Raw genomic sequence first — 61270 nt, 5'->3', positions numbered from 1 at the left:
TAAGGACCCATTCTGTTATCCTCTGGTCAGTGTAGTACTCATTGTCATCATCGTCCTTCAGCCTCTCCCTGTGACATTTGTCTTCAGAGCCCTCTGAAGATTCTGTTTCAATAGCTGAGTCAGTAGAGCAGGAACCTCTTTGTCGCCCTGCTCCACAGAGACTGGCATCATGTTTAACCTTGACTGCCTTCACTGTACTATCGTGACTGGCACCAGGATCACTCAAGTCATTATTCCTCTGACGTAGTGGAGATTCCACTGGTGCCGGAATCAGTGTTGCAGCTGGCTGACCATCAAAAGACCCTTTCAATAGCCTGCTGAGAGATTCTGGATCAAGGAACGCTGCTTTGTTTCCTGCTGCAAGAGCAGTGCAGATTTTCTTATGTTTGTTAGACTCCCGAATGACTTTCCCACATTGTGTAACCAACACATGAAGAATAGCATTTTCCTTCACCCTGTTGCCAGTTGGTAAGTTAGTACCGTATCCTTTTGGTTTGGCTGACTCCTTCCTGGTTGGAGGTAGAGCAGCAGCACGTTCCACTTTCCAAGAGATGGCTTTTGATCTGCTTATCGGTGGTAAAGTGATGCTTGTTGTTGGTCGTGGGTTAGAAAATCCCACAAGACGTTTTGGCCTGGTCAGGACGTGTGGAGTGACGGCTTGGAGATTAATGGATGATTGCATTTTGATGTTTGCAGCGATTGGTCTGTCAATCCATTGGACGCTCATTTCCAAAGGTTTTCTTTCAGCAACATTGAACGCCCATCGTCCGGACCTTCTGCTCCTGGTCATATCTGACTGTTCCTGTTCGCTGTGAACTTCTTTGTGTGAACTTTTCATAGCTTCAGCAGTATGTTGCATCCTCTGTCAGGCAAAGTGCAAACTGCAGCCATGTTGGATGCACTTGTACCCATTTGGCAGTCAACCTTCTTTTATAATGCTTGTCCCTTCCCCGCCCACTCTACACACACACACATCTCTGAGCAGTCATTGGATCTGTAACAGTACCCTTTACTAGCTACTTGTAAGTACCTAAACCTGTTCACAGTTGTTGATTAGTCATACATACACAACACACAGAAGCCAGAAGTGGAGGTTGAATGTTGATGGTTAAAGGACTTTAATTTAATGGAAGTGTTACGGCTAGCAGAAGGGATACATTGGCTAACTTGTGATTTTAACATGAATCCACCAAGTAAAATAATAATTCCATTATGGTGTTAATACAATTAACTTCAAGAGTTAGATGAGAGCAACAACATTTCATCTGTGCATGAACACAAAAGTTATGAGTTTATTCATGGAGCTCGAGAACAGCCATGCTTAAAAAATGCTTCACATGAAAATGCAAATGCCTTTACAGAACAAATCCAATCTGAATACTGTCCACCATGTTTGAATTAAGGTCTAAAATATGTTAATGATAGGCTTATCAGTTCAAACTGGGAGGGGATTAGTGCGGTAGTAAGGTTCAAAAGTGAGGTCTAGTTTAGGAAAAGCATGTAGAAGATGAGGTGTCTAAATATATTCAACCTGTTTCCTCTGCCTCTGGCCTGGAAACTAGACCAATCAGTGAGCTCATGTTTATCTAAGATGTGCTGAATGTGATGCAAAGACTGAAAGAGGAGCGCCCAGTGGAAGCAAATAACTGCTGCATGCTGTCGTCAGTTTACATTTTTCTGTCATTCTTCATCCACATGTTCTGTTGCTCTGATTGTTTGTAGCTCTGTTATCTAACTGTTGATTGTAACCCTTGAAAATCACAGATGAACTTAGAGGCTCCAAACCAGTGACTGCGTATGAATATGGATGATACAATGTCCACTTTGTCCCACTGTTAATCAAAATAAGTAAACATATCCTGAATATGTGCTGCCATCTTGTCATGGTGATGTCATTTTCTGTGCAGTAGTGATCACACAGTGGAACAGAAGTAGTTAGGTCCCATCAATACATGCCCTTGACCAATTGTCTCAGCTCTCAATATTGATGGTGAACACATTTTTATTTAAAAATAATACATTTTAAAACAGACATTTCAGAAACAGGATCTTGAGAACATATACATCAATGTGATCAGGACTATCTAATCTGACAAAAATTTGGAAAACTTTGTTTGACCTGCACTTCGACTTCTTCAATTTGGTCCATGTCCTATCTGCTAACGTGGAGGAGGTGTAGTTTCTATCCTATACTAAAGCCAGCAGCCAGGGGGTATGGAGATATATTTGTGTCATGTTTGAGGAGTAGTCATGTCATCCATCTATAAATAAAGTCTAATTATTTTTCAATGTCAGACTGGCCTGCTTCTAGGCCAGGCCTTTCTACTTAGCATGGCTAATGTCATGAATCCAGCACAGACATAAGATTAATATTGATTGTTTCATCTAATTTTTGCTAATAATCCAAAGAAGTTTGAACATTGAACTGTTCCTTCACTGTCATTCATTGTCTTTTTGCTTTTGATGCCTTTCACCTGATCTGACCAGATGAAGCCTCCTGTAAAATATTCACCACAGGAGGTACTTGATATGTCTCTACGTATGTATGGGATCGTCAGTCCAGGAAATTACTGCTGTGGGCTGCAAACCTAAACCTGAGGTTTCAGTTACAAGTCACGCTCTCTGTTTAAGAGCTATAAAGTGACTAAATCCACTTCTTTGTTCAAATGGATAAAAAGAAGGGGGGATTATTAACAGCTGTAATATAGCCATTGCAGGTGTTGCTGCATACAGTGGGAATGAATGGAAAACTAAATGATCAAATCTACTGCAAGTTAGATGTTAGTACATCCTTAAGAGACCTATAATGTTCTGCTACTGTACACCACAGAAAGTCATTCAGCGAAGAATATATCTCTCTCCTCAGTTTGTTTAAACAAGTAGTTAACACTGTAAACAATATCTCTGAGACAGGCATCAGCTCCAGAGAAGCAGGAGACGTGACTCATATGAGATGAGTGTTCAGGTCTGTGACACTGTCGACCTCTCGCAGGCCGACTCACCATGATGAGCTCACTTGTTCCACTGACAGCCTGTGAGGGGTGTGTCCGTGCAACAGGAGGACGGTTCAAGATTTAGATTCAGATCATGATCTCTTTGTATTGACAGCAAGAATGGAAGACTAAATGAAGATAGTTTGCGAACAGAAGAGGGTGAAACTGGTGGGAGACCCTGGTGCAGACCCTCAACAGGAAAAAATTGCATTAGAGACGTCTGGACTTACTTGATCTGCTGCCACAGCTGAACAGGGATGGATGGAGTCGTGGATATGACTGCTCAAATTGAGTTGATATAAACTTGAAATTTCCACGACAGTATTATGAACATATTGTAAGACCATACGCTATTCATTTCAGTCTTATTCTACTTCTGCTACAATAATAGTTTTAAGTAGATTATATTAATTTTCCTTTTTCCTTTTTTAGATCCATTAATTCAAACAAAAGAACTGAGTGAAATCTTAATGAAATAAGAAAAAAGCTGCTGTAACATTTCTGATTGAAGATTTCCAATCAACTACTTACATGCAGTGGAATCATCATTCTGAGTGTTTCATTCTTGAGTGTGGTGTTAACATGCTTAGACACATTTAATCGGAATAAGCTTTGTGACATGCACTAAAAGTGTCGCAAAAGTCATGCATTTGTCTTTCTCTTATTATTACTTTTTCAATATTTCAATTTCTTTAAAAGAGATGTGTCAATCTTGTTTAAAAAGAATGGACATGTCATTCTATCATTAAGACTAGTAAAGCACCACAGACCATTGCTATTCATTTCAAGGGTGGAAATTAAGGATGCAAGTTATTATATGTCTTAACTGTTTTCAAAGACAAAAGACAACAGCTCCTCAGCTCTTTGATATTGAGATCAAGAGAAAAGCGCAATTGAGCTTTTTGATTTTATGTAATGTAGCATACTTGAGTGTTTTTGGTGGCATCAGAGAAAACCTTAATTTCCTGCTCCCAAACTACTACTTTCTGTTTCCATCTCAAACTGTGGCACTATATTCCGTCAGATAACTGATGGATTTAAAGCTTAAGGAGGCAACTGTCAAAAATGTCAATATTTAGGGTTAAAATGAGATTGCATGGTTCTTATGTGTGCAACTTTTTTCTTTGATGTTACAATTAGAACAGTTGCATTTTCCATCAGTTCTCCACCAAATTTCACAACCACATCCAAGCATCTTTGTATGTAAACTTCACCTAACTATAGTTAGTATATTGAGATATTTTTCTCAACAACAAATCAAATTATATTGTATTCTTATATATTAGTGCATGAACCATAAAGGTCAACACATCTCATCATTTAACATGATTCATGAGCCTGTGGGACTTTGAGTAACACATATGTCCCCCATACCAAGGCATGTCTCTCTCTCTCTCTCTCTCTCTCTCTCTCTCTCTCTCTCTCTCTACCACACAGAGATCAATTATAACAACTATGTTGTAATTATACTTATTATTGTACAGCAATGACAGGATATTGAGTAATAATAGACACAAGATGCAGTAGGTCTGTACTGGGGGGCAGCTGATTATATGGTGTAGAAGCTTCATTTTCCAACTGTTGAATAAACAGTATAACAGCTTTAAAGGTCAGAGCCATACTTTGAAACTGTGCTATCATTTTGATGTGTTTACTGTTTTCACATGCATATAGCTGGCCATGTTCTGGATGTACAATGAAGCCATCAGAGAGACAGCAAAAACAAAAAATTTAACGTGATATTATTTCTCTGTGTATTACTCCCATGGCTCTTTGAGGCCACAATGTGAACATTTTGATCTGAGCTGATGTTGTCTGTAGAAAAAATAGGCCAATTAAAACTAGTCCAGTCTGTTATTTTAAACTGCCTCCTCTCAGTGTCCCTGGATCAGTGTCAGGTGGACTTGAACATTTATAATGGTGTTTTTCTAAAAGTACCACATGGGCATCAACGTTCAGAGACCATAATGGACTCATGACGAACTCAGGGAAGAACTAGGAGATACTGGGTGATATAAATATGTATAATTTATAAGGTATGATGCAGTTATATATCAGTGCTACACTATCACAAGTTACAGTAACACTACTTGCTGACAATTGCTGGACACCTGCTTTTCAATGTACCAGGCCCTTACTCTTACAAACCATTACAATCCAGCACAGGTATTCTACCTGCTTCAAACAGGGGTTTGCTGATATAAAAAAGCTAATATATAATACGATATATCTTTGTATTTATTGTTTATTATATTGCTGTCATAATGATGCGTCTTTTGATCTCCATGCAATACTACACTTTGATCAATGGGGGACAGTATTTACCTGCCATGTAAAGGGCCATCAACTGCAGAGAAGCACAAACACAACGATCAGGTTGATTTAAGAGGAACATACAGAGTCTTTTATCGTGTATTTATTGTGGCTTATAGGTACACATGGGGTCAGTAACTGAGAGCTTTGCATTTAGGTTGGCAGGTTGGCAGCAAAAGACCCTTTGAGAAGAGGAGTTAGACGTCAAAGACGCAAACATGGAGAAGCCATGGATGCAATATTTTGTTTGCAACCATGAATCCCCTGTATATCAATAAAGACAGATATGTGTTGCCTAAGAGACAGACACAGGCATATAAGGGTTGATGTTGGTTTTTGATTTTGCATTGACCTTCTAATGGGTCAATTGCATGCTTCGTCTGCATTTCCTACGTCCTATCTATGACATAAACATGTCCACCTCAGCGTGTGGTTCTGCTGCACAGTCTGTACAGTGGGTGGGAGAATCACATTGAAAAGAGCTATGACACCATTTCATTTCAATACCGATGCCCTTCATCAGAGAGATTAAACGATGATAACAGTGATGGAGGTTCCACAGCACAGTCACATCTCCTCCATCTGTAATTAACTGTCTTATCTTAATTGGGTCAGACCAAGTCACGTTGGCACCGCGCGTGCGCACGCCGTCGCCTCTCCGTCTCGTCAGTGCCATAGCAACCGGAGCGGGCATCAACTCAACATGGTGAGTGTTCGTGTTGTCGATCCTTGCGTCGGTGTTATCTGCTGTTTCTGCGGTAAACAGGATATCCGACCTTATGCAGAGGAGGCTTCGTGTGTGCGAGGCTCAGTTCAACGGGGCTGTCGCTGAGGGTTACTATCAGCTAACCTTAATTAGCCGGTTAGCTAACCGTACTTGTCAGTGAATGGAGCGTTAAATGGGAGGCGGACATTGCCTCTGACCCGGGTGCCTTGTGTGCATTATGGAGTGTCTGTCATTTCTAAATCCCGAATGGGGAGAACTAGTTTGACTGGATTCTCTCTCTCAGAATGAAGAGTGAAGCAGCTGCAAAGAAAACGACAGTGAGGACAGTTTATGTTCTGAGCCTGTTTACTTTAACGCTGTTGCTAGCTGGTCCACAGTGCAAGGTCCCTTATCTTCTGTTTACTCCTCACAGTAACTCATCCCCTTCCGGTGTCTTTGATAATCAAGCCGTGCAAACCCCTTCTAATGCCCAACATGACCCATCTTCATTTCCTGTGTTATTTCATGCATGGCAGGGTGTTTCTTTTTTGTACTTTATTCTTTTATAGATTATTATTCCTTCTTCATTTAGGAGAAGGCTCCTTTGATGACAATGAAGATGAGTCTCCCATGTCATCTAAGAAGCCTTCTTTATTAAGGAGAGCTGGATTCAAAGACACACCCACAACTCCAGCTTGATCCTGTTGAACAAGTCTAGGTCCTTATCATCAGAGATTAGAGAATTCAGAGCAGGAATTGTCTCCTACTTTTCCTCATCCTGTTCTTCATACAGCATATTTATTAGCATGGCAGCCGTAAGTCTGAAATGATTGCGACCAACCAGACTAACTCTCTGGATAAAGAAAATCAAAAGCATTTTGTCAAATGCATATTAATCAGTCGATGCTCTCTGGCTCATGCTCTAGCTATGGTTAGCTAGCCAGAAAATAAGCTAACTAACTAACAGTTTGTTAGTATTGTACATATTTCTCTTTCTCACTAGTAATGGTATTTCAAATGAGACTTACATGCATTAAATGTGCTAAAACAGCTTTGTGAAATAAGTGTTCGGTGTCTCCTAGTGATTACACTGTATAAACTGTAGGGGTCATTTTTGACACATGTGTGTAAAAGAGATGTCAAAATACAAAATGTACGTGTGTTTATGAAGTAAGAAAGGAAAAGATATTTAATGATTACTTAATATTTTGTTTTAAATATAGCAAAGAAACACCAAGCCATGCATGGAATAACACAGTGAATGAATACAGGTTGTTGTTTGACCCATGTTGTGCCTTAGAAGGGTAGTGATGCAAAAATGATTTTATATTCAAGAGGTTACAAAGGAAAAAAATTAGATACGGATTTGTGATGATCTAGAACAAGTTAAAGAGGGAAAACCTGAAATATAAAATGATGATATTCATTAACTGCAAACATATAAAAAATAAAAACTTATCCAGGTCACTTTTGACCGATGACGTGTATCAAGGGTTAATGTCATGTTGATGTCTCCAGGCCAAAGCAACAACTGTGAAAGAAGCACTGGCCAAATGGGTGAGTGACAAACACACACAGCCACAAAAACACAGTCTGAATACCGTGAATTGTGTATAATTTAACGTGCTGTAACACATTCACAGTATTCTTTAACATGCATGCTGTAACATATTTATTTAACAGACAGTAGAACATATATTTGTATTCATCATACTGAAACACAGTACTATTTATTATTGCAGCATGTTTACTTACACACCTTTTAAAACCTTTAATATTGTGTGTGACAAGAAGTCGTATCTAATCTGGGTTTATTTGTTATAATACTGAAAAGCTTCTATTGAACTTCAAGCCATTTGTTTTGACTGTCGGCACGTTAGAGCAAGTACCTTCTCCATGTTCTAATACACTCATATATAAGAACAACTGATTCAGCCATTTTTCTTCTGATGTATATCATCACTAGATTTATTTAATATTTGTGTTCAAGTCTGTATACTCGAAGCTCAATGTTTAGTTGCGTAATTGTAACATTCTTGTAACGGTATTTTCTCTCTCTCTCTCTCTTTATCTTTGTGCATGTTTGTGTATGTGTGTGTGTGTGTGTATGTACAGGAGGAAACTTCAGGGGAGAAAGCTTGCGATGCCACAGCAGTAAAGCTGTATGGCCAGGTTCCTGCTATAGAGAAGATTGATGCTTCTCTCTCCACACTCATCAACTGCGAGTGAGTCCTGCAGTAATACAACATGTTAGTTGGATGTGTTTAGTGAGCTCTACTGGGCGGAAGCAGTATATATTCTTGAGATTTTTTTACTTTTAATATCTAAACCAAAAAACACTTATTTGAATAGGAAACTTTGTTATTTTTGGCTGATATCAAAATGTTTGCATTCATTTGGAATGTAGAAATATACTGTGTGTGTGTATGTTTGTGTGTGTGTGTGTGTGTGTGTGTGTGTGTGTGTGTGTGTGTGTGTGTGTGTGCGTGCATGCGTGCCAGTGTGTGTGTGTGTTTGTGAAGATATAGGGCTAGTTTTTTCTCTTGAATAAAAGATACTATACGGCATTTGTAAAGCGGTGATTTGATCCCACTGTCATCTAACATTAAAGCTAAGACAAGTCATTGTGGTTTCACCTCAAACTACACTTCCATGTTGTTTTCACACTTTTGATTAATTCCCCTGAAACCAAACTATCCCTGTAACACAATAGTTTGTTAATTAGTTCCAACCTAATTGGCCAAATAAATATGCCCCTTTTAGGAGTGAATGAAACTTCATCCATGCAAGTTAAATCAAGTGATGATTTCATGTTCAAAACACCATATCTTTTCCCAAAGAAAGTGTAAATAAGCATATCTCAGTGCATGAACTGTATATTGAGTTTTTTTTTTACTCTAGATCAGTCAAGAGGAAGCAAATAAACAACAAATATTTCAAAACCGCTTTAGTCACTAAATTCAGCCTTACATCACCTTTGAAAAACTGAGAATTGATCTGTATGCTATCCCACACAGAAAACTGTCTCTGTCCACAAACTGCATAGAGAAAATAACCAACCTCAATGGCCTGAGTGAGTACTGACTTTATAAATACACAAATTCACAAACACAAACTCTGTTCATGCATGGTAATGCAGTGTTGTAATCAGGTATTTTATTGTTTCCCTTCAGAGAAGCTGAGAATATTGTCATTAGGAAGAAACAACATAAAGGCACTAAATGGGCTGGTAAGTTACTGTTCTACTGTTTCATTGTTTCCCTCTTTTACTGCTTTCCCTTATTCAGTTTTCATTTGTTTCTTGTCCCTGTTTATTTCCCTTTTTCTCACTTAAAAGAGTTTCAGAAATGGTTACACATGCTAAACATGTACACCCATTGTGTGTCTGTGCTGTGTGTGCACGCAGGAAGCAGTGGGCGACACATTGGAAGAGTTGTGGATCTCCTATAACTTGATAGAGAAACTGAAGGGAATCCAGTGCATGAAGAAACTGAAAATCCTCTACATATCCAACAATCTGGTGAAGGAATGGGGTAAGCTACATTCAGGAAAACGGGAGGTGGAGTGGGTCCTCCATTAACAGGAGGGTCACTGGTTTGATCCCCAGGTTCTGCAGTGCATGTTTCAAAGTGTCTTTGAGCATGACACTGAACCCCAAATTTCTCCCAATGACTGAGCCGTTGCTGTTTAAATGTGTCACTTGTGATCTAGAAAGCACAATCAAAATAGAGTACATTTCCAATTTGCAGTATGAAATTAGAAACAGACCAAGCTAATTAGATTGAAGAATAACTCTTTTTCGTATATATGTTTTTGGGGCTGATTTGCTTTTTATTTTGGGGGAGGGGCAAAGGGCTACAAGCCAGAATCAAATTTCTTCTTTCTTAAAAGATAATAAATAAGTCAGATGTCATTCATTTATTCCTTCCACTGTCTGAAGATGTAATCTAAGACCTTTTTTATCTGGAAGCACAAAAGTCTTTATATTGTGTTGGGGGGAGAATTCTTATCAAATTTGAAGGTGTCACACAATGCAAAAAGTTTTAATTCAGACCAGTAAAGGTTTTCAATTTAAGAGTAACCTTATTTTTTTAAGTTTGAACTATTACATTAGATAATGATGATGTCTTTTCTGTTTCATGTAGGAGAGTTTTCTAGGCTAGCTGAACTACCGTGCCTCGTGGACATGGTGTTTGTTGGAAATCCCCTGGAGGAGAAGTATTCAACCGAGGGAACTTGGATGGAGGAAGCGTCTAAAAGACTTCCCAACCTGAAGAAACTAGATGGTACAGTCAACTACTCATATTTCATATATTTACTACATCCCAGATGACAGGAAAATAGCTTAACAAATAACTAAACAGTCCACTAGATTCCAGGGTATGATGCATACGACTGTAATCATTTCTAAATTAAATCAATCAAACGCTAACAGAGTAACATGAGCAATTGTCAGCCCCCAGTCTGAAGATGTCTCCCAAAGCATCTCCATATATCTTCCTCTACTTGCGTCACCCATTCAAACTGCACATCCACGCAACGGCTAGAATTGCTGTCACTCTTTATGTTACATGTAGGTGTTTGCTTCCTATTGGATAGTTAAGTCTAAAGTATTCATTCCTAAAGCACATTGTGTCTTACGTCTTGCCACCGGTGAAATACGCCAAAGAGTTAAAGTTGGCGAGAGTTGAAGTTGGTGTCTCTCTGTCTGGCACATCGGAGATAGTTATGAAAGTCCCTCAACGTAGACACTACATAATTGTTGGTTGGTCCTTTATCTTTAACCTAAGCTGTGGTACTGCTTAGAGAGAAAAGGGATTATCTGTGGAATTTAGACAGGCCCTATTCTCCTAATGATGTACAGATATACTGTAATATACACATATACATAATATATAGTGACATACACAAAATGTGTGAGGATGGTCAAAAATTCCTCAAAATAGCCTAGAGAGTTTTTTTGTCAAGGCATACAGGGTCAGCTTAACTTGAAACACATTTTGAATAACGTTCAGTTGAAGTTTCCAATACTAAATGAAAATGAAAGGATATTAACTTGGTTTAAATGGGGAAGATCTTTGAAGGACAGTTTTTTTGAATCCATGTTGGAAAAATTTAAAACATTCTGCTGTTCTAGGAGAGTAAAATCCTATAAGCCTTTCTAAAATTGCAAAACAGAATTAAAGTCTTTTCTTTGAAAATATCTTCTCATGTTCTTTCAAGGAAACCCAGTCATCAAACAGGAAGAGGATGAAGGAGAGGAAGAAAGCTGAGAAGAATGACTATCTCCAAAGTTACATCCTCCCTTTGGAATCTTTGTTTTTTGTTTTGCTTTGTCATTGCTGTTCTTTATATAAAATATGATTCTTACAGAAAATCTGTTGAAGATCAACAAGCACAAAAACAACCTAAAAATACACAGAATGTTTATCTTTGAAAAAATTAAAAAATTAAAACTATCAATACTTCAGGCCTTGGTACCAGAAAGGTTTTTTTAAGACATTAAAAGCACATTTTTTAATGCTATTTAGTACACATGAGCGTTATGATTTTGTTTTTTACTACACCTTCAAAGTATGAAGAATTTCAAAGATAATACTAATATTTCATATAGTCTGTGGTTTTAAATTCCTCATCCCTTATATACTGAAGTAAAGCACAGTATAGCACACAGATGTTTGAGAAGAGGTATTTGTTTGGACCAATGTTGACCAGATAATACTATTAACTCTGTGCTGCTGGAGCTTCTCAAGCCTACTAAGAATTGGCTGTAAAAACCTGACACCGTTCTCAGTACATAGAAAAGGCCAGTTACATATACAGTTTAGCTGGATTATTGTTCTTCATTAACATATAATTTTGTATCATATTACAATGTTTTCTTTTCTTTTGTTCTGTCCTTGGTTCTCATGAAAGGCTCTTATTAAAATCCAAGTTAATATTAATATTTTTATTATGAATGCGATTGTATTCTACTCTAAAAGGATCATGCATTGTAATAATAAATTATGATTATTATTCTGAAGGGTTTTACATTTATTTTCATATTTTAAATTATAATACACATGTTTCTACTTACAGTTGTGAGATGTTTATGATTTTAAATGACTTTAATATTTTAAATAAATTATTTTTATGCAATATAGGGTCTTCTCAGTCTCACTTAAAATAATCGTATCAATCTGTTAGTATGTAATATAATTTAAAGGACACAATAATGTTGTTAGTCAAAAGAGATAGCTTTGTTTGTATTTTGAAATTAATACTGCCAGTTATTCATATTTAGTTTTTTTGACACAACTTATATACAAAGTACATTAAATAAATGTTAAGGATGAAAGCAGTAATGGCTTATTTGAAAACCACACTCAAATGTAACCAAAATAAATACATGTAACACTTTGTAAATCTTTAATTAAGGTTTATATTGATACAAAAATAAAATCTGGACACGTAGGAGTATTGATGAAAAATAAGAGGGAATAATATATGCTTTAAAAACAATACTTACAAGTTGGATGTGGTTTTAAGACTTATGGTCCAATGAAAAGTAAGTCCCACCCATCTCTTTCTGAATACCATTTATGATTGGCTAACATAAACGTCAGTTTCTTTCGCTGTCCTGGCAACGTTCTTCTACACGGAAGTTGTCATCGGCGCGAAAGCCAACTGAATCTCAAAGCGGAAGAAAACAATGCAGGTACCGGACCTAATCCACAGCTGAGGGGATGGAAGCCTGCTATGTGTCTGTAGTCTGGCTGTGTCGGTGGTAATGCAGCGGATTAAAGCGTCTGTGAGTGTGGAGGTGAAGCAGGTGATCGGAGCTCTGTGCAGACTGCTGGCGGCCACCGGGCTGGACTCGGTCCCAGAACCTGAGACCTTCAGACGGGCAAAATTCAGTGGTGGACCCGAGGTGGTACGTTTCTGTTTCTGTTGTCACTGCTGGAATACCATTTCCTCTTGTAATGTACCTCCAAGGACAAGTTACAGATACTTCTGCTTGCGTTTTGTGCTACTCTTCCACAATTAAGACAGACATATTCCACTTTTTATTAAACTACATTTCTACTAGCAACTACTGGCAACTACTATTTATTTATTTATTCTTTTGCAGAAAGTAATTTTAAATTCAAATATACATAATCACTTTATATGCAGCAAACTGTTCACACATTAATATAATTTTAAGTGATAGCCAAAGGCATGATAATAAACTGCTTCAGTATGGATGACTTGATCCATATTGAACTGATCCACTAGTCGTATTTAATTCTGCTGATGATTTCTAGGCAGGTCAGTTTTGGAAGCTCCTTGCCACCATCCTCCAGAGAACTGGTATTGTATTCTCTGATGACAGCTCACAGCTAAGAGGAGGTCAGTAACATTTTGTTATACTATTATTAACACTATTGGTCCTGGACTGAAGTGATATGTCATCTGGATTGGTTCAGTTTGAAAACACAGCATGTTTTTTGCCCAAACTCGATTGACTTGTATTAACTTAAAAAAACATGACATGCGATTTATTATTAACTTTTTATGAATATGATTGTATGGAAATTGTAACCATATTAAAATGTGAAATTCATACTCAGTACATTGAGATGTGTTCTTCAGACAAATTGTAAAACCAAATCTGATGTTGCTAAAGGAAGCTGAAGGCCACTTTGTCTTGATGTTACAACTACTCAGTCATGGAAACCATACCCAAGGAAATAGTTCAGCCAGCATTAACAAGTCAGACACATGGGTTTTAAATCAGAACACATCGGTTTACTTACACATGTTTGTAAAATATAGATTAAGCATTTTGATATTAAGTTTAAAATGAATACAATTAAGAGCTTTGACGAGAGGGTAGATTAGAGGGTTGGGTGTACCAGTTGTGTATTTCCATAGTAATGCCTGCTCTGGCTTACATTTCCAGGATAACCATCCCTGCCTTTAAGACAAGTGGGACTTACCGGGCTTTTTTGACTAACCTTGATGTAATTAGCTTTATCTGTAGAAAAATAAATATATATATATCCAATTTTATATGTATAGCCAATATTCACAAATCACAATTTCTCCTAGGGCTTTAACAAGGTGTGACATCCCCTGCCCTTAACCCTCATCAAGAGTAAGGAAAAACTAATAAAATCCCTGTGAACAGGGTAAAACGAGTTTAGTTCCCTCAGAGAGCCACATGTAATGGATCCCTCTCCCAGGATGGACAGAAGTGCAATAGAACCCACATGTAAAAAAAGAGCATCAGAAAGATTAGAGTATTTGCTGCATTTATTAGAATAAACACTTTGTAGCATAATGGAAGGTAAATGAATTGATGGATTATTGTCAGTAATTGTAGAGTATCTGAGTAGGAAAATGATATATCAAGCAGTCTTGTTGTAATCATAGTCCATGGTCAGCAGCCACGACGATCAAGATCCACCATCAAGATCGGTTGCCACCATAGTCCACAAACATGATCCACTGTTGCCATCAGGATCCACCATCAGCTGCCACCTCGATCATGGTCCACCACCACTATCAGATGCATGCATTTTCCTGTTCGGACTATGTGACACTAAATAGAACAGTGCAGAGACGAATGCAGTGCTGCTCCCTATACTTAACTGAGAAGCATTTGAGTGAAACTAGTTAGAGTGACTTGCTGAGTTACGGTATGTGTTTTCCTCTGTGTATAGACTCGGAGCACAGGAAGCTGGTGGCTGCAGGCCTCTGGCAGACTGGTTACCGTGCTGACTGGATGTGTGGGAGGGAGGCGGGAGAAGATGAGGAGGGGAAGAGTTTGTCCAGCAGAGATCTTCTACTGGCACTGGGCTGGCTGCTAGCTAAAGGAACACTAGAGAAACTGCTGACACAGAGAGTCCAGCAATTGGACAAAACCCTACTCACATCTCTACCTGTAAGCAGACCTCTACTGTAACACCATCATAGTATACATGTAAACCTTCAGTCTGTATTTAGCCATTGCTATACTTTTATATCCCAAATCTCCACCCTTGTGTTTTAGGTGAATACTCAGGTCTCTCATGAGCTCCAGTTAGACTTGACCTCCCTGCGGAGACTTCAGTGGCTCGTTGGCTACCTGAGACACCAGAGGCGGATCCTGCTGTCCATGATAGAAGAGCGAGCTCAGTTACTTCATGCTGTGAGAAAAATCTCTCTTCCAAGTCACTGCCCCATTTTTTTCAAGGAAATCAGTGTTCAGATCATCACATTACCCACAGTCACAAACGATAGTCAATGTGCATTCAGGACCTTTTGACCTCAGTAACTTAAACTTCATATATGACAGAATAACCTCATTAAAAGTATTCTATCAATACATTCCTTTGGCCACATTTCTTTTCATTCATAAAAACAAAAAAGTCATATTAACTCTCTTTCAGGATAATGTTATATTGTGTGTTTGTAGTCCATAAGTCTTTACAATAAAGGGAGTTAGCACCAAACCAAACAGTTTGGGTGCTTATAAGGGCTTTATAGGGTTAGTTAGTTAGTAGGGTTAGTTTAAAGGGTTGGTTATAATATCTATTAAAGGTACTGATGTAAAACTCTTAACTTCTCAGGTTTTGTCTGCCGGCCTCCCCTCAGCTGTATCTTCCTCCTCCGATAGCAGTTCTAAAGCACTGCAGGATGTAAGTGTGGTTTGTTTGTTTAAAAAAATGCATAATTAATAGTATGCTCTTCCTTTAAATTGATTTATAGTCAGATATCTAGATATATGTACAGGGACCGTGGGAAATGCTAACTAGCTTAACTTCCTGTAAACTTTTATGAATTTAAAATTTGTACAGTGAATAAAAGGAGATTTCAAAATATCGCGATATTTGTTTGAGGCCATATCGCTCTCCCCAAGATACATCCTACCCCCTCCCATCAGCCCTCTCGTTATAACCAACTTTTTTGTGATTTCCTCGATAATTTCTTGCTCTCGCCTTTGCCTCAGAATTGTCCAGCCAAACTAACTAAATATTAATGTAGATATTAAAATGTTATTCCGTTAAAGGTGATTTTGTTACTATTACTAGTTGCAAGCTAATGTAGTTTTTTGAGTGTTTTATTTTTAATATTAAACAATATGTTGATTTTAATGACCATGAGTGAAAATCAACATTTTGTTTAATAATTCAAAGAATGTGTGTTTTTAAAGTGCCATACTTTGTATCATAAGGTGTGTATTTCCTCTAGGACTGCGTTTGTATGAGGCATCTCTGTGACCTCCTGGAAACATATCTGAACTGGAAACAGGTGGAGAAAGTCTTTTGGACCTGGATGGTGAGTTAGACACATCAACAAAGGAAAACAAGAGCAGAATTCAACACAGCAGTAGTTTTCTAAATTTGTGCATCGATTGGACAAATAAATAGGTGCACCTTCCTCTCTGTAACTTGATGAAACCAAATCATAGAAAATTCAACATCAGCACCAATGGGACTGGTTCACTGTCATGTTTTCTCTCATCACCCAGGCATAACCAGTTTCTCCACACAGTGTCCTACCATATGGTAGACATGCGTGCCAGGAAATGTGATGCTAAGCTTGTGTGTGTGTGTGTCATGTGCAGGACAGTGTGGTGGACTGCCATCTGACAGAATCCGTTGTTAAGACGTCTGTACATTCACCCCATGTGTGTCACCACCAGGAATTGGAAGACATGCTATCGAGGCTGCCCACAGCACAGGTGTGAAACATACACATACAGACACAAGCTGGTCATTCCTACACGGATCATTACCTAATGCTTTTGAACAGATCCTTGCAGAACACAGTTGCTGCTGAAAGTGAGGTCAGGCATTGCCATTTCTCAGATGCTCTGGTGTCAGGATTGTCTACTCAGGAAGGCTTTGCTTGCTAGTGTCAGGCGTGTTGGTTTATCCTAAATAAGAGATGAGCCGGACTGGTCCAATTTGAGTATTTATTGAGATGCAATGAAAGTTGAACAACATAGCTATGGACAATTATCACAGCCTAGGCTAAATAAGTTAGCAATAGGTAGTTAATAATGGCCCTGAACAAAAGGGGTTTGATATAATTATAACAGTAGATTTAATATTATGATTGTTTATGAAAGATTGGAGGGGAGTCACCACAAATCAATTTGGTTCTCCCTTATTGGTCCACAGCTGTAGTCCCCCGCCTCTTGTCAAGGAATCCAGTAAGTGACAAGAAGCCGCTTTCCGTGACGCTCCTACTACTCTGATAGCTGCTAAGCAAAATGTTCTCTTCATGAAAGGCCTTGACACAGCTGATGCCATGTAGGCCATTGGCGAAAGGAATATGATGTTCCTGTTATATTCAAACAACGTCCACTTGGTGTAAACATTAGGATCCTCGAAACCAAAACAACAAGACAAAACAATGTCAACAAATTCACTCTGTCCGACCTCCAGAACTTTATCAGACAGCTGCTTGAAATATATGTGATGTGAATGAGTCTAAGGGAATAATGGTTTAATACCAAAAGTTAGAATTCAGAACAATTATAAGATTCATTATTAACAATATGCAGCAAGGGTTATTTATAAATAATTTGTATAAAGGCCTTATATCTAGCGCAAACTGCTCAAGGCCCCCCTCCTGCCTTTATTGCAAATAGTACAGTCAGACCCACATACCAGCTAGAATTTAAGTTCCTAACACTTGCATCCTCCATTTTCATAGCAAAACCTCATAGTATTACTGTCATACTTTACCTGTAGTTCAAGAGGGCATGAAATACTTATAACTGCTTAAGACGGTCTGATGCTCTTCTTGATTTTATAAAACAAGTTTTCTCCCACGTTCGAATGAATGTTCCAATTTCAAGTAACTGCCCTGCACACAACAGTATGTTGGATCTAATAACGCATATTCAGTCTGAAGTAAATGAAACCTGTAAAACAAAGGTATCTGTGTTTTTTCCACAATATTTCGGGGAAGCACGCCTGGTTTACTTTCCATGTCTCTGTGTTAAGACGCTCTGGTCTAGTTTAGCAAAAATAATGCAAAAGGACGAAAATATATATGTATACATGGCTCCAGACTTACTAAGGCTACTAGTTAGAGTTCCCTTAGTTCACTATGGCTGAGTTGGTAAATCTAGATATCGTTTTGGATTTTCTGGAGCAGCGGTGTTATGATTATGCAGCGGCAGGACATTGATATATTATTTTCAGTCTCTGCATCGATGCAGAGTCACCCACCTCTGCATTGTGAAGCATCTAAGAACCTGGAGATGTCCACACCGCTATTGTGATAAGCCTCAAAATATCCTGCACAGAGCTGAGCACCAGAGCTGTGGACATGTCTCTTAGATGCAATGTGACGCGGACGTGAACTATGCTGAATAATAGTAACACTGCTGCTTCAGGATCAGGCCAGACGTTCATTCAAGGTCCGTCGTCCTGTGTCAGAGTCTCTGTTGAAGTCTACTTCCTCCTCACTCCTCTGACCTACACTCTCACTGTTCACAAGTTATTAGGACACAAACAGTGCTAATGTTTACTTTGTGTTTCTTTGATTTACATAGGGTTCATGAGACTCATGATTAAACCTGCTACACAACACGTTACTCACAAATTAGTGAGAAGAAAGTATTTTAACTTCATTGTTGCGGGACAAAAGGGCCCCCCCCCCTTTATATACAGAAACATAAAAGTGAATTCAGCCGTTTTTTATAGAGATGATGAGGATGAACACGTAAATTTCATAGTTATTGAATACATTTGGTCAATGCATTAATAAACTCACATATTGTCGTCTATCTACTATTTTTATTTAAATAATGGAGTTTTAATATACATTGCATTTAGTCAGAAGGGTGTGTGTTAACATTATCTAAATTTGTTTGCAGAGTAGTAGTAAGAACATGCACATGAATGAATCACAGATTTGTGCGTACGCACTGTTTATGTTTGTGTTATAATGTGCAATATTATAATCATATAATGATAGTGTTGTGCTCCTACGCTGTGTAATGTGTGTCCAGAAAGGACCGCGGAGGTGTAAAGAGGACAATGAGGACAGAAGAGGAGAGAGGTTGCAGGAAGGACTGGACACCTCCTCTCTCTTATGTCACCCCTCGCAGGCCTACAGAGTCAGGCTCCAGGTTGAGAGGCCGGTCAGCGACCACATCTCCACAGCCGAGAGGCTCCATGACAGCACCAAGGCTCCCGACATGTTGCCAGCATCTCAGGCTGCACAGCTGCTTCTTAAGACGGAGGCTCTGCTGCTGGAGCGGAGGGACAGGCAGAGACGGGCCAACAGGATGCAGCTGCAGGAAACGATTGGTGAACTGGAGGGACTGGTGTTGATCCCACCATAGACTTTTAGTTTTCATCGAATGATTAGATGACCTGTCTATGAGATATGTTTTTCTGTAATGATCTTTTTTTTGGTGCTGCAATCTTGTGCTGGAGATGATCCAGGGAACAGTTCCACATTATCATGAACCACCTGATCAGCTTATCAGATAAATACACATCAGTGTAATAAGAACTACCTAAAAAGACAGATTATCTTTGTATCAACATTATTTTGTACGTATTAAGTTGGTAGTGAAATTTCATGAAAAATTGCTAACATAGATTTACGTGATCATCCAGATGTTTTGGCTTCCTGTTTTTGAGGGATGTCATGTCATCCATCTTACTATTGTAGTTGGAGGAAAAAGCTGGCCTGGCTCTGTCCAAGATTGAAACCATATGGTAGCAAAAACTTCTGAAGGTCACTAAATCTCATGTATCTCAATTGTTTTTTAATAAAACAGGAATGTAAATGCAAATTTTTTTTAATGTGAGTATATATGGATGTACAGGTTTTGTTATAGCCATTTCAAAATAAAAGACCTGAATTTTACAGTGAAAACAGTGATTTTAAGGATATTGGCAGGTTTTTTAATAAAGGTTAGGTCCAGTCTAGATTAGACCTATTGATAAATGTGATATTGGTCTAATGATATCTTCCTATGAAGTGTGTTAACAGACCCTTGGACACACCATTTTGTTTCTACGTCCCCAGTTTAGCCACTTCCAGTGGGTATTTAGGCTTAAAACAGGGTGTAAATGGTCGAGTCAAATATGATTGTCGGGGCTTCGAGACACTTGGATGACACCACACAAGCAGTATGGAGGTTATGTTGTTATGTTATGTTTTAGAAAATATTGGATTCTGCTCCAACAAAGTTTACCCCTGAAACTCCAAAAGGGTCTTGTGGACTCAAACATTTTACCCACCTTTCCATCGGCATAATGGTGTGTAGATAATGAATTTTCGTTTTTCGGTGAACTTGCCCCAACTAACCCAGCACTGAAAAAACTTGAGGCCACGCCCACCTGTTGTGGGCCTCACCTCGGTCTCACCTTGAGTATAAATTGGGCTGAAACGGGAGTTTCGTTACCGTTTCTCTTCAACCAGCCTAGAAGAATCCAAGACAATGTCATCCTGCCGATCCAGAGTTTGCCCGGCCTGCCAAACGAGGCCCATCATGCCCTTCGACCTGCACGGCCGCTGTGAGACATGCCTGGGACCGGAGTACGCCGGCGACGCGCTTACTATCCAAGCAGTGAACCCCTCCTGCCGGCCCCCCGCCGCCCATGCTTCACAACGCGGGTCGCTTCTTGTCCTTCAATTCCCGTGGGACGGACCGGAGCTTGCTAACGATATGCTTGACGCCATCTCATCCACCACCTCCCAACCGACCATACGCTCTCTTCTCCGTGTGCTGCCGGGAATTATTGCGAAGGCGGCCGCCTCCAACAACCTGCCTGTTCCCCTGGCACAGGGTCCCGCTTCGGCCCCTAGCGACCCGGTCTGGCCCCGCTTCCCTGCCATCAAAGCCTACCAGTCCGGAGCGGCAGCGGAGCCAGGGAAACGGAAGGCACCGCTCACATCACGAAGGTGGAGGACTTTTCGGAGCATGGCTTCCCTCCCGTACCCCCCCCTGGAACCCAGCCTCGCTGCGATGTTTGGATTCAGTGTCAACCAACTCGGAGGACGGCGACCTACTCCACTCTCCGCCAGGGACCAGATGATAACGCGACTTTCAGACCGGTCTCATCAGTGCGCTGTACAGGCATCGGCAGCAGCGAACAACATAGCTTTACTAGCATCATATTTGTCCAAGCTAGCCACCGAGCACGAGCTCCTGAATATCGAGCGGGCAGAGGAACTTGTCCACGCCACCAGCGCCATCCTCACCCTGTGCACATCTGTCGCCGTCACCACCTCACGCATCGCGGCATGGCAGACGATGATCCACCGGCAGGTCTGGCTGGGTGTCTTTCCACTGCCCAATGATTTAAAGAAGGAGCTCCTGAATGCCCCCATCAGCCCTGACGGGCTGTTCGGGCCCCACCACCAGTCTGCGGTCGACTATATGCAGAAGACGTTAGATGAGGCAGAGAGGATCAGAATGCACATGGCCTGGTCCCGAGATGCTGCGCGCCCTCAACGCTATGACGATCACCATCACCGGTACCGCCGGGATCACAGACAGAAGCAGGGGTGTCCCGATGCGGCTATATCGCTATAGGACGTACAGAAAGTTATCTGGCCATTGAAATAGGCCATTACTTCTCAAAATAACTTCATGAGTTTAATGCTCTATCTAGACTCACATACATAAATGGATTTTGTCCTGTATTGTTAAATGTTAGAATATCAAATTTAATCAAAAGGCTGTTATGTGGGGTGGAACTTCTAGCTCTAGGTCTAACCCTCCTCTTCATGTGCGCTGCAGGATGAAGTGCGCTGCAGGATGATGTTTGCCGTGATGATGTGCGCTGCAGGACGATGTGTGCCTCAGGATGATGTGCGCCAGGATGAGGTGCTGCAGGATGAAGTGCGCCGCACGATGATGCGTGCCTCAGTGCGCCTAAGGACGATGTGCGCAGCAGGATGATGTGCACCGCAGGATGATGTGCGCCACATGATGATGTGCAGGATGATGTGCACTGCACGATGATGTGCGCCGCACGATGATGTGCGCCGCAGGATGATGTGCTCTGCAGCACGACAATGTGTGCCTCAGTGCGCCTAAGGACGATGTCCGCAGCAGGCAGCAGGATGATGTGCACCGCAGGATGATGTGCGCCACACGATGATGTGCAGGATGATGTGCACCGCACGGTGATTTGCGCCTCACGATAATGTGCGGCGCAGGATGATGTGCGCTGCCGCAAGACAATGTGTGCTGCAGTGCGTCTAAGGACGATTTGCGCCACAGGATGATGTGCGCTGCAGGATGATGTGCGCCAAACGATGATGTGCATGATTTGCACAGCAGGATGATGTGCCCAGCAGGATGATGTGCAGTGCGCCGCAGGATGATATGCGCCACACATCATGCGGTGTGACGCAGGATGAAGTGCGCATGATGATGTGAGCTGCAGGATGATGTGCGCTGCACGATGAGGTGCGCCGCAGGATGAAGTGCACCGCATGATGATTTGCGGTGCTGATGTGCACCGCAGGATGATGTGTGCCGCACGATGATGTGCGGTGATGATGTGCGCCGCAGGATGATGTGCGCTGCACGATGATGTGTGTTGATGATGTGCGCCGCATGATGATGTGCACCGCACAATGATTTGCCAGGATGATGTGCCCCGCAGGACGCGCCGGTGTGCGCCCTAGGATGAAGTGCGCCGCAGGACGGGTGCGCTGCACGATGATGTGCACCCGCAGAACTACGTTCGTCTGCCACTTCTCACAGCAGTAGGTATCATTAGTCCCCACCTCCATCCCATCATAGAGAATTATTACATATTCGACACAGTGCTTTATGACACGTCCTTAGGCGTGATGCAGTGTGTCTGGGAATGGAAACGTTTTGGGTTATTGAAGTAGATGTGTTACTGCTTGTGGTACTGTAAAGACCAAGTGAGGCATGGACTGCATAACCCAGTGGCAGTAGCCTTAAAGGGCGAGGCCTATACTCATATAATCAGGAGTTACAAAATGTAACTAATGTGTTCAGTCAAACACAAGCTACAACCACCATAAACATAATTTACATCATTATTCATTAAGTTGAATGACATCAACTTATTTTCACATTTATGAAGTATTCATTTAGCAATAAATAACTTGACAACTAAACTAACCTAAGCAATGATAATGCATCAGGTTTCTTTGACTTTAAATGTGTCCCGTCTCTTAATGGCTGGTTTGTTGACTGACCGACCAATCACTCAGAGACGTGGTGTATCCCTTTTTAAAAGTCATTGACAGTGTACAGTTCAGACAGTTGTTTATATCTTTTATTACGATCTGTAAGGACGGAATGATCATGAAGAATTAACCACCAGTAGTTTCTGCATGTAGGAGTTGAGCCACTTCTGTCTCTCCATGGAGGTGAGGAGCTTGCTCTTCTCCCTGAAGGCAGCATCATCAGCAACCACCATGTTCCTCTTCACCATCCTGGCTCCCTGAGATGACCATTCAGCCGGCCACACCTTCTCCATTCTGTCAGTACACAGATAGATGAACAGGAGATTAGTGACCAGCAGGTATCACACAAATACATTACCTCCAGAAAATATATTCAGATCCTTTCACCTTTTGGAGACCTTATTTTCAGGGCCCCTTCTACAGTCGGCTGTCCAGTTAAACTGTGTAACCCAGTAACACGTGCCTTGGGTGAAGGTGACAAAGAGACCAAGGGTCACCCTGACCCACTGGAGTTGGTCATGTTTGGACTATGAGAAAATTGACTCTTTAAAATGGACCATCAATAGAAGTAGTTAGACACTCTGGGAAATGTGACATTTTATTTCTTATTGAGAGTTAGATGAGAGCATTGTGTTACCATTCTCATGTATGTGTATGGAGCTCGGGACAGGGTTAACTCAGTTGAGCATCAAGACTTGAAGCGCAGGGAAACAAGTGTGCACTTTGTCACTTCTAAAGTTCACAGATGAACATGTGAAATCTGAAGCATTCTGGAGTTACACATTTGAGTTGTTTTAGAAAAGTGCAAGTGTGTGCTTTGTTATTGTATTTCAAAGAAATTCTTAATTTACTTGAATAACAACAGAAGCAACCTTCAGATCAGTCAAAAGGTGAAATAAAAAAAATTGAAATAAGAACATTACATATCGAAATAACGGATATGTCATTAATATATATTGTAATTTATTACAATATTTTGAATTTTATGAATTATTTTTTTAGTGTTAACCTACAGTTTTAGGTTCATCACATAATAGATGTAAAGGTCGGCACAAGAGTTTGCAGACAGCTTTATATACAGGAAACTATACCAAATCCATGAATAGAGTATTGTGCTGATAAGCCACATCAGTGAAACAAGTTAATTGTTGTTTTAGGTTGCAGATGATCACAGATTTTTTGTTTTACCAGTTGTACATTAGTATCAATGTATGAGCATTATTTTAAAATTGCCAACAGTAGTATTTTCCCTCACTATACAGTTACCCTGACTCCGTCCTCTCTGGGTCAAAGAGCCACGCCTCCTTCACCAGTCCTGCCTTGCTGTCAGCTGCTGCTCTGTGGCTGGGCGCTGACAACATCTGAATGCTCCAATCACGGAGAGAGATGCAAGGGTACAGGACGTCCCGGTCATGTCGTTCGGTTTCCTCTGAGTCCTCATCACTTCTGGAATCAGATATAATGACATTGTATCATTTATGGGATGGTGCAAGTTCAGCAAAGAAAGTGCCATTTTAGTTGAATGCTGTAGAAAATGTAACGTAGTTAATTCACATTCTGTATGTTCCATTGTACTAGAAATTTATATCGATAAGTACTTCACCGAAAGACACAAATAATAAGAAAAGTTTTTGCCTTTCAATCATGTATACTGATGTATTACTATTAGTTAATTATGAATCTTTTAGTTCAGCACTAGTTACTCTAACAGCTACAGTTTGATCTAGTGAGTAACAACCTGAGAGGTAGACGAGGCTGAGGGAAGCCGGATGTCACCAAGGTCATTCCCAGAATGCAAAGCAACAGGAAGGACATGCGGCATAGAGCGGCCTCTGATGGGGCTTCAGACATCCTAAAAAAGAAAGAAATTTTTTTTATTTAATATTAACATCCTCTGCAAATGAGAACTGAGCCGTGTCAACTTTAGTTTTGCTGTTCCAACCTATAAGTAAAAATAATCAATTTATTATTTATATTATTATAGGTTTTCCAGTACCTTGAGTCACCCATTTCCCTGGTGTTTCACTTTGAATATTGTAGTCTGAATGGAAAAACTGAATAGAAATGTTGAGTGGTTTTGAGTCCTAGCATTTTTTTTCTTATTTCATTTAATTCAATTCAAACTGTGACATGATGAGTTTGCTGTATATTTAATTATCAAGTCTAGATATGGATTATAAACCGTTTCTAATCACAAATTAATATTAACAATTAATCCCAAAAAAGATAATTTATCATGCTAAAATGGTGGAAATGTCACTAACGTATATTCTAATTATTTCTGTTGTTTCAAATGTTTCACTGTGAAGCAGGATTTTTGACAAAGAACATGGTGAAGTTTCTTTTTTTTTCATTAAAATGAACAAAATGTTAATAGTAATATGATAATACTTGCATAACATCACTTGCACAATGTTCGTACGTGTGTTGTTCCCTCTGTGACATGAGAGAATTAGTAAACAAATCTCAAACTCTTGACAAACTGCTTTTCTCCATGCTAAATGGTGAATCAGATTATCTTGAGGTGAAATGTTCTATATGTCAGGAAACTCTTAATTTTCCAAAAAAAATCTTATTTCTTTACAATGATAAAATAAACCAGCAAAATGTAATTCCTCAAAAAGCAAAGTAGCAAAGAGTTTTTTCAACCTTGGGATTGATATATATAGAATTATCTTCCAAGACAGAGTGGTTTCTATACATATTGTATTTGACACATTAACAGTATAGAGTCAGAAATCATAAAAAGATATCATCACATCTACTTTCCAACCATCAGGCTGCTCGTCTATCTTTGGGACCTAAATGGGCCAGAAATGTTCATCCGGCCCTAAGGTCCCACAATTTGTTTCTGATTTTTTAAAACATTTTTAATGAACAGCAACAGATTTCGTAAAGACATTGTGTTCCAGTACAGAGCCTGTAATGACTACATCTGTTGAAGGTTTATCGTTTATACCTCAAGTTCATGCTCAACTGGAACCATACTCTAGCATTCATCATCACAGTAAGAACATTTTTAGTCTTCTATATGTCTTCTCTAAAATCATACATAGCTTCTTGAATCACGAAAAGCAAACAATTTAAGGACAGTCCAACATGCCTGAAGTAAAATTGGCTTCTTGCGAGCTGTTGCGTATACAGAGTTTGTCCATATGCATACAGTGTGCTGGCTTCTTACCTTATCTTCTCTGATGAACACGTAGATCTGTTTGTAAATTGTTTGCACTAGCGATCAGCCAATCTGCGTTGAACTTCAGAGGTTAGAGGTCAGCTGTCATCAAAACCCAGAACCACCAACTAAGGAAGAAACCAACCTCAACAGCAGGAATTACTCTCTCCAGCCAGGTTCTACGTATTTTTTTGTTTTTCCCTTTGTACCATTTATTTCAAATTTTTCAAACTTTGGATAAAAATAAATTCTTCTCAATCTTTTTTCAGTTGCTGCTGTGTTGTATGTACATCCACAGTGCTTATAATAACATCCAGTTCCTAGCCTTACACACTTATATACCCTGGACTGCAGTGTGTTAGCCCCCATCCCCCAAACCCACCCACACATATATACGAGCTCACACACCCCTCACCAGATCAGACCAACTTTGAGTTTGCATTTGAGTGTGCGAGAGGAAAACCCTCGAGGAAGAGTTGTTAGCTTGTTAGTGTCCCGTTTCAAAGACTCTTGGCCATTGTGCAGTGGTAGAGAGCCCAGCAGCTTATTACTGAAAATCCTTATTGTGTGCATGTGCATGTGTGTGTATGTGTGTGAGTGTGTGCATGCATGTTTGTGTGTGTGTGTATGTGTGTGTGTGTGAGTGCGTGTGTTCATGATCATTCATAACCTGGGTGAGCTCTGGGGACTAAAGTCCACTTTGTCTCCACAGAAAACAAATATCAATACAGATTCAGGAAGACATAATCTTAATGTATGAAGCATTTTAATATATAATGTCTGAAAAGTTCATTTATGATCTTGGTAGGCAAATGGGACATGGGCGGGAAAAAAAAGGTTAAATCTTGGTGTAGGTCTGTACAAAGGGGCAGATCCAGGAGTTTGTTTCTCTTTCTTTGGCATGAAGAGTGTGTTTCTTCTTTTCTATTAGGTTTTACAAATTTCCCAGGGAATAGTTTATGGATCTGAATGAAATAAATCTGGCATATTTACTCAACTATTAATGTGTGTACTAATTAGAAGACAGTGGAAACAGAACACTCTGGTATTGTCACATTTTAATTTGATTTAGCATTTTCTGCATCCTGTAGCTTATTTTTGTTTGTGTCACTCTCCTGTTTGTTCTGATTTGGTCTTCATCAACCTCTTAGAAAAATGGCTGCTGAATTCTCCTCTGTGTTCTCCAGCTATTCACCAATAAAGTCATGCACACCCCCATCCCCAGTAAAAGTTACAGCCAAATGTACACATGGTTCTCCACAGGTAAATTAATTACAGTCAATAGTATCTTGGTGTAACGAAGAGGACTTCGTTCCCTGGAGCTTGAGATGGGGTTGGGGGAATATTACACCATGCACTTTTACCGGGTACATGCACTTTAATAATTGCACAGGCGTTTGTAAGCAGTTGCACGTTGTACATTTATTGTCCTTTTTAAATGTGTGCTGGTAGGTTCCGTGATGGCCACATGGTTCCACCTGCAAAAGAGGGACATGAGAGTTAACGTGCATTTGTGGTAACTGAACGCTAAGATGAGATGTGACTAATATCATATGTTGTGCAATAGTGTGTGTTAGTATATTGGGAAGGGTAAAGGGTGTGTTTGTGTGTGTAATGGTACTCACCAGTCTCTTTTGTCTCCAGGGTGTTCGGGCAAAAGGCCTCCCCAGGAAACAAGCACCATATTTATAGTTCCGGGGGCATCCAAGTGGTGATAAGTGTGGGTGTGTATATAGGAGAATGGTGGGTATAATGATAAAGGAAAAGTGTTGTCAAAAGGAGAGCATGTAAGCATGGGGAATGGTTTCGCCCTCCTTAACTAGGCACCCTATATAAGGGGCCATTTTGTTATCAGTGGGGAGAGTGTTTTCCCGTGTGGTTGCTGCATGAGTTGGAGGACGTGTCGTGTGCCATGTTGCCTGAGAGACCACAATAAACCCGTCTGTGACACGCAACTACCCTGCCTTGGTCCTATTTTGCTGTATGGTCCAGCCGTAAGTGTGGTCGTCCTAACACTTGGTTTTTCTGAATTTAAATTGATCATTGTGAACTCGGAATTTCATGTCTAAATAGGTTTGGTCAAATGTATTTTTACTAATTGCTTTGATGGAAATGCACTCGCCAAAATAGACCTATTAAGGAAGGATGATTAGGGAAAATAATTCAAGCTATGGGGAGATAAAGATCCCTGAAAACCTTATAAAACATTAGCCTTTTTTTTACAATTTGGCATCGTTAAGACAAAAATTAGCTATTAGCAGATGATGTTTGCTACATCAATCAATCAAATTTGACATATTGTTAAAGATCCAGATTAGGATGAAGATGGGGTCTTTTCCCGAGATTTGAGTGAATTTGAAAAAAGCATGTTTAGGGAGCTGATGTCTATGAGTGTGTGGAATTTTGTGCAGCTTGATTAAATTTAAGTGCACTATTGTAGTTTTCTGAACTGCTATCTGCAGTGTTCACCAGAGATGACAAAATCCTTTGTTTCGATTGAATTATTCGACCCTGAGACAATGGCCTCTGCACACTGTGGCATCGTGTTATCGGTTGTCTGTCCACCTCACCCATTCTCATCACATCTTACCTCAGGGACGCCTAAATAAAATTTTCCTAATTTGAAATGTTCACTAGGACTTAACACACATGTATGCAACTGTCACCTTTTAAGGCATACACATTGAGGGTTTGACTTTTTCCTGCTCAATGTTCCCATCTATTACAGATCAGGCCCTGTCATTTTGCAAAGTTAAAACGCCCATGCGGAAGTTGAATGAAATTACCAAGGACCACAGGGAATATTTCTTCCTCCTTTGTGATTGTGAGGAGGAAACGCCTGTAAAAAGCTGAGCAGGATTCAACAGTGTTTAATTTAGCAAATTACCTTTACATTCAACACTACAATATCATAAAGATATATTCAAAGCAGGTTTGAGCAGCTCTTCGGGGTGTGTCCATTCTAAGTTACACCTACAATGCCCTGATTGGCTCAGTTGTTTAAACAGTGGGGGGGGACCAGCAGTCAGTGTACACAACAGATCTGTTGATTAAGATATCTGTGATTTTGTTTTGACACCAGGAGCCTGTACTTTTAAAAGAGATCAACATAACCAGGATATGTTTTCATTATCTGGCTTCACTTAACCTAGTATCCGCCGTCCTGATGAGCTTAACTACAAAGCTGTTTGTCATCTGTCTGCGAACAAACTGACAAATGTGAAATTGAAGATTTGAATTTCTATATTTAAAGTATAAGGTAAAATGTAGATAAACATTTATTAAGGTTATAACTAACAATATATCTTTTTTACTATAATGTTCATTTATAATCATGGAAATATTGAATAGTGAGTGCATGATTTTATGTGCAAGTTTTTATTTCTCATGTTATTTCTATCTGAAGCGATAAAACAGAAATAGCATTACAATTGTCAGGTAGTATTTTGTAAAATGTATCCTCTGAAGTAAGACAGGGCTGCAGAGTAAAAACATCCTTGAGAAAACAGTTTTTAAAAAATTTCTCTTGCTTCTCTGTGGCAGACTGACACTGTTCAGTGGTAGGAGGCCATAACTGCTCATAAAGATACTAAGTTTGTCATAATCGAGAAATTCTCAATCTCAAAACTTCAGCTTTACAGGAAGTGATTAAAAAAAATTGGACGTGTCCATTGACATGTGTATATTTGATTCTTTGCCCCGGGGTCATTAATCATGGTCTTCATGCGCGGATGCCTCCTGAAATGGAAACAAGATAAAAGGTGTAGTGGAGCTTGTGCAGTTTGTGAGCACACAGGAAGCTTGTTACCATTTAAGGACCTCATTATGGTTCATGTTGGAAATGATGCTGCCCGGACAGGAAGCAGCTGGTCCTAACAATGGCTCTGCAACATTCGGATGTTAAAAGCCTAACAAGCTTCAGACACAAAACCTGGGTCACCTCACACTTGGTATGTCCTCATCAGAAACACTGTCGGTGCACGTCTCCGCCCTCAGCAGCGTTTCTACGTGACTTAAAGGCAATGAGAGAATTCTGGAGTGAATCAATGTGTTTCTGACACATTATTTCTGAGCTGGTTTCTGTTATTCTAGGTAGTTCTTATCCTACTGGTGTACGTTCAAGTGTTCATGTTTCAATTAAGTTTGCTTTTAATTTGTTATTCGCTGCTACAGGAGCTGTTTGAAAAACCTCGTGATTGACAGCTAAGACTGAACTGCGCTTTGTCGAGCATATGTATCGGCAGGTTCACAATATTTCTCTCCAGTCCGTGACAACCAATGCGTAGACTCTGGCTCCAAATGACGTCAAAAGCGCAATATGGCGACATTGTAATCAGAATAGTTTAGTTTCATTTTCATACAGTGGCAGGAAGTGGAGACACTTCATCCATCTTTATATATGGGGGGGGGGGGGCTTGTCCTAAGTCCTTTCGGATTTCATTTCAGAGTCACCCCTGTCTTTGCAGCCTCAATGAAAAGAACGATACAAATATGGATTGAGGGCACACTTTCTCTCCTTCAAAGGCTTTCATGATGTTGTACTTGGTTGAACAGTGTGTACACCACACGTTCTTGTTAAGGATGAACAAAGAGACATTTAGGGGGAAAGATAGTAATCATACATGCTTACTCACCTCTGCTCCCTTTGTCAGTTGCTGCATGATGGTGTCAGTTTGTCAGTTGGGGAAAAACATGAAAACTGAAGCTGGAATGTTCTATCATGTTAGCCGCTGTCTGTTGATTTCCAGTTGTTCGCATCATTCTTGTGACATTCATGTTTTTACAACTTTTATATTGTAAAGGTGATTTCCTCTGCAATAATTGAATTTCACAATTCATGTCTGAATTCACAAGGACACTTTCATGTTAAGATTTCTCCAGCTGGTATTTGTTTCCGATGAACATTTGACTTTTCTTTTTTCCCTTTTCTCTCTCCCACAGTGTCATGCTCCTTTGTGTGACATGATATTGTCTCTTGGACAACTTATAATCGCATAATCCTCCTATGTACCTTTTTTGGGATGCCACATTTTTTTCCGATGTTGTGTTAACTTAACTTAAACAGGCTTTTTTTCTGGTTGGTGAGTCATTTGCTGATACCTCATTTAGCAATTGTAAGTCATTGGTCAGGAATCATTTTCAGGTGGTAAAATTACTTTGGCTGATAGTACAATTAATAAATGCTTCCTTAGTTGTGACCAAATCGTTTTTTTCAGGTACAGTAAGTGGTCATGTTGTCCAGTCAGTCGCAGCCTGCCTATCAAACGGCTGCTTTAATAATGGTTGGTACATGATTAATAAATCTTGTGCAAATCATTATTTATCATCTCATATTGGAGACCTATTTTCAGATAGAACTATAGAATAGAAATATTGTTAAAAAGAACAAATCCTTGTAGAGATAAACAAGAAAAATAACGGTCAAACTGTGAAAACCAGTTTATTTACAATATAGTTAGTATCAGTATATAGAAAACAAATGTGGAAGGACACTTCTGGAATGAATATTAATAATTGGTTCATATAGCTGCTTATATACCTCTGCTTTAAATAAGAGTGTCAATGAGTTTTCCCCATTCAAATAAGTGTTTTGGGAGGTTATTTATCACAATGTAAAATTGGTCAAAATGGTGTGGAATTGTTTTTAAAAAATTTTAAAATTTGTCCTGTTCTTATTATCTTGAACCAATATATTTTGTAACTTGCAGTCTACGCCAGTTTTGTCTCAAGCATCAAGTATCATAGAGTGTGTAAAGCTTAAACATGGTAATGTACGTGTATTTTGAAATCACATGCATTTTTACATTTAAAAAAAACATATACTCCTGTAGTCCCTGGGGTTCCAGACCCCTTGTTAAAAAAAAAACTTCATCTCTCCTGCCTTAAGTTAGGGGACCACAGCTGACTGTGTGGACACAAGACTGGTCCCTGCCTCATTTATGCATTAGAAGAGAGTAATATCATATATACATGTTTGCTCAGAGTCGATCCTTCAGTTATCTTGCATGCTTATATTCCATGTGCGTCTGGACTCTGAATAAGATAAATAGTTCAGGTGCACTTGTGTTATTGGTTGCCATAGTGATACAGCAGGATCCACTGTGTTGCTGGAGCAGTTATAAACTAATCAGACTGTCCTCTTCTTCCGCCTCCGGCTCCACTGTGACTTCGTCAGCAGCGAAGAAGCTCTCTGTAGGAAGAGCTGGGGGCGGATCACTGGGGCAGCTGCGGCCAGGCTGTTTGCCGGGGTCCTCGATGGGGTGATAGACAAAGCAGTAGGCTCCGGGCTGGCAGCTGTTCTTAACACTAAGGGCCAGCTCTGTAGAGGCCAGGGGCCGCTCAACGCCATCCATATACACACTGAGTGTGTAGCAGTCTGCAGGAGAAAAACACGGAGGCATGTTACAAACATATGACTTAACAGTGCAGAGATAATCTATTGGTGATTTCAGACATGTACTGAACTTTAAATTGAACTCCTGACATTATCTGGAGGGGCTGTATGTGAGAACGCAAACATCCCAGTGATGCCAACAAAGATTTCAAGAGAGTTTGTGGTGATGTGAGCGGACACCGGTGTGTTGATGTGCAGTAAACAAAAACATGTGATCTCCACAGAGGAATGTACACATTCCATCCTGCCTCTGCCTGCTGCACCACCCCTCACCAGAACGCTCCAGAGATTTCTGTGTTGTGGAACTGATGGAGAATCTCCTTCTCAGTTTTTCATGTGTGAAGAAGAACGTAACGACCCAACGTTGCGGACAGTCTCAGGAGTTCATGTGTTGAAACGCCATGGTTGTGCAAAAGACACAATACCCAATAAGAAAAGCACATTTTTGACACCAGGAAACTCAAATACTCACTTATTAACACTAGCAACTAATTAGCATTAAGATTACCAGCAAAATAAACAGTTACTTTTGGCATAAACCTAACGAAGATTAAAACACTGCCAAGAAGATTTTCTTAAAGTTCAATATTGAGCTCATGGTTGTGTGTTCAGTACTGAGCTTGAGTAGAGCGCTTTGGCTAGCTTAGCATAAATTCCAGAAGCAGGGAGAAAAAGCTAGCCGGGCTCTCTGAAAATAATTAATAATCTATATTCATACCTTCACCTCCAAAGCTTACTTACTAACCTGCTGTGTTTTGCTTGTTTAATTTGTGTCTCTTGACAAACGTGTATTCATCTGTTTTTCTGTCTTTATTCAAGCACGGTGGTGTCATATAGACTATGAATAAAGATGGACGACATGACGGCTCCCAAAAAGTGAAGCTAAAGCGTCGCCAATCCCCCCCGGTGGTTGGACGAAGAATATGTTAGTAGAGGGTACATGAGCAAAAGTTAATAGTCAAAATGCGAGTCAAATGAACTGCCAAAATAGTTTTTTTTTTTGTCATTTTAGGTAGTTGTTAGCACACTGATGTATGTTAATCCATGTGACCTTGATATCATGGCTCCATTCTCCAATCGCTACTTCACCACAAGATGGCAGCATTCGCATCTTGGATAATTTGGCATCATTTCTGGATGGAGATCGGCCATCCATCTTTATTTACACTCTCTGGGTGGTACCAAATGACCGGTGGCAATCTCTCTTTATAGATTACAACATGCCCCACTGTTTGTCTTAAATAAATAGTTCTAAATTCTCATGATTATGTGTATGTTTGTGCACAAATTAATCAATTGATCTTCCGACATTTTAGGTATGTTCTGTTATCATTTTAAAAAGAGCATGATTAGCTATTTTTTAGCTATATTAAAGGTAAATAGGAGTCTTTACCTTTATGCTAATTTATAGATTAACCCCAGCTCTATATCGACATTCTTTCTATTCGGCTCTTAGAAATAAAGGGATTACGTGCATTTCCCTAAATCCCTTTGGATTTAAGTTTTAGCCTGTCCCAAATTGTATTTAGTCTGGTCTACTTATTTAGATTTTTCAGTACTTCTATTGTCTTACATATACATCTTAAATAACTGAAGAGGCGCTTCACTGAATTTTCAGATCAATTTACTTTTCATGGGAAGACACGTCTGCAATGTTTGCTGTCGCTATGGAGCAGCTTTTTCATATCTGAGAAAATAACGAATGAATAACAGTTTACAGTTAGCTCATCCTCTTCATAAATACATGAAATCAGTGTCTTGAACGTCTTTAAACTTTATGGAAATGCTTCTTCCAGACATTCACCTTGTTCAAAGCGAGCAGCACACTGCTCAGAAAGCTGCTGGATGGTCGTCGTGGGGAGGACACCCAGAGTTTTCGGGTCGATTCCAATCTCAGGACAACACACTGTCAGGAAGTCCTACACAGCACACATACACAAACACATTACAGAAATATAACACTCCAGCTCGTGTCCCTATGACTCCACCTGCACTTTTCTGTTCTCAGATTTACTTTTGTAAATATGAGTAATAAACATACCGTCAACATGTTTTTTATTTGTTCATGAGGAAATACTTGTCAGTACATTTTGTATTTGATCATATTGTGTTTGAGCCATAGTACACGCTATGACTGACAGCATTCTTCAATGGTCCATGTTCTGCATGTGTAAGTATGACTTCTGTTACGAGGAAGTAAATCTGTTTACACAGTCAAATTAAAATTATTTTCTTCCTCATGGGGACCAAAACCAGGTCCCCATAAGGGAGAATGATAACATTTAATGGTGAAGATGTGATTTATGATAAGGTTAAGGTTCGGATAAGGGTTTGGAGTTAAACAAGTAGTAGTTTCGGTTAAAGTAAGTACATTTTTACAAGAAACTAATATTGGTCAATGTGTGTGTATGTGTGTGTACCCGCACAGATCCTTGGGCCATTCGCTCTTGGTTGAGTGTGCGTCGTCTCTCCCAGCGGTGGATGGAGTCCTGAACCTCTCTGCTGAGCTGCCGTGTTGCTGACCTCTGCTGGTCAAAAGACTTTATGTGCTCCAGAGCGCCATAGGTGGTGGTCAGATAATAGGAACCTACACACACACACCATCAAGTCAGGTAATTAACATGTCCACAGGAAGAACTGCTTCTGGGCATATATTTATGTATAATACCTTCTCCTATTGTTAGTGATGGGTCCATCAGCTCCATCATATAATCGATATCCATCTGCAGGTTGGACAGATTGGATCTGGCCAAGACGTACATCATTACAGGCAGGAAGTCATCAGCGCCGTAGGCCCGCCCTACACACACACACACATACACACACACATTAATTAGCGCATGCACACACACACACACACACACGCAAACACACACACTCCACAGAGGAACCAAGATTTGATCTTAACTGGATAATTTGAATCACTTATTCATGTAAGTTATTTGCAATCATGGCTTCTAAGATATGCACATGTACTGTTGGAGCAATTCTAAAATGAGCCGAAGCCTTTGCAATTGGTTCATGTTGTGAAAGGGTCTGTTTTGACCTAAACCACAATCCTTTCCTATACATATTCAAAACCAAAAAGCCTTTCAGTGTTCAAGCTATCTGGCAGAAAGATATTGGGGAAAACTGGTTCCAATGGCAAAACACATGGTGGAATAGAACAACCACAACTCCCCAAAAAAAAGAACTAAGCCACATATTGACATTATCAAAAAAACTGCTATGGAAAGATTATATATTGTTATATATATATATATATATATTTTATCGTAATTTAAAACATTAGCTCCCATGAATATCCAAATCATGTTTAGTTACCATCCACACCATAGAACACTTCCTGTGTATATATAAGATTTTTTTACAATGAATGCAGCTCTATGTATCTGGAGCCTAGTGTGATTAATATATTCACAGAACACAAGCTGCAAAACAATCATATCTCATGGTGCGGTAAACTTTGTTTATTTCTTGATTAACTTTTATTAAAACCGACATAAGGACAGCTTAAAGGCTAATTTATGCTCAATGATATAAACATAGACAGAATCAGAGAGAGCCTTGTGTCAGTACTCTGCGTTCATTTCATCCAGATTTGTGCTCATCTTCTTAAAGATGAACAGATTCAGCAGAAACAGCCGAAATGGAGCAATAGCACTGGAAATCGTAGTTCAAGGGAGACGACTATTGGACATGAGGGAGAAATAACAATATTGGTGGAACTTTTTGAGGAAGCAACACAGCCTCTAGTGTAGAGGTACATTTTAGTGACATCGTTCACCATGACCACTAAATTGTTGTCAGAAACTCTCACCTCTGTGCTGACCTCTAGTGGATGAATTGCTTGACAACCATGATAATGTAATGAACACATGGATGTATCTGGCCCGCGACAGTTACATTTTTTAAAATTGAAATATCTCTTATCGTACGTAAAGGCAGAATAAATGAGCCTTTAGGGTTCAGAGGTTAGTAGGTGTGTTGGGGGTTCTGACCGGGGCAGCTGACGGACATGGACTCGTAGATGATCTTGCAGGCCTTGAGCAGGAGCTCGATCTTTTTCTGGGGAGAATAGTCTAGATGGAGGTTGTTCAGTTTGATGCTGATCTTCTCCATAGCAGAAGCCTCAGGGACAGAAGTGGTTACTCCTAAGGCTGTGGTGGTGCTTCCTAGAAGAACAGACTGACACAACAACACACACAGGCAACATCACATGTGCTGCTGCTATTAAATGTACAGTAGTAGTCTCCTGCAGCTGTAGTGTACATTACATGTTAGTAAGAATTGTAAATAGGTACGTTAGCATCACTTCCCGGCTAATTGTATAACCCCTGTGATAGAGCTCATGCTGTTTTGTACCTGGTTCTGTGTCAGTTGTTTCAGGCTGTTGTCGTTGGAGTGTAGTGTCTGCAGACACTTGTAAATTGGCTCCCTTAGTGGCTTCAGCACACTCTTACACAGAGCAGCTTCTACTATGCTATCTGCATGAACACACACACACACGCACACACACACACAGACACATTAAGCACAAGAAGATGTATACAATGTATACATTGTAAATTATCGCTTAAAACAACATACATCCTCATCATTGTATAAAATTAAAAATAGGGAAATAAATTATATATCTTGTCATCATATAATTATTATTATTATTATATAATAAACGAACAACCTTAAAACTATACACAAGGCCAAGACTTATTCATTCAAGTTCTTTTTTGCTTTAAAACCCCATTGCAACTTTGAAGCACATGAACACATTGATGTCAGAACAAATTCTAAGTTTCTAAAACATTTTTCATTATGTAACTCAACTGCATCTTTCAGGATCACCCCTCGTATATGATATTGTACTGTTTTTACAGTAGTAGAATACAAAGCAAAATATATAGAAGAAATAACAGTTTGAAAGAATTCTCTGAAGCTCTGGTCCCACATGAGACAAAAAGACAGAAAACATGATAAATAAAATATAGCATAGTGGTAAAGTCACCTAGTTTGTCTTGTACATTCTGATGTTGCGGCTCCAACATGGCATGCAGCTCTGTGCTCTGCAGCAGGTAACTCTTCAGCTGAGTCATCATCTGTCTGATCTCCTGCAACAGCTCGGTGGACGAGAAGTGGTTTGTCATGGTCTCCAGGGTGAAAGCACGGTGCTCCTTGACCTACAGGTGTATTTGTGTTTTAGGCTTTTGGTTGACGCTGTTATCCAGAGCAGTCCACACACATCAGACTATTGTGGAACTCACTATGAATCTGTCTTCTACTGCGTACTCACCAGGTTGCCAAAGTAGCTCAGAGGGTCCCTGGCCAGCTCTACAATGCGCTGTGTGAGGCGGCGGTCATGGCTGATGAAGCCGGTGATGACGCTGGACAGGCGGTAGCGGGCTCGGTCTAACATAATGGTGGTGGGGGTCCTCCTCACTGCTGCCTTGGGACTACGGCTCTCTGCAGGACACCTGAAGAAAACAAACAATAAATGCAACTTTAGATTGATTTGTAACTTGCATGTGGCACTTTTAGAAACATTGAAGGAACTTTCTGTGAAGTGACTGAATTTTCTTTCTTTGTTGATAATAAAAAGCAAATAACCTTTTCAGGTCAGACATTGTATAAGCTTTTACCTGATAAGGTGTAGACAAGATCACACCTTAAAAGTAATACAAAAAATGTGCTTGCTGCTTCTCAATTACTGCAGGTCACTTTTACAATTTTTTTTTTTTTTTTTTAAGAAAACTCCAACCAGCAAACAACCCATTCCAAACAGGCAGGTTTGCAATAGGCACTGCACAAGTACGTTTTAAATATCGAGTTCATTCTCACCAAGCATTGTGAGGAACATACTAATACCTAATAATACTGGTTCCTCCCTTAGTTGATAAACAGCCCCAGTTCTTTGGGGCATCTCAGAAATCTTCCTTTGAGATTCAGCTCCATGACTGAATCCTATAGTTTATACAGATTTGTCAGCTGCTCATTAAAGCTGCTAATCTCTTACTCTACCCTGACTCTTACTACACCTGCAAGTTGTTCTGCCACGCTGAAAGAAGCCATTCAAAGTTGGTCAACTGTGCCCAAAAATTGATGCATTTGCTCCAGATTGTGATTCTACAATCTGCCGCCTCAGCAGAAATCCTGATTCATCCGACCTGGCTAAGTTTTTTCACTCTTCAATGGTCTGGTGCTGGTGGGTCTGTGTCACTGCAGCCTCACATTTCTCTTCTTGTCTGACAGGAGTGCAACCTGCTCTTGAAGAACATCCACAGTGAGTAGAAGGTGTTGCTGCTTCTGAGGTTATCTCAGTTTCCATGGTCTTTCTGTCAGCTCTAAACATTCTGATCATTCTCCTACGTCCACAGAACAGCTGCTCACAGGCTGATTTTGTTTCTGGCTGCCCTCTTAGTAAAAACTAGAGAGTTTAACATGTTAAAATCTCAGGAGATCTACTGGAGGATCTAAGAACAGAAAAGTGTTGTTTCCCTTTTACAGCGGTCCAACATTTTACTTAACTCATTTAAAGTAACCTGCTACAGATAAATAACCTTATACTCTGTAGATGGGATACAAAGAAAGCCGATCTTGATGTCACACAGTCAGTGAATCAGAAGCCTTTAAGAAGTGTACATTAAACATTGTAGAGATGTTGTTTTTTCTGTTTTGGTTTACCACAAATGGTTATTCTGGAACCTTTCTTCCTCCTCTTGTACCATGTGTGCATCTACATAGTCACATGGTTTATTAAAACAAGACTTCCCTATAGGGCGCACACTGACTCAGACCTGTCCATGTACATCAGCGACACCTCAGTGGCTGGCTCTGCATTAATATTTTGAAAACATGATGAATTTCCAAATTAGTTAAAGATGATTGACAAGAAATCCTTCACATAATTCAGAAGGCACATTTCCTGGTTGCATATACAGTATAGACCAGGCCATTTGCAGGGGGATGAGGGGGAGACGCCATCCCTTTAAACTAAAATGACCAAAAAACCATCCCCCATAACTACTTGACAACCGTTGTCCCAAATAGACTGGAAAACAATCTCCCTAGTAAAAATAAACTAATTGCCTATACTGTATATATTGTAGTTGTTTTTTTCTGATCTTTATTTAAGACTGTGGTCTTTCAGTCTGAGGGCAGGACTAATTAACTATACATTCAGATTTTTTAATGCTTTCAATGCTGGAAACCCTGTGCTTGACCTCGACTAGCCCCTGCTTGTGCTTATCTGCTGCTGCTCCAACTGTGGGTGTGGAAGCAGATTTCCTGCACTCCAGCTCTTCTTGCGCTTACGCTGCTATTTATTGAGCGTGTAACTTCTCTCTGATTTCTCATCTGCTCTTGGATTCTTTGTGCAGCAAGTCAGTCAAAATTCCCCAAACAGTAGAATGCTAGGTGTATAGATGATGAATGAATCCTTGATTTTTGCCGCCCCATGTTGACCAGGGATCTGCTGGACCCCTGCTTCATGCAGCTGTCATAGTTTTTTCTTCAAGCACACTGATGGGAAGCCAGTGTAACAATTATGTCATGGAGGGCGGGAGAGCATGATCCTGGTTAAATGAACTGCCTGTACTGCACTTTCAAAGACATAAAGCTAACACACCCACAACGAGTGGGGGACAATTTAACTTGTCATTATTACACATATCTATTGGTTGAGGAATTATGACGGACTTGATTAACGCGTTCACAGAAGTAGCATGAGTGCAAGGAGAAGAGCTTTCGACTGGAAATCTGAATGCAAGTGCACAATTTGAGCATAATGTGAGCACAAACAGAGTAAAGGCAGAGTACAAGCAGAGTACAAGCAGAGCAAATCCATGCACAAGCAGGGACAATTTGATTGCTGAGCGGAGAGTTTCGGGTGAAAGCATTACAAAATGTGAACGTGAAGCCAATAATTCCTGTCCTCAATGTGAAAGACGATTTATTTTTGAAGAAAGATAGGGGAAAAAAATATATAATTGAATCATTTGACCTTGTGCCTGAGTCGAGTCCAAGTCTGATCCATCAAGGAAGAAGGCTGAGTCGTGTTCCTATTACTTGAGTCCAAGTCATCAGGATTAAATCTAAGGTAATCTATTAAAGCAAGGTTCTTTTAATGTATCTAAGCACTTCCTGTTACTGATGATATGAAACCATGTATAGGCTGATGAACACTTTTATGGAATTTTATTATCATACAATATTAAAGTAGCCATTAATATGGTAATAATAAAGTATAACATTTGTGGCCTAGTCCTTGTCCCCAACATCCCTGGATAGTTTATTGTTTCACATCATTTTAGGTAAAACGTGCCATTCATGAGTTTTTCTGAGTGGAAGTGTTCCAGCCCATTTGCCTCTGCCATAACCAGCCAATCAAAACCTACCTGTGGTTCAGCTCCTGTTCCTGGGTCGGCTCTCCTTCTTCTTCTGTGCTGCTGGTAGAGCAGGAGTCCGGGTCAGTTACCAGAGCAGCGCCTCCCTGTGGTGAGTATAGTGACACATCTGGCCTCCGCGCTGGCGAGGGAGGTGGGACTTTCATCCCGGCACTCTGATTGGCTAAACCTCCTTCAGCCTGGTTGGGGCACACAGGTGCGTCTGGGGAACATGGCTTCCTCCTGGGTGGAGGGACTGGACGTGACGGTCTCTTCACTAATGACGGACACTGTGAACCAGATTTCAGTTTGTCCTCTTCTTTTCCCATTTTGACCTCTTTTTGCCCCTTCTCATCCTGTTTCTCACTCTTTTCTCTGTCTTTTTTTACCTCCTCTAGATTTTGGCTATTGCTCTCTTCTTCAACTCCCTCACTCAGCAGACCTGATTTACTTCCTGTTTTCTCTTGTCCTCTGTCTCCTCCCCCATTATTCTCAGCTCTCCTGTCAGGATTTTGTCCCTTCTCTCTCTCCGTCCCTTCTCCTACCTCTTGGTCAGTGTTTTTCCTGGAGGAGGTGCGACGGAGAGGAGCAGGAGGCAGAGGCGGAGCACCACGGCTCTGCGGGGGGACAGGAGGCCTCGACGGAGAAGGTGATGTTGACATTGACTTCCTCTCTTCTTTCTCCACACCTCCTCCCCTTCCTTCCTCTTTTCTCACCGCTGCTAGAGGTACAGAAGATGGAGGGTGAGGCGAGGGGGGAGAGGAGAAGAGGAGGCCCATCCCAGACCCTGAGCCAAGGCTGGGTGGGCGGGGTGGGGGGCGTTTGTATTTAATCTCCTGGTTGGTCTTGGTCTTGGACTGAGTTTTGTCCTCTTGGCTGTCTTTCTGTGGGGCTTCTCCATTCTGCAGGGAGGAGGCAATGTTTTGATTGGACACAGAGGAAGGGTTCAGGTTTTTGTTGGGGCTGTCCTCTACAGTGACCGGGTCGACGTACATGTACAGACTGTTCTGATCCAGAACCAGGTCCTGGTTCTTTGCCTGCTGGTGCAGCTCCGACATCCAGAAATCTGCAACACATGCAGCCAGTGTTGACAAGTTGCTTTGAGCTCACATATAAGATGATGTATTAGCTAATATATACTTTTTAGTTTGTTCTTTAAAAAGTATCTATCTCATGTCATATTATATCACTATTCTTTCATTGCTGAGCATCAACATTCATTGTTGATCTTGTGCTGATAATTTTCCATATTTATTGTTGTTTTATTTGATATGATTAAAGGAAGATGTCAAGATTTGCTTTTAAATACAGTTAATCATTTCACAAGAATTGAGAAATAATTCTAGGTTCAAGAGAGGGATTTTGTCTTAGCTGGTTGCAGTGGCTGTAGTGGGAGCTTTGTCACCTTGAGGTCGCCAGGAAACCAAAAGAGACAAAGACTTCCTGTCATTGCTCATTCATGTAATAGTCCTGCACATAGCACCACATAATTATTTTTTTTTACCCTGTGTCTTTATGCTGATTCAATGAAATATAACATGTTCATGAGTGATCTTAAAGAGTAATTGAACAAATTATGAGAGCAAGGTTGAATATTTCCTCCTTAAGTTGTTATGCTAAGCTAAACTATCCGTCCCCCATAGATTGACATTTAACTGGAGGCTTTGAGAACAGTATCAGTATTGTCAATGTACCACTCTAATTCTCATGAATAAAACTCCAGAACATTTAACTACTTTTAAGGGACATATAGAAACTTTAAATATATCCTCAGACGACAATAATATATATTTTTACAATAACATAGGACCTTCCAATGTCCAATATGTCCTGTAAATGTGATACAATGCTTACATTACACATTGTATACTCTGGTTATCCATGCTGGTTTTTCTCATGTCATATATTTTACCTGGCTTGTGTCAACGCCTAAGTGTCCATTCATTATGAGTCTGTATGTTTTTATTCACGCTGTCCTTCACTTCGCTTTGAAACGTCTCTGTAAAGTAGGGCTTTTAGTGTCAATCCTTTTTTTATTTCACCGCTGTATTTTGCTTTCAGCAATGACCCAACTTCAGTGCTCTGATGATGTAGATTTATCTACCTGCACCCAAAGCAGAGATGACCTCCAGCTCCTCTCTCTTAGTTGCCGTGATAATGGCCTGGGGTAACCTCAGTCGGACGGTCAGGATGTCCCTGATTGGTGGATTCAATTAGCCAGCGTTCAGCGTAAGCAGGGAATATTCTGACATAACACTCTGTCATGGCATTCGTGTGGGTGTGTGTGTGTATGTGTATATGTGTGTACCCCGGTTTATTTCCATGTGTGTTATGCAATTTCCTAGGCACTTGGTGTGAGTTTTTCCTCAACGTATGAATATGTATGTGTGTACATTCCTACATACATGTACGTGTATGTATGTTTATGTATTGTGCATATACAGTATGTATGCTGCGTGACTTTAGTGTAATATATTGCTCATTATATGTGATCTGATTTTCATCTATTCACATTTCGCTTAAGCTATTAACACAAACAATCACAACATATATCAAGGCACTTTAAACAGAAAGGTTGAGAATTTACAGATATATTGTATAGATAACATTTCTGTGTTTGATGTGTGTGCGTGTGTGTGTATTTTACCTGCTGGCGCAATAGAAGGAGATCAGTTTGAAGATGTCATCAAACACCAGGGAGGAACCGTCTAAATGAACAACTGTGACGGAAAATATTTCAAGAAATAACCTCTAACTGCTCCAACATGTCAGCTTAGCTCAAACATGCACCTTCTGCATTTTCTATTTATACCACTTGAAACTTGAATAGCAGAACCTTAGAGCAGAAGCTGCTGTGTTGTGTATCACATACATGTTTTGTGCTGCTTGACCATCACACTGTGTACGAGCGGCACCCCCTTGTCATCTGGCAGGTGTACTGACAGTGTGAGTTCCTTGTCCTCTGTGCTGTGAACCAGGAAGGCCTGCAAATGTCAGCATGAGCACAGAACACAGACAAATTAAACGTCAGATTTTAAATATAGTGCATGTAGCATACAGCACAAACTTGTATTTCTTATTAAAAACAGTTTCAAAATATTGTTTTACATAACACAACCCTGAGTTACAGCATCAAAAGCTCTACTGATATGTGGTTCAAATACTTTTCCTAAGGTTTTCGTCCTAAAGTTACCAATCAAGTTGTTTTCTCAAATTTATAGATAAAAGTATTGATATAAATATTCCCAGGAAAGAGCATATTGGATGGTAAATTGATTTCAGTTGGCAGACTTTTAAATAATCGAATTTCAATTGATACAAATCTCATGTCTGTGCATTAAAACCACGATCATGGAGGTTTATCAAAGCTCAGTGGGACCCTTGGTTAAGAGGGACATCCTGTCATTCAAATCAACACAAATACTATACATGAGACAACTGTGCTCAGATGAAGACTTGCAATCAGACAGTTGTGCTCAAGGGGATAGAAACATTTTATAAAGCAATTCAAACTGATCTAAAAGCACATAGGTCTAATGTACATTCATGCAACATATGATTCTATTATTTTGACTGTTTCTGTCTCATAAAAAAGTACAGTTGCAATTTCTTAGAAAAAAGGACATTCTAAAAATTTATCACGGAATCAGATTTGTAAAGCAATAAAATGAATAAATTAGTACATTTGAACTTTCAACCATATTCACCTCCTCTAAATACATTGGTGTTATAATTTTGCTTGTATGTCAGTTTTCAGGATTACACAAACACCACTGGATGGATTTTGATGTGGATCTGAATAAATTGGCAGATCAAGAAGTTTAGTTTAACTTTCCCCGCAGAGTTTCACACAGAATTAATTAAATCTATGGTGGTAGCGAGGGTGCATGTGCACAAACTTTGCTCTCATGTGCAACAGATTCCTTGTGAAAGGTAGACTGACTAAAGGGTGAAAAACAATTGCATAGGGCTTTAGCCATGAAGAGGTGTGTGCTCTCAAAGCACCCTTCTTGTCATAGTAATAAAATAATAATATTCATTCTTAATCCACAATATAATAAGCTTCCAGTTTCATGTATATTAATTAATGTGCATGCCTTAAACCAGCCAATGACCTGATACACAAGTAAAAGGTCACATCACTTCACCTTTATTAAGACTCAATGGACAAGGCTAGCAAGGACAAGCAAAAGGTGAAGTCAGGGTGGGGAGTGCTCATTTTAGCCTGCCTTTTAAAAAAAAACAGGCAAGTACAAATAGATAAGTAAAGGTGGAAATCTATACAGCCTGGAAATAACCACAAACAGTCTGACAGCGACTGAAGGAATGGGCTGGTTTATAAATACACTCAAGGAGCTGGTTTAGAAGCAGGTGAGTAAGTGGACAGAGAAGAGACAGGTGGCTGAAAAACAGGAAGAACTGGAGTTAGTGGAGGACAGCAGGTAGTAGCAGCATCTGAAATAACTAGAACACATATACCATAGAAAGGGACAGGTAGAGAATCAATAAATTAATGCACAAAAGAACTGAGACAACTTATGGGTGCACTAGCAACAACAACTACACTGGCATTGCACAGTAGGCTGTAGCTCTAAAAACTTGTTCGATGTTGTATTCGAGAAAGTGTACAATGATTACAGGTTAAGTGTGATGTGTGCTGGTAAATTTCCGACAGTTTCCTATACTGATGGGGCTTGAATGTGCATTTAAAGCAACACTATGGAATTTTTAAACAAAAAATAGCAGCTTCAAAACAACCTGAAGGCTTGTTATAGCCTTATGCAACTTTACGAAGTTTGTTACAAACTGAAGCTGATTTCAGACTTGCAAGAAAAAGGTCCAGAAATGTCTATGTCAGCTGAATGCTCTACTTATAGGTGCAACCCCTTGACTGAATGTTCAAGACATATTCCTGTTGAAGAATCTCTTATTCTAAAAAACGGAAAGTCCGGAAAATATCCACATAATATGTTTGGGAGTTATTCTCATTTCCATCTCGTGATAGTCGCAGCTGAGCAGCACGCCCAGCAGCTTAACTGTCGATATGTTAGGCTGGTTCAGGATGCCTGGGATAAATAAATGGATCTTAATCTTAATCTTAATCTTAATCATGGGTAATATTCACCGTTCGGTTGTATTTCCGCTAAGTCAGTGGGACTACGCAGTCACGCTCCGCTCAACACACTGATAAGCTTAACCACGTAATCTCCCAGACACCGGGCCTAACAGACTTAATCACCATATTTGGCTGCTGAGGCCCGAGTTACTTTGTAAAGGTTAAAAAATATTGCTTTGAGTGCTGAAGATGACAGGTGTTGGACTTGGGACAAACCCAAGATCTGCCATGTTTGTTAATATGTCAATGTGAAAAAGTTAATTATAAGAAAACAGTAAATAGAGGCTAAACAGCGCATTCTGCTGTCTGCTCATTGTGTGGAAGACTAGTTGACAAGGAAGGAAGGAAGTTGCCTCTTTTAACATGCTCCAATCATGGCTGAGACAGCTTCCTTTTGTCAGACTCTGACCTGTTTGTGGTGACACTTTGTGGTGGTACTTACAATGGACCAAACCTTCTTATTTATGTCATCTAAAAAAACATAAATAGATGTTTCAGAAATGTGTCTAGATTTCCCTTTCATCAGTATGAAAATAATTAGTCATTAAGCCATTTAAAACTGGACTGATTTTTAATTTCAGAGAAATCTCTAATTCAAAGATTTTAGACAACCACAACAAGTTTGTGTGTGTTTGACCGACCCCATCTGTCTCTTTCTCCAGTATACTCAGCGCTTGGTCCTGGCTGAGTCCTTTGGGCTGCCATACTGAGGCGCTCCCGACCATGCGATCGATAGGACTCAGTAATGATGGAGGAATTGGAGAGATGGACGGGACAACAGGGGTAGGTGGAGGGGGTAATGAGGAAGTGGAGGAGGATGAGACAGTGGGAGAGGATGGAGGAACAGGGGAATAAGGAGTCATAGTTGGAGTCGGATCACTAGACACAGTTGACTGTAGAGACACCAGAGGAGGAGGAGGGACAGGAGTGGGGGAGAGAGGAGGCAGGAAAGATGGTGGAAGGTGGTTGGAGGGGAGAGATGGAGAACCAGAGGGAGGAGGAGGATTGGAGGAGAGAGGGGGAGGAGGTTTGGAGACAGGTGGAAGAGGAGGAGGTAGGGACGGAGGTGTGGATGGAGGTAGAGGAGGTCGAGAGGGGAGCTGGGTGGACTTTGCTGTAGGAGGCAGCGGCTTGGGTCGACATGGACGGGCAGGAAGGTTCAACGGCAGCAAGGTTGGAGATATTGGAGAAGATGAGGGGATGGATGCTGTACCAAGTGGTCCTATCAGATCACTTGTGTGGCTGTAAAAGAAAGAAAGGCAAAAGGTCAGTGGTGGTAACTTGCGGAGGACTGATGTCATCTTAACATCAGTTTGTTCGAGAAACAGCCCTCTGGTTGATGCTGATTTCTGTTCCCTCTCCTGTTTCTGGCTCCCTGCTTAGTAGGTTCCTTTTGAAACAGTTTTGAACATGAACTGACAGATTGTGTCATCACTTAAAGGAGGCAGAACAAGCTGTGAAAAAACAACATATACAACTTAACACCTTTACAATTTGTTGGACTTGCTACTAAATTGCTGCCAGCTGTTCTCTGACCTTTCTGTTCTTTGGACATGCAGTGAAAATGATGGTAACGGACATAATAAGGTCCTATGACTTCTGGGTGACCACCAGACGACGGTGAACTGCACTGGATATTTAGCTCAAGTAGTTATACCAACAACGTTAACTGTGCCCATATGATGGTATGGTGTGCATGCCACAGTGTATAAACCCACTGTCATTACGTAATCTGCTTTCGCAACTGGATTTCTTATACCAGCCAGGTCACCAGGAATGCATACTTTTCTAATTAAACCATTGACAGGATGGCTGTTGCGACTGCATGAGAAGCAACAACAGTTACATCGTAATACCGAGCAAAGGTTCATGAAAACTCTCCGGTTACTGAAGCACAAATGTCTTGCAGAGATATCCCTCTTAAGGCTGCCCAGGATGTGGAAACTGTTTCAGCAGATAGCCACTTCAATTCTGACTGTCCCAGTGGCTTAAATGGGGGCAAACACAAGGACCTTAACACCAACTGCAAGTCCCATGAAGGCAGAAGAGTGACTCGCAATGGTCTAAGCCTCTGTGTACCCTTTTAGAACTGGCTAGCCAGATAGTTTGATCCTACTGCTGGTCCACTCTCTTGTGCCCTGCTGAAATGGTAGCTGAATATACTTTCAAGATAGATGCACATCTGCTGACATCAGCGAATGACTGCAGGAAATGCATAATGATGCATCGAGCAACTCTCTGGTGCCTAGCAGTGTGTCCTGCACCACTGGGAAAAAAGCTTCAACTTAACACTGGGTGGATCCTGTGGTGTCATCCAAGTGTCCTGAAGCCCAGACATTCAAATTCAATTCGTACCAGCGTAAATAACACCATTTTATAAGCCTAAAATTTAATTATTAAACTAATCCTGTAGCGATTTGACCCACATTTTGACTAAGTTGCCACCCATGCAGTAGTTTATCAAAGGTTTATTTTTTACTGAGACTGAAGTGAGGAATGGATCTTCATCATCATGATCATCATCATCTCATTTCTCACAATGAGCATCATCATCATCATCAACCACACTACCATCTGACATCAGACACCACGCAAAAGAGAAGCAATTCCAGCCATCACATCAGAGAGGTTGGTTATATATATACATATTTATATATGGGTGTGTGTGTAGGTGTGTAATGATTTAGTATAGTTTTTAAAGGATGTTATTAAATGACCCTTGATAGGACAAAAGGTTCCAACCCTGAACTATAATTCCTGTAACATCTCTGTAGCTTTTACTGAACATTATTCAGGTAAATGGTGCATTTGTTGGAGACTATTTTTAGGTTTAGATTAATACACAGCAGCTAGCACTTATAAGCAACAAAACGGCATGGTGTTTTATGACCAAAATGTGTCAGCCAGTGCAACAGTGTGGCTCACCAATGTATAGCAATAGTTTTGAAAACAGTGAGCTTAACATTTCAGAGGAATAAGATATATCGATAAACACATGCAATACATAGGTTAATTTTTTACTGGTATTGATCTTTCCACAAGATTTAACAATAAGATGTAGGCTATGCTTATTTTAACCTTTAACCAATCGAAGTGTATGTTATTGGCAAAAGGCTGTGTTATTAGTCTCTGCATAAACATTTGACTAAAACCAGAAGGGCGAAGAGAGTTCTGTGCAACAAGAAGGAATGTTGGAATATGGGTGACTATAACATTTTTTATCGTATTATGTAGTAACATCATCATGGGCATACAACAGTCAATCCCATGATCCATTTCTGGGCCTCATAGTCAGCAGCTAGTCACTGGTATGAAAGGGCAGTGTATGACGTAACCATTGTATTGATACCTTTTTGAAGCAATATCAACAGAAGGCTTTTAAAAGGATAAATCAGACACAATCCATAAACTAAATGTTCAAAAGTTCCAATAAAGGAATAGACTATACGTTTCTTGTCCAGGGGGTGGATCCTGGAGTGTGCCTCAGCTGAAATCTAAATCCCCCCTGTCTGTTCAGTGGTCTTTTATTTATGTTTTTCAAACTTACTAACAGTGAAAACCAAAGATATGACAAAAATATTTTTCTAAGCTCCAAATATGCTTGAACAAGTGACATATTCAAATATGTGTGGCTATGCTCAAAGCTACGGAGCTAACAGTAAACAAAGATGACTTAAATGTGCACCTCATTGAACCAGGAATTGTGCATGTATATTAGAAATAGGATTGGCCCCTCTGTGTAAATTGTGGCTCCTTCGTGGTCCCTGGTTTGGAACACTCTTCATTGGCCTCTGTTTTTGTCCTATTTTGATAATTCTAAACACTGAGGAAATTACACAACTGTAGAAAAAAAAGAAGTCCGGTTTGAGTCAGACATTACCGGTTCACAGAAAAAAAAAACTGCATAAGTGTTATGTCAGCTATATCTTAGAGTTAGCATTAGAAATTGCAGTTCTCGAATGTTATTTTAATTATTTGATATCTGATAGAAACTTGATAATACCAGGGACTCTGATATTTAGTATTTATTTATTATCATAGTCAGGTAGATGTAAAATAATAATAATTATATTTTCCTCTGGTCCAACGGCTTAAAGATCATTTGGTTAAAGCGTAAAGGAGCTCTCTGTGTAGTTCTTGCAACAGAACATTCACTTTACTCAGTGAGACAATGAATCCGTTCGACTGAACTATTTGACTGACGTATTGTACTTCAGTAAAACTTTGAGGTACTTTATGTACTTGACTTGATCTTTGTAATGTCCTGCTATTTATACTTCTTCTCTGCCACAATTCAAAGATCAATATTTTTTTTAATTTGAACGAATTAAGTTTAAATTTGCTCAACATCAAGCAACAATAACAGTACAATTACATATGTTAACTTAAGTCTTCTGCTACAATGATATTTCATACTATCCTGCCTTGTACTTAATGGTCAAGATTTAACAAAACACAGGTAGTCACCTGATCAGAGTGAACTTGTAACTTAAGGTCTGCACAGTTACAACATGGTAACTCTCTCTAGGTTCACTCAAGTTCATCTAGTATAGCCGAGGAGTTGCACAAGCAAAAACAGAACCCAAACATACAGACCCATACATATTGCCTGAGCACCATCACTGAATCAAAGTTTAAAGGTTCAAAGATTACAATATGAATCTTAAAACCCTTAATATATTCAAAATCAAACCAGCTTTCCAATCTCCTCATAACTGTCTGATCTGCCATTTTAAATGACCAGTGGCAACTTTTAACCCCTTATAATCTTCCACAGGAGAAGAATCAAACAGCAACAGATTCTGAAACAAACTCAACATATTCAAATGTATTTTCTGTTAGAGTCCATACATTAGAAACCTGATCTGTTGAGACAACATAAAAACAGAATATTCCAAAAACTTCTGAGAAGCCAGTGACCTATATATTAGCCGTTGAGTCATCACATCTGTTTTTCAAGCTCTGGCTGTCTGACTTTCGATCCCCAGCTCTCTCCTCTGCGGCCGTTACAACGACCTCATGCCTCAGCAGAATATAGATCCTGCTCTGTAGTTTTCACTCGGTTGTACTTTGCCCCAGACCCCTCACAAACTCACCCAGTGTCCTGGGGAACGACGCTGGCTTCCATAATATTTCCACAGATTCAGTGTTGGACTGCTCTCTGTCAGCCCTTCAGCTCCATTTGAGACCCCGCCTTGTTCTCTGTCCCCCCCCCCCACTCTTTTCTCCCGTCTGAGCAGGACTGAAAAGGGAAAAACTCAGACGCAAAGGGAAAATGTGTTTAAGTGTGTCAGCCCTCCCCTTCTGCCTCAACTTCCTGAACTCGTCGGACAGGAAGACACAGACATTTGGGGTCAGACTTCCCCCACACTGTTTATTTGTCAGTGACAAACATGTACGTCTCAGCGCTTGTAGTTCATTAGTATGGGTATATTTACCCACTGGATTGTATTTTCAAACAGGCTTATTTACACCATTGAATCTCAAAATGTATCATGGGTATATAACCATGTTGATGTCCCGTACAGCTTCAATATTCAGCAGATGCTCCTTGAGCCTCCTCCTCTGCCTCCTTCACTCCTCCCCTCTGCTTTTAAAGCTTTCCAGATGCTGCTCCATTCAAGCTGTGGAATGTACAACCTCGTGTTTCTTGCAAACTTCACTCATTGCTTCCTGATTTCATGACTGCTGTGTGTATTTGTTTTACCCACAACATTTCCACCGATTATCTCTTCTCTAATCTATATGCCTTTTTCTTTTTTTTCACATGGGATTAATTGTTTTGCTAAAAAGCAGTAACTAGGCTGCTGGTAGGGTTGGAGTTACACATTGGAATTTGACTATGAATGTATTTTTAGAGGCTTTACCACAAATATTGTGAAGGCTTTAAAATAGTCCAAACCACATTTGAATACTGACATTAACTAGTTAAATCATGACACAGTTGAAAAAGGCGTGGTCTGAAACTCCCTCTCTCCTTTTAGACTATTCATGTTCCAAATTCAACAATTCACATATTTTTTGTTTTATTTTAAAACTACAACCCAAGAGCAAAGTATAGTTTCTGCCCCAGATCTCTCAAGTTGCATTTACTGTAAATAACAACAGATGTGGAGATGCCTGGACATGCATCTGTGGTCAAAGAGAAACACACACATGCACACCAACGCAGCCAAGTGTGGTGACTGTGCAGCTGCTTCCTGTGCACACACAGTGGTCATACGTGCTACGACTCTGCAGACAGGCTGAATGTGACAATGAGGTGTGAGGTTGTTTTCGCACAAGTATGGCTGTTCAAAACCCGTAAATTACCAGCGGAGGGAGCTATGTGACAGAGCATTGTGCACTGTAATAAAAAGAGTGAAAGCCATTGGAGTAGCCTGGAGTACGCCACATGTTCATTGACTTGGTTGGCACAGTTTTATCTCTAAACATATGATGAGAAGGGAAATTGCATCATCAAAATATCTTTGTCATCATATCTGTGCTCCGACATGCACACTTGTGCTCCCTCACAGCATCAGTGAAGATGTAATGCAGTAAAAATAAGTCTGACCAAAATCACTGAACCTGAATTAATTGTATTTTTGGCAACTAGGGAGCAGTGTCTTTAGCTGAAAACACATTCGCTCACTCATATTATCACCTTATTGGGTTTATGTGGCAAAAGATGTGTGAAATATTGATCAGTCACTCAGGTGGTGAATCTATAATAATAGATTTTTTTGGCCACTTGTGGGCAGCAGAACAAGCTGTGAACACCATCAATGTACTGAGCAGTTTATCATGAAAACCCCACACCTGCTTACTCATGCAGTTATATAACCAGCCAATCATGTGGCAGCAGTGGCGTTCATAGCTAGGGTTGCAAAGGGGTGGAACATTTTCGATAAATTTCCGGGAACTTTCTGGAAACTTTCCATGGGAATATAAAAAAAAGAAAATATTCGCAAATAAACTCTGCGCAATAAAAACATCATTCAAAACTCGATTCTAAAGATGTATGGAATGCAGCACACGCTGCATGTTGAATTTCAACCCTGTACTGTCCATTTCTCCATCACATGCACAGATAATTCCCAGCATCCTGCACACTCCAGCATGGCTATTGAGGCCTACTAGTGTCAAGTGTAAATCAAGTGACACATTCAAACATATTAAGAAACAAAACCAATGCTGTAATACTGTAAAGACTAATATAACCACACAGGCAGATGCAATTCATTTGACAATATAATTTACTTAAATATTGATATAGTTAAATGACATTCACATTATTTGACTTACGCACAAGGACTTGTCGGGATGAGGGATTTGGTTTTGGGAGTTGGTGGCAGGATGGTGGGGGAGCGCAGTCCCCATACAGGGCTGGTGGACTCTGGTTGGAACCCAGCATCGTACCTCAAGTCCAGCTCAGAGTAAACAGCTTTATGTTTTCAGTTCATCTTGGATCTCATTCACCATGGTGGCATCTCCGTGACTTCTTGCAGCGCTCTGTTTATTGACTGATTGGAGTTCCCTCTTGGCAACATTCAGAGGTGCTGCTCGGAATCGTTTCTTCTGGGCGACAATAAAGTCTAACTCTCCCTGAGTGAAGGTGGGATCCAGGGCTTCTTTGATGCAATTCTCCTTACTCGCAATCATTTCAGGTGTTGGAACTTTCATCCCAGCCTCTTTCCACTGCTTGAACTCACTCTTTCTGAATTCCAGGTTGGATACAGACCGGAGATTCACAATCTGGTCTTCACCAGCGTGCCTGAGATTGAGAAACAGGATTGTCCGTCTTGATCCAAACTGGTAATCATTCTTCGTCTTCATCACAGACACAATTTCAGCAACACATTGAGGTGGGTCGCTGATGCTGTCATCAAAAACTGCCCTGATGAAGCAGCCGGTCACAGTGGTGTCAAAGAAGGGCATGTGGCACCATTTCTCCAGCCTGTTTTGGACAGGCAGATCCTCCTGAGCTATTCAGGAGAGAGAGCAGGCTGATTCACCTCAACACAAGCTTTCTTCTCCTCATACCCTTTGTCCTGCTCGACCTCTCTTTTCCTTTTGGTGCCAGCAGATCTCCCCGATGCTGCAGAAGCAGCACTGGCAACAAGGAACTTCTTTTCCACCATGTCGGCATCTCCTCGACTTCTTGAAGCGCTCTGATACTCAAGTAATGTGATTTTCCTCTTGACAACATTCAGAGGGATCCCTCGGAATCGGTTCGTCTTGTCGACAATAAAGTCTAACGCTCCCTGAGTGATGGTGGGATCCAGGGCTTCTTTAATGGACCTCTCCTTAGTCGCGATCATTTCAGGTGTTGGAAATTTCATCCCAGCCGCTATCATCTCCACTTCCCAATGCTTGAACTCACTCTCTGTGAATTCCTGGGTTGGATACAGCCCAGAGAGACTCAGTCTTGTCTTCACCAGCGTGCCTGAGATTGAGAACCAGGTGTGCTTGTTTTGATCCAAACTTGTAGTAATTTTTCATCTCGCTCACAAACACAATTTCATCAACACATTGAGGTGGGTCGCTGATGCTGGCATCAAAAACTGCCCTGACGATGCAGCCAGTCACAGTGGTGGCAAAGAAGGGCATGTGTCACCATTTCTCCAGCCTGTTATTGGACAGGTAAATCCTCTTGAGCTCTTCAGGAGGGAGAGCAGACTGAGTCACCTCTCCACGAGCTTTCTTCTCCCCAGGCCCTTTACCGTGCTTGACCTTCCTTTTTTTTTTGGTGCCAGCAGATCTCCCCGACACTGCAGAAGCATCATCGTCAACAAGGAACAAAATCCTTTTCGCAATCTGGGGACATCTCCGTAGAAGGACTTTGGGCTCCGTTAAGGGCCTGAAAAATGAATCATAGAATTCATGATTTAAACTCCAGCTCCACCTTAACACAACATGTGGCAGGTGTTTAACTGTAGTTGAGGTCAATCAATCAATAGAAGTACAGTATTATTAATATTAATATGGCTCACTGGATATCAGAAGTACCAATTGTGATGCATTTACTCAACAAACTATGAAAATTTATTTGAGCCCTAGCCCAAACATGAATATATTATAATATATTACAGTTGCAACGGACAGTAATAGTCTAATGATCTCACCTGTTTGGGTTTTCTGTCCATCGCAGAGTTTTCTCAAGAGTCCTGAAAAGTGCAGCTGCTAATCTCACGATCAAAAAAGCAAGTGAGGTTTGTTCAGAGAGAGGATTATTCTCCATGAAGACAACACAAGAAGTCATCCAATATATAATATTTGATCTCATCAAAGGATAAGTGCATCAATGTATCAAAGGATCTTTTAGACCATATAGGGTAAAACATAGGATCAGAATTGCCTTTAATAATTCCCATATATGATATCAGTTAAAATAACCCCATCCTATTTTAGTTAATAGCAGTAAAAATAATATGTGGCAATAGTGTAAAATAAATCAAGCTTTTGATTTTTTGAATCTAACTTGTTTCCTGTATTTTAATTTGTACTTGTCCTCTTCAGAGCCTGTCCGCTTGCTGCCAAAGATCTAACCTGCTTGTCCACTCACCAGCTTAAAACACTCTGCCTGGATTCACAGTCAAACCACAGAAACTTCCAAGAGCCCTGCGACTCTTTGTCACCTGGCACTTGAGTAATAAACACGCTCTTTGGTTTAACTTTAAAAAAAGAGTTTGTCTGCGTTTGTAATAACACGTACTCTATATGTAAGCAATTAAAAGTTGTAATCATCAGCGATCTGTTTGCTTTGTATTCACATCTCCATCCATCCATTTGAAGTGGTAACAAACAGGGAAAAGTAGTGCCAGGTTTAAATCACTGCACTAGCAATTAATTGATCAATAGCAGCCTAATCCAGGGTCATTGCGATAGACTGTAGGTCAGTGCACAGCAGGTCAGGTTAACTTGTACAAAATGTTTCTGCAGACTAGCAGCGTAATCATTGAATAATCAGGAATAAAATGAATAATAATAAAGTGATAATTAAGAATTAAATCGAGCAGATATTTAGGGATAATTCCCATTGACCCCAGTGCCAACTTACTTGGTTCTTTCCAGGGAACTTTCTATGAAATATTGGGAAAAGCAAAGATCTATAAATGTTTAATTTAACAAAGACTTCACGTTTCCAAAAATGTTTGGCACTGAGATGTCCCGTGAGATGCAGAAATATGAGTTGGACGAGTAATGATTTTAACTTTGTACAAGTTCTACAGACACAAAAATTAACAATATAACACACTAGAGGAAAGAGTACTGAGAGTTTTTGCTCACAATTGAGCCAGTGAACAGCAGAGGACGGAAACACTGTTGTGGAGAGAGGTCAGCGGAAAATATCCACAAGGCTACAGTAACTCAGATAACCGTTCCATATGACTGTAGTGAGCAGAAAAACAAACTCCTGAGGAAAATATTCTGCGGGCTTTTTTTAATTTGTAGAGTTTGTTGTTATCATTGGACAAAAACATTGATCTTAAAGACACTAAATAGTTTTGTAGAGCAGCTGAGAGGTCCCAGGTTCAAATCGCAGAGGAGCCTCCATTAATGTTGCAACCCTGTAAAGTTCTAGGTATTCAGGAAGTAACACAAATGCCAGATTTAATAAGGCAATTACAGCATTTTTATTGTTGAGACCAAGTGAAAGAAACAAACAATTCAATAAAGAAAAACAGCCGAAGAGAAAAAAAGGGAGCAGGGCTGAGGGTGGCAGTAAAAGCACAATAAACTAAACCAAAGACAACTTCCCTAACCCTAAACTAACTAACAGTCAAAAACAGTAATAGAAAGAAATACTAATTAACCATCCATAAACTAATGTGGCTAACTGTGAAGAAAAGGCATGTGCGTGTTGTTGATTGAGGATGAAAAAGTACAATATTAAACTACGCCCAAAGCCCCCAACTAGTTAACCATGAATATTTGAAAACCAGCTACTCAAACAGGTAACAATCACGAAATAAAATTATACAGAAGAGGCTCAAACAAAATCACAGCTGCCCCCTGCGATGCTTTGAAGTGGCTTATAAAGGCTTGGCTGCAAAATGCTGACTTCTGGTTGGTGGCCACCCGGTGATGGGAAACGGGCGGAGATTGGCAGAGAGGTCATCAAACAACAACCCATAACTGGAACTAAGGTGTAAAAATTCCATATGGGCTCTTTACTACCAGTAACTCTGTTCTCATCTTGTCGGCCGGCAGTTATTGTGTTTATTCTCAATATAAACACATTGATTATTTCAGCTTTAAACTTCAAGAACTTGGGACACAATGACAACATCAGCCAGTAAAGCCAACAATAGCAAGTAAATAGATAAAAAAGTCATAAAGTTGATATGGATCCCATATAGAGTTAATGTTATAGTTTGTGTATAACGTTAAATATTTTACAGGACATTTCTGTTCTACTTGGCACCTCCCAGTGTGAGAATGTGATTTGTGGTATTTGTGTCAGTCGCAGGCCACCATATGCCGTGCCAGAAGCCCACTGTGGTGCTTCTGAACACATTTCTAACCAGCACTTTATCTTTTATCTGCTCTCTGAACGCAGACACTATTTTCTGCTTTAGCTGAAACAGACACTAAGCAGACGCCACATTTGTTTACCAGGAGAAGGCTGCAGGATTTGTCTTTAAGCATTTCTTATTGACGACCTAAACCCTTCGATACACAAGCTGTGCAAATCCCTTCTAAGGCACACCATGGTGAAAAAATGACCCGTATTGACCTACAATGTTATTTCATGCACAGCAGAGTGTTTCTTTACTATATTTTTGGAATCAATTTATTTCATAATTTAACATTCAAAGTATGCATTAAATATCTTGTTTTTGATTACCACAAATTATTATTTTCATTCTATCTTTCTAAATTTATGAACTAAAATGTTTTTTTGTATTTTTACATCAAGTTTACACAAATGGGTCAAAAACAACCCGATGGTGTTTAAATCGTAAATTTCTTTGCAATAAATCAATTTCATCATTCAGAATTCCAGGAATTCCTCAATTAACTTGTTTTTGGTCTTCACAAATTCTTATTTTCATTTGTCCTTTTCTACTTTTTTAATAAAAATCATTTTTGTATCACTACCCTTCTAAGGCCCAACATCGGTCAAAATGTACCCATATTCATTTCACATGTTATTTCATGCATGGCTGTGCTTCTTTGCTATATCTTTTTTAATCTATTTATGTAATCATTTAATATTAGTATTCATTAAAATATCTTGTTTTTGATTACCAAAAATCATTATTTTCATTTTCTCTTTCTTAATTCTTGATAGACCCTAAACTAAAATAGACCCTAACCCTAACTACATCAAGTTTACACATATGGGTAAAAAATGACCCATGTGTGCAAGTGTGAATTTGATAGGAACCTTTGATTTCTAAATGTTTGTAGTTATGAACGTGTTTACTGTGGACAACTTTTCATATGCCACCATTGTCAGAACTACTTGCCAGAACTACATCATGTTGACCTAGCTATCGTTAGCTAGGATTGACCTAGCTTACATAAGCTAACATTAGCTAGCTAAAAGAGAATATGTTAACAGCTAGCCAATAATATTGGACATATTTCTCTTTCCCACCAGTAATGGAAAGTAATGTTAAAATGTTACGTGCAGTTATCTTTTCACAAGATATAAAATATTTTCTTAGATAGACACTTGTAAAATAAGACTTACGTGAATTAGATGTGCAAAGGCAGCCCGTTTAGTTCTGACAAGTAGTTCTGACAAGTGTGGCATTTGAAAAGTTGTTCACAGTAAACATGTTCCTAACTAGAAACATTTACAAATCAAAGGTTCCTATTGAACTCACACTTGCATACATGGGTCAAAAATGACCCATGTGTGGTAACTTGATGTAGGAATACAAAAACTATTTTAGTTAAAAAATTAAGAAAATTAATATAATGATTTGTGGTAGTCAAAAACAAGGTATTTTAATGAATACTTTGTAATATTAAATGATTAAATACATAGATTTTAAAAGATATAGCAAAGAAGCACAGCCATGCATGAAATAACATGTGAGATGAATACGGGTCATTTTTGACCCATGTTGTGCCTTAGAAGGGTAGTGATACAACAATGATTTTATTAAAAAGTAAAAAAGGACAAATGAAAATAAGAATTTGTGATGATCAAAAACAAGTTAGTTGAGGAATTCCTGGAATTCCGAATGATGAAATAAATTCATTGCAAAGATATTTACAATTAAAGCTCACTCGGGTCACCCATGTTGTGTATCAAATTAAATAAAGATTGAGGAATGAGTGGACCAGGCAAAAGAAAAAAATCAATCTTTATTATAGTGAAAGTTAAACTCCATATTGAAACATACATCACTGACATGCAATTCCTCCATTGTGTATGTCCATAATACAACTGGAACCTTATTACACAGACCCCTGAACACTCTCCTTTTTTTATATTGATTCACAGGACAGGATGGTGATAACATAATATGTTTATACAGAGAGGGGAACATTACACATTTATGAGAAACTGTAAAAGTGGACAAAGCTGTCCAGGAAAAAAATTATCATAATCATTAAATAAGACTATATAGTCTGCAGACTATATAAAAAAGTAGTTATTTGAAAAACAAAGCAAGTTTCTAACAAAAGATACAAAATAAACAGGTATTTGAATTACATCAGGTTTTTCTTTCCCGTTTCCACATTTTATAACCTCACACATTTAAAAGCTAAACATGTTAAGGCTGCTCAGGATTAACAATGAGGTGCAAACTACCATAACTACAGTTTACAGACTGAAGACCTCCACACTCTCAGCTGCTAGGTTTACTCAGCAGCAGTGACTTCAAAGCATTGATGATGTATCCATACTTTACAAACTGTCAGTCTATCTTGAAAAGTGTCAGCCAACAATTGATTGGTAAAAAAATCAGTGGAACATGCGACTCTTCTTCCACCATGATAATCTGCGACTCGCCCAGACAAAAGGGACAGTATATAAATCTACAAATACCTGCCTGTCTTTCTGTCTAAATGTGGCTTGCACATTGATCAACCTATCAGCTTCACACTGAACAGCTCTTTGTGAAGCAGTGGAGGCATTTACTGCTGCTATAGGGTTTAGGGTTAGTTTTTTTGTTTTACAATATAATGAATCAATCTATAAATAAATAAACTCAATTACAAAATAGACTCAAATATTGAATTTAAAATACCAGTAATACAAATCCAACATTTGAAAGAAAAACCTAATTTTCCTAATAGCTATTAGATTTGTTGAGTCATTCAGCCTTTGATGATCCATCCAATTGATAATTTCCATTGTTTTATTTTTTTTTAACAAGCACACGGCCCATAGTGTCAGGGAGAGGTTAAACAGACAGGCTAACCGGAGAGGCTAAAGGGACAGGCTAAAAAGAGAGGCTTAACAGAGAGGCTAAACGAATGAGCAAATTGACTAGCTGATGGAAAAGAAAGAAGCAGCAGGGAAATGCCTGATTAAAATCTGTATTTTTCATTCAATTTCTGTTTCAATCTATTTCTCTTTTTAAACTTCAATTTCAAAGTGATTTTTAATTCCCATCCCTGTATGTTAATTTATTTGATGTATTTTTTTAAATATATTATAATATAGGCCAACTACCTGTAGCCAAACTACATGTCCACAGCTTGTATCTCTGGCTCATGTTTACCCAGTCTCGTAGTCATTTTTATCTTTGCTTTTAACTTGTTCTAGGGGAGTGTTTATTTTGTATTTTGTGTGTGGATGTGAAAACTGTCAGTGACTCAGCCATGCTAACTATGGGAACACTCCTGGAATTCTTTGTGATCATTATCACGGTGACTCTACTATCGGGATCTACCTGTTGCGAGGCGAGTGGACGCGGAGCTCAAGGAAAAGCTCTCAGCAGAGAGTTTCTCCTCTCGCTACGGACCTCAACAGCCGGCACGATCCCAGATAATATCCCGAGAGAGCTGAGCAAGCCGGCCAAGGAGCACCGGAAAAGGGGAAGGAGAGGTGGCCTACGACGGAGAATCAAAAAGCTTCGGCT

At 39.8% G+C, this 61270-nt stretch overlaps 4 protein-coding genes across 5 annotated transcripts; 2 read left to right on the top strand and 2 right to left on the bottom strand.

The window, feature by feature from the left end:
• The first annotated feature begins 5932 nt into the window (after positions 1-5932).
• On the top strand, positions 5933-12037 carry dnal1 (dynein, axonemal, light chain 1). Its single transcript, XM_062398176.1, has 8 exons — positions 5933-6012; positions 7531-7569; positions 8128-8237; positions 9030-9085; positions 9186-9241; positions 9419-9545; positions 10158-10298; positions 11236-12037. Exons 1-8 carry the CDS (start codon positions 6010-6012, stop codon positions 11283-11285), a joined length of 582 nt encoding a protein of 193 aa, XP_062254160.1. The 5' UTR covers positions 5933-6009; the 3' UTR covers positions 11286-12037.
• A 643-nt stretch (positions 12038-12680) lies between these two features.
• On the top strand, positions 12681-19860 carry tedc1 (tubulin epsilon and delta complex 1). Its single transcript, XM_062398160.1, has 8 exons — positions 12681-12928; positions 13302-13386; positions 14703-14923; positions 15032-15169; positions 15591-15659; positions 16213-16299; positions 16589-16705; positions 18992-19860. The coding sequence occupies exons 1-8, from the start codon at positions 12785-12787 to the stop codon at positions 19325-19327; spliced, it is 1197 nt and encodes a 398-aa protein (XP_062254144.1). The 5' UTR covers positions 12681-12784; the 3' UTR covers positions 19328-19860.
• Positions 19861-23112: 3252 nt separating this feature from the next.
• pth2 (parathyroid hormone 2) lies at positions 23113-25319 on the bottom strand. The gene is made up of 3 exons (XM_062396658.1): positions 24914-25319; positions 24442-24621; positions 23113-23469 (listed from the first exon to the last, which is right to left on the bottom strand). The coding sequence occupies exons 1-3, from the start codon at positions 25024-25026 to the stop codon at positions 23292-23294; spliced, it is 471 nt and encodes a 156-aa protein (XP_062252642.1). The 5' UTR covers positions 25027-25319; the 3' UTR covers positions 23113-23291.
• Positions 25320-31771: 6452 nt separating this feature from the next.
• On the bottom strand, positions 31772-51464 carry rin3 (Ras and Rab interactor 3). Of its 2 annotated transcripts, none has more exons than XM_062396877.1 (14): positions 51332-51464; positions 46877-47477; positions 43992-44103; positions 43767-43839; positions 43224-43315; positions 41132-42185; positions 38032-38212; positions 37747-37918; positions 37107-37228; positions 36743-36929; positions 35410-35541; positions 35162-35328; positions 34546-34660; positions 31772-32723 (listed from the first exon to the last, which is right to left on the bottom strand). In XM_062396877.1, exons 1-14 carry the CDS (start codon positions 51361-51363, stop codon positions 32464-32466), a joined length of 3300 nt encoding a protein of 1099 aa, XP_062252861.1. In that variant the 5' UTR covers positions 51364-51464; the 3' UTR covers positions 31772-32463. The 2 variants fall into 2 exon arrangements, with proteins under 2 accessions (XP_062252861.1, XP_062252863.1); XM_062396879.1 differs by having other exon boundaries at positions 35168-35328.
• Positions 51465-61270: the final 9806 nt, after the last annotated feature.

Source organism: Platichthys flesus, chromosome 10 (assembly GCF_949316205.1).
Source record: "Platichthys flesus chromosome 10, fPlaFle2.1, whole genome shotgun sequence".
In the NCBI taxonomy this organism is placed as follows: domain Eukaryota; kingdom Metazoa; phylum Chordata; class Actinopteri; order Pleuronectiformes; family Pleuronectidae; genus Platichthys; species Platichthys flesus.
This window is presented reverse-complemented; position numbering and strand designations above follow the sequence as displayed.

What these genes read in the sequence shown, in the direction of transcription:
- dnal1 (XM_062398176.1), top strand. An exon ending in CAATCTGGTGAAGGAATGGG is followed by an intron (nt 9,546 to 10,157) that starts GTAAGCTACATT and finishes TGTTTCATGTAG; the next exon opens with GAGAGTTTTCTAGGCTAGCT. An exon ending in CAACCTGAAGAAACTAGATG is followed by an intron (nt 10,299 to 11,235) that starts GTACAGTCAACT and finishes TGTTCTTTCAAG; the next exon opens with GAAACCCAGTCATCAAACAG.
- rin3 (XM_062396877.1), bottom strand. Translation starts at nt 51,363, where the DNA reads ATGGAAGCCAGCGTCGTTCCCCAGGACACTGG. An exon ending in GGTCAAGCAGCACAAAACAT is followed by an intron (nt 43,840 to 43,991) that starts GTATGTGATACA and finishes TTTCCGTCACAG; the next exon opens with TTGTTCATTTAGACGGTTCC. An exon ending in TGAGCTACTTTGGCAACCTG is followed by an intron (nt 37,919 to 38,031) that starts GTGAGTACGCAG and finishes ATACACCTGTAG; the next exon opens with GTCAAGGAGCACCGTGCTTT.
- tedc1 (XM_062398160.1), top strand. Translation starts at nt 12,785, where the DNA reads ATGCAGCGGATTAAAGCGTCTGTGAGTGTGGAGGTGAAGCAGGTGATC. An exon ending in TCAGTGGTGGACCCGAGGTG is followed by an intron (nt 12,929 to 13,301) that starts GTACGTTTCTGT and finishes GATGATTTCTAG; the next exon opens with GCAGGTCAGTTTTGGAAGCT. An exon ending in CCCTACTCACATCTCTACCT is followed by an intron (nt 14,924 to 15,031) that starts GTAAGCAGACCT and finishes CTTGTGTTTTAG; the next exon opens with GTGAATACTCAGGTCTCTCA.
- pth2 (XM_062396658.1), bottom strand. Translation starts at nt 25,026, where the DNA reads ATGTCTGAAGCCCCATCAGAGGCCGCTCTATGCCGCATGTCCTTCCTG. An exon ending in CAGCCTCGTCTACCTCTCAG is followed by an intron (nt 24,622 to 24,913) that starts GTTGTTACTCAC and finishes ATCTGATTCCAG; the next exon opens with AAGTGATGAGGACTCAGAGG. An exon ending in CCAGAGAGGACGGAGTCAGG is followed by an intron (nt 23,470 to 24,441) that starts GTAACTGTATAG and finishes GTGTACTGACAG; the next exon opens with AATGGAGAAGGTGTGGCCGG.